The sequence below is a fragment of the Fukomys damarensis genome, unplaced genomic scaffold (genome assembly GCF_012274545.1).
Source record: "Fukomys damarensis isolate Sample0158 unplaced genomic scaffold, DMR_v1.0_HiC HiC_scaffold_31, whole genome shotgun sequence".
NCBI classification, from domain to species: Eukaryota; Metazoa; Chordata; class Mammalia; order Rodentia; family Bathyergidae; genus Fukomys; species Fukomys damarensis.
The window spans coordinates 8,826,367-8,898,455 of NW_022900943.1; the positions used below are offsets into that span (position 1 = coordinate 8,826,367).

The 72,089-nt window shown below is 38.2% G+C and overlaps 1 long non-coding RNA gene and 1 pseudogene across 2 annotated transcripts in view; one reads left to right on the top strand and one right to left on the bottom strand.

Annotated features, from left to right (window-relative positions):
- The window catches only part of LOC104866792, a 284,791-nt gene extending 271,518 nt beyond the window's left edge, over positions 1–13,273 (top strand). Inside the window, exons 3-4 of one of the 2 annotated variants that reach the window (XR_004514854.1) lie at positions 12,158–12,357; positions 13,208–13,273. This is a non-coding gene — a long non-coding RNA (uncharacterized LOC104866792). Of the gene's footprint in view, positions 1–12,157; positions 12,421–13,207 lie in introns of those variants that run through there. The other variant, XR_781564.2, reaches the window with a different exon arrangement.
- A 6,818-nt stretch (positions 13,274–20,091) lies between these two features.
- On the bottom strand, positions 20,092–54,461 carry LOC104866815 (annotated as a pseudogene).
- Positions 54,462–72,089: the final 17,628 nt, after the last annotated feature.

The following is a 72,089-nucleotide window of genomic DNA, read 5'->3' on the forward strand; positions in this document are numbered from 1 at the left end:
ACAAATTCAATTAAAACCCTTTCTAGAAAAGCAATGAAAAAGTAGCTAACTCTGAAAAGGTCAATTCTGAATTATTTTACCTATAATCATTTTCCAAGCTATTAGGTCTATAAAATCCAATGGAAAGTGGAAGCCATAAAAGTAAATTATAGAAAAGCTTCCCAAGTTGGTGGCAAGAGGTTCATACATATGAGTAAGACACCTGTCTGCAGAAATTACTTCAATTTGATTGTCCACAGAAGAACTACTCTGGCAAATGTTATGTCTTCATTACCATTTACAAACCCATGTCTCAAAGGCATTTTAGTTGCTCAACCTAAAGCAATCCAATGAGGTAAAGTACTGACTGGAGCACTTTTTAAGTGCCCCATAAAGTGGGACAGCAATTCTCTTTAATTATAAGGAGGAAATAAGCACAATTAAATATAGAAATAACTATATTCTTAATCATATCATTTTGTATTTTGTTGCAGTAGAATTTGATGCTAAAAGTCTAAGGAGATAGGTGTATATATAGTATAATAGTTGCAATTGAAGATTAAAATATGTACAGTGTATTCATTCTAAATAGAAATTTTCTGTCCTTGTTTTGTTCAATTTTTATTTAATTTCACATTTCTTATCTATTAAGTGAGCTTTCTCGTATCATTCATGACTTGTTGAGGCCTTTTCCTTTTTATTTAAGTAAAATATATGGAAACTGTGAATAAGGTTTAATTTTGTAACAAATTTTTTTCCAGAATCTGTAAAAATTTTATCATGCTCTCAAGGCTTTATAGAACAAAATTGATAATACATCTATACTCTCACAGTCATTACCCACATATGAAGCTTTGTGTCAGTGGACTTTACATATGCATTTAACAGTTTGCATAATAAAGTGTGAAAAGTAATCAGAAGCCTTTTCTTGGAAGAAAATGGAGAAGTGGAAAGAATATAAGCTTTACAGTATGAAAACCTAAGTTGAAATTGCAGCTTTGGTGAATTGCTTAGCCTCTCTGAATCTTTGTTTCATTGTGTATGAATTGAGATTACTATTTTCCTATTTGAAAGGACATTTCATAATGATAAAAATATCGCTTCATTATGTAAATATAGACTTTACAAAGGATTTCTCCTAACAAAAGAGTTCCAAATATATTATGCAAAACTCACAAATTGAAGTGAAAAATACATCTTTTAGCAATAATACTTAAAGATGTTAGTATGGCTTGTATCATGTTCCCTACAGCCTCATGTGGTCACCAGTGCGGCTATTCAGAGGTGGGTAGATCTAGAGTGTGTGCTGCTGAGATCCAGAGTGTGATTACTAAATTGGTCTGCTGATTGGTTTGACATAATTCTGGGTGTGGATAATGGGAAGACCCACTTTAAGTGTATAGACTGAATAGAATATAAAGGACAGAAAGAGTGCTGCTGTTATTGCTTGCTACCTCTTTGCTACTTCAATACTTTGCTGTCTTCTGCCTGCCATGAACTGTTTCTTCTCTGTGATGTTCTTCTGCCATGCCAATCTACCTTGGAGCCAGCTGACAATGAGCTAAAAACTCTACAGTCTTTGCACAACAATAAACCTTTCTTCCCTTAACTTGGGGTATCTGGCATTTTTGTCTCAGTAATGAGAAAAGTACTAAGACAGAGGCTGATATGACTTTTTCACTGAAGGAAGAAAAAAAGAAAGATGATGACCAAGGATATTAAATGTTAAACCAACTATACTTACAAATATCTATTTTAAAAAACCCATATTTCCTGTCCATAAGATGCATCACTTAAATAACAATGAATAGTCTCTAAGTATTGGATCATGACCTATATGGAAAGGTTTTGCAAGATAAATTGTCAAAACAAATTAGCTTTTAAATAATAGTTTTATAATTAGAGTAGTAATTAGTAATTTTAGAAAAGTCTAATGATATATTATTTCCTCAAAAAGCATTCCTGCATGAATATCAAAGTGTTGCAGAATTTTAAAGTGTAATGAAGGCTGTATTAAAAAATAAAATTGGAGGAATTAGGAAGTCATGTGTTTTTTACCTTGTCCCTCCAGTAATTCCTTGCAAAGTGTCTCAGTGGGAGGTACAACACGCAATAATTGTGTCATTTTGATTGATGTAAGGGAATTTCTTGTTTTGCCTCCGTGACTGAATTGAGGTTGTGACTTTTACAAATGAGTCCAGTCTCATCATTTTCCTATTGGCAACTTAAAATTGATGATAGAAAAACTGACATAGGAAAATGTATTCATTCAGAAGCTCTGAAACCCTTGGTCATGATTTTACATTGAAGACTAAAATGACCATATGGTTAGAATACTTGTTTCTCGTCCTTCCTCCCTTTCTTCTCTTCCCTTCTTCCCTCTTATCCCTTCTTCCTCTTCATCCTCTTTCTCTTCCTCCCCTTTCCTCTTTTCCTTCCTCTACTTTTTTGTTGTTCTTGTCAATCCCCCCTTCCTATTAGGCAGACAAGTATGAATTTTTACCTAAAGCTTCCCTACAGAAGAAGAAAAAAAAAAAGCCACCAGATTCGAGTACAGTTTGACCAGCAATATCAAATTTTAGATCTTTATATGAACCAAAATGTGGAATGGCTAAGAAGACAGAAAAACATGTATTTTTCACTAAAACAATGCCTTGGAAAATAATTCTGCAATTAAATTATCAGTATATCTACATCTGTACTAAGAATCCAACCAAGTATTTGATCCATATGTAGTGCAGTCTTTGTAGAACTTATATACATGTTGTAGTACTTGCAGTAAAATACGTGTCTGTAGTATGCATGTGTCACTTAAAAAAGGTGAAGAATTTTCTGCCATTTTATTAATTTACTTCCAAAGCTAACAAATAGAAATTTCTGAGGTGAATTTCTCTTTTCTTTGGGTGTTGAAATAGATTTTGGAAACAGCCTTCCTATACAGTCCTTAAGAGGTTAAAAAGTATGTAATGTTTATTTTTAACAAATAAAAAAAATCAGGATTGATCATTAATGTTTTCACTAACTTGTAACTCATAGCTATTTTTACATATTTAATATGGGTTTGACTTTATTCTCTGGTTGCTTTAATCATATTCTTTCCCTAGAAACAGGAGAGTAAGTACATTAAACTATGAGTTAGCGGCCTTTTCCAAGATCCAACTATGTAGCAGAAATTGTGAAAAAAAAAATTATCTTTCGTTTTCACATCAAATGGTTTGCAATAAAGCATTATTCTAGGTATACTAGTAAAAACATAGGGTAGAGGCTGGGGATTTAGCTTAGTGGTTCTGCCGCTTGCTTCACAAGTTCAAGGTCCTGAGTTCAATCCTTTGTACCAGGGGATGGGAATAAGGCAGAAATAATATTGCCTTTCTATTCATACAACTGAAATTTAGATCTTGTTTTTGCACTTCTTTTCTGTGCTTAAAATACTTTGAATATATGAGTTTAATATCCATGACAACAAACTGATACTAATGGCAAATGATTGCTGAGTGTTTTAAAAAATCCATAGTGAACATAATTTTCGAGAAAATTGATAATAAAATATTAATATATTTCATTTATTTATTCATGATCTTGAAAATTCTATGAGCCATTTCTAAGGAATTATTTAATCTCGCTGCCCATTGATTTAAATGTATTTCCTGGGTTTTATGTACTCTGCTGAATCTTGCTTTGGAATTATTTATTCTATGAGAAGCTACACATACACATCCAAAATATCTGTGCAAGAAGTTTGCTCTTTGGAAATACTTATACTCAGAATACACTTGGTCTTTTCTTTTCTGTGTGTTTAATATCTGCCACAAATATTGTGCATTTCAGTGCTCTTACAATGGGTCTAAAATCCCAACATTGAGGAATTAGTGAGTGCTACCAAGAGTGTTAAGTTTGAGAGATGGAAGGTGAGCAAAGCCCAACATTTCATCTGCATTAATGAAATTTACACTCTAGCAAAGAAGATGAATATTAATAATATTTTTAGAAATCAGTTAATGCTATAGGGTAATGTTGTAGTTGTGACAGTACTCACAGAATTACTGGAAAATAGGGTTTTCCACATCTGCTTTTACATCTTCTTTTCCAAAAATATTATTTCTACTTACCTGGATCTTTTATTCCTGTTCTTAAAGTCTCTTTATCCATCTTGTGATTATAGTTTCATCTCAATCTGGCCACATAATGGATTATTCCTTGAATCTTATAACAGATATTTTTATATTTCTTTAAAGTTATAAAAATTTCATTTTAAAATCACTTACAATGTTTAAAAGCTTTGTGTATATAGACAAATATTTTCAGAGTGCTTTCATTAGGGCAACTATATGTGTGTGTGTGTGTGTGTGTGTGTGTGTGTGTATTAAACAGTCCCTATTTACCTAGACTACCTGTCAATATAAAAACTTATAATTGAAAAGGAAGAATCTAATGTGATAAAAAGTTAACATTATGAAGAAAAATGAACTTTGGAAACACGTATTAGCCAGACACAGCAAAGGTACTCCGTGAATCCCTGATGTCTCACCTCCAACTTGAAATATATTAACATAAAATTAGATTTTATAAACTGATTTGTGAAACATATGAAGCACTTCCACAAATCCAGTGTAATTTATTAATAGACAATTAATAAAAGCACCAGGAATGTCCAACACCCTTGTCAGACTCATAACGATTATTGGAAATGCCTGTATCCCCAGAGCTCCACATGCTACAATGGTGTATCTTTTTGAATAATAAACATATACCCCTTCAAAACAGCAAGGTGACAAGTATCGGAAGCAGCCTTCTCTGGAAGTTTGTCATTAGTGAAGGCATTTTGCTTTGATGCTAGTCTATTCTTCATTAAGCTTATGCTTCCACTTACTAAACAAAGTGGACAAATCAATGAAAACTCATTTAAGAAATCTGTACATTAGATACCAAAAAGTGAAAACAAAGAGTGAAATTTTTGTTAGCTTTGGAGGCAAGGAAATACCATCTTTTGATGTCTTTTAAGGGCAGTACCTTACTGACCAAGGAAAAAAATGGATAGACCTTAACTAAATTCAATCCAACCAACCAATGTTTCAGAGTTAAATGCTTTTTTAAAAATGAAGCTTCAGCTTTTAGTATGTGAAATAAAAGTTAACAGCTTGAAACATTATGAAGAATCCACTGTCTTTGAAACTCAGAAAAATAATTTAATATGTAAAATTGTTTTCTTCTAAAAATACAGGTAGTAACCTTTTATAATTATTATAGCTATAGTTACTATGGTAGAGAGATTATAGAAAGTGGCTTTTTTCTAAAAGCAGTTATTACTCATTTAATTATTATTTTTAAATGATTTTATAGAGGGCCCAGAAGTCAGTGTATTCTAATGTAGTCAGGAAATAGTTTGATATTTGTTTCTTGTTTTTAATTACTTTAGGATATAATTTCCCTGATAAATATAGACAATTTGAGGTGCTACCTAACATTTTGATTAGAATAACTGGTACATTGGCTTACATACAGTGACATATATGATAATTCTGGAATATTAAAGCTGGTAGTAATATTACATTAATTTAATTTTAATACAGAAATGTCATGGAGTTCTTTGTGGCTACTCAATAATGGTGAAGATCTAAACAAGGTCTCCTCTAAAATTCATTTTTTACTCCATTATATTCCCAGAATTTGTGTAGCATATGATGCAAAATTACTGATTAACTGGAAATTAATCTTGTGTTGTATTAGAAACACTGTCCTTCCTCACATTTCCAGCATTGCAATAACAGGATTTCTCCTAATACAGTCAATTAACTACTTTTCTTATAAAGATTCATGAATGTTATATAGAGCTGAAAGTACAGAACAATCATTATGAGATATATAGTTCACTGTTACTTATTTGAAGCTCTTAAAACTGGAAATATTTTGCATTTGGGACTTTTGGGGGTTTGGAAATATGTTCACAAACATTTAAACATAAAATAAATTTATGTTCATATACATCATAGCTACGGTGTGTGTGTGTGTGTGTGTGTGTATATATATATATCATACACGATGTGTACATATATATGTGTATATGTATTCTGAAGGAGACTGTAGGTGCTGTTTTTAGTGTGCATGAGTTTTCGCTGCAGCCCATGGCATGAGATATTGTGTGATCTTTTTCACTGTTGCAATGTTGACAGTCCAAGAAATTCAAGTGGATCTTGGAGCACTTCAGCTTTTGGAGCCTTTCAGATTTTGGATGTTTCTATTAGCGATGCTCAACATGTATATATTTACCTGAGACTGAGATATCTACAACTTATTAACATTTCATCCTAAGTATTCCATGTGTATATATGTGCATACACATGTCAATATAGATGCTTTACTAAGGACAACCTTTGCCTGTGTAGTGTTTCTCCTGAGAATGCAGTTTTGATGGGGCAGAGATGGACCCCACTGAAATGAAACCACGTCACTGAGGCGGTTTCTGAGATCATGTGGCTCTCATGCTATGCAAGTTAGTGTGCAGCTTTCCAGGCAGATGGCCTCTCCCCCTCAGCCGGTCCCCAGGACAACCTACCACAGAATCTCCTAATAACCTGTTCTCACTGATACCATGACAATAGTTGTTCATTTTTCCTCAGTGCTACTTTTTTTCTGTTTTCTTGTTATTAGATGATATTTCCTAACGATGTTACTTTTCTCCATTTTTTCATAAACTGTGAAAGCTCAGTGTACCCTGATGTTCCACTAGTCTCTCTCTCTCCATTATGATGGAACAGTAAAAATAATGAAATAAATTAAACCATGCATGTCTTAACATGCTTGCTTAACATGCATGTCTTGCAAATGTATGTGGTTTCGTGCAGAGAGAGGAATTTTAGAAGCCAATACCTGCATTTGATTTCTGGATCAGATCATTTTTGTACCATGTGTGTTCTTTAAGTTTCAGTGTTGTCTTTTACAAACAAAGGCAATAAACTTTATATTCAAGTGTTATTCAGGAGACTATCTGAGCTTCAAGATTGTAGACATTTTGAAGGAACTGGTTACATTATATAATAGTAACGCTACTAGTAATTTTACTGGTGGTAATAAACATTGTTATTGAAAACCCATTTAGAGCACAATTCTCATTACGAAAAGCCAAAGTGAAAAATATCAAAATAACCCTGTTCCATTTCTTTCGTAGCATTATCAGACCAAGAGGAAGGTTAGGAGCAAATTGTTAGTAGATTGCAAATAGATTGTAGCCAAGCCCTGAGGAGGGATGTTTCAGCTTCTTGTGGATAGCATGGAGCGATGCTGGGTGACAGGTAAGAAAGACAGAAAGATTCCTCCTTGATTGAGTAGATTAGCTGTGGCTATGACTTCAATCTAAGCGGAAGTGAGCGAGACTAGGTATAGGGATTGAATCTGTAGTTAATTGAGAGGAAATGTTAAGTGCATGCTGGTCATATTTGAAAGGCGTAAAACTGGAGAAACAGTAGGATATTAAATTCCAGAAAATAGAAATATGACAGGAATACAGCTTATTCTAACATTGGGAAGAATATTAAGGAAGAGGAATCAGTATGTTATAATGTTCAGAGTAGCTAAAGTATAGGTTAATTTAGTGAGAATAAATGCTAAGCGAGAGCTATAAAGGAGTCTCATTGTCAAGAGCTCTGTTTCTAATGCTGAGCAGTGAAAGTTTTTTCCTTAAGGTAGCAGAGAACAATGCAATCATTAAATAAAGGATTAAAATGATCAAATTCGCATTAGCATCTCTCCAGTTATTTTTCTCCTTTGCATTGTTAATATTTATCATAGAAACTCTGAAGTTTGAGAATCAAACCATCAGCAATTTAACTGCAATATATATTTTCTCACTTCATTTTTTTCATATGATGGAATTTTTATATATTTGCATACACATATGCTTATAGAATTCCATACATTTTTATTTATGCATAAGAATTTTTATATTATTAATTTCTTCTGGAAATTTTTATTATATTGGCCCAATATTTTCTGTTTTGACTTATTGTTGTTTAATAATATAGTTACCATAATTTAAAAATTTAGACCATTTTTTTTCTTTTATAACTGATACTGTGATGGATATCTTTGCAATTTTGTTTGCACTGCAGATAGCTAGAGGAGAGTAGAATCTTACAAAAGCCAAAAAGGTGGCCAAAGATCATTGCTATTTTAGTTCAGTCATTGTATACTAACATACATCTTCCCACGAAGGGATCCAGTATGAGTATTCCTGTGTGTTTTGAGTAGTGACTGGCTCCATCAATTTCTGCCTTACACAATTTTGTTTCTTTAGTAAAGAGAGACTATAGAGATGGAGCACAGTTTTAAATTTTAAACTTGCTGATAGCCATTTTGGATGTATGTGAACAAAAAAAGAAAAGACAAAAAATGTTTAGACAAAACTTCTTTGCTTGGCAATATGGCCCACTAATGAACAGAAAACAGGACTTTGCTAGGTAACAGTTCACAGAAGGTGAGCAGAAAAGGGCCCATTAGCTGCTTTCTGAGGAAAATCTGTATCTTACATCTTGGTATGCAAAAATAAGTGGCCATCGCGATCCAGGAATGAAGACCTGGGCCTGAATTATCCTATGCCAGAAATTAAAATGTTTCATTTATCCTAAAGAGCAGGTGGGTTCGTGCTATAGAGATGTCATTACCAGACTTGTGCCTGATGTGCTATCCAGAATGGTAACAATTACAATGATACAAAGGTCATGAGACAAAGGTGGAGGTAATGAATATAAGAAACAAATTCTATGAAAAATATTTTTGTTATTTTATACCTATCTATATTCAGTTTTCTTTGCAAGGAAAATATGATCAAGTTTAGAAAAGTAAAAATTACCAGGGTATGGGGCATAAAAACAGCATTTACAATTGGGTTCCTTTCAACCTCATTAATTTTAAATGCAAAACATGCAAATATTTTCCAGATTTTCTAATCAACTCGGGATGAGTGAGTAGTCAATACTGGCCTATTTTTCAAACAGATCTGAACTTTAATTTGATGTCTGTCAGTTGTTGAGTCCCATCACTTATTGGAAATATTATTGTAAACACAATTTATTTACTAAAAATTGTTTTAGGCCATAAGAATTTTTATTTATAGTAAAACTCATGGCTATTTTAAATATAGAAGTATCTTGAAACATGTTTAAATCACATGAAGGCATTTGCATTTGTGTGTGTGTGCGCATTTGTGTGTGTTTGTTCTTCAACATGCTGAACATGTCAGAGAGCTAGATGACACCCTAAAGCTGTAGACTTTTTGAATAATTTGCAGTTTTAAAATAATAATTTTATTTCTCTTGACTAGTGGGTAATAGCCACTTGAATGTTTTGATGTTAAAAGAAGATGATGTGAGTTATCTCAGGACAGATTCTAGTCAGCTTCCCTTCACAGTGAAAAAAAATAGTACCTGAGATAAGACACTTAAAGTAAAAGACTTTCTTTTGGCTCACAGCGTCAGAGGGTCCAGTCCACAGTTGTTAGTTCGTATTGTTTGAGCTTGAGCTGGTGCAGTATGTCTTGGCAGGAGCAAGGGGCAGAGAGGGTCTTTTCTTGCTGTGACAGGCAGAAAGTTAAAAAAAAGAGAGACAGGAAAGGAGTAAAGTTCTAGTATCTCTTTCAAAGACAGGGGCTCAGTGACCTAACTTTCTTCCATGAGGCCCCATCTCTTAAAGGTTTTAACAACCCTCAGTGAGTACCAACTTGGGGATCAAACCTATAATACATGGGCCTTTGAGGAAAATTCCAGCTCCAAACTATAGCAACCTGCCATCCCCATGAGGAGACATGTTCTGTGGAATGGAGGTTCTTCAGTGTTCTAAAATAAATTTTATTCATTTGGATAATTGCTCAGCTAACATTTTCTATAATGGCTTTCTACCTAGTAAATTCTTTATCACTTTGAATCTACCTTTAACGTAACATAGTTTTTCTGTTTTCTAGATATAGTTAACAATTTTATATTCCAGATCAATAAGAATAATACTCAACTAAGAACTTTGTTTTAAGTTTAAGAAAAAATGTATTTTCTCTATCAAATTTTTGAAAATGTATGTCTGGGGTGTTTTCTTTCTTTTTTCTTTTTCTTTTTTTCCACAAACACTACATATTTGATGTACTACTTTCTTACTAAATATCCATAAAATTATTGCTGATGGCTCTTAGAGTAACAGGGGTAGTCAAAATAGCCTTAAAATTTCTCAAACACAAATTTCACTTTTCTTCAAAGTGAGATTAATATTGCAAGGCAGTATTTATTTCAAAATTAATTTGGCATATTTTATTTATTTATTTTTTTGTACCGGGCATTGAACTTGGGACATTGCACTTGTTAGGCAGCTTCCAGAACTAATCTGGCTTATTTTGTATGAGACTATATGAGAAAATAAATGAAAAGTATCATCTTGTTTTATTTACTCATCACGTTGTAAAGAAAGAACTTTAGAGTTTGAAATCCAAAATCAAAGTAGGAAAAATAACAGTCCCTATTCCCCAGGCTTTATTGTGAGACCAAATTGTTGACATATACTAAATTCTTCGAATAGTGTTTTAAAAGTTTGTAAAATTATTACTATTATTAAAAAAATGTTTTATTAACTTTTGAATATTAAATTTCCTGGGTTGTTTGAGCATTACATTTATTTATAAGATCTTTCATTAAATTAAGTTTGAGATTCTATCTATTGAATTTTTCTTTTTCAATTATGTGTAGCCATACCTCCTAGTTGTTTACTCACTTTTTAAGAATATTTTTGAATATTAGATTTCTTAACTAATATAGTATGCCAACACTAAAAATCAGCTCTTCTTTCTCCAAGGATTAGTTGCTGTTGATGCTTGTTGCTGATGTTACTATCTATTGGCTGCATAATAAGATCTCTATAAAGTCTATATTCCTTATCATATGAAACTACTGAAATTTCTTCTCATGTATCTTAATAGCAAGATAATGCTTATAAAGAGATGTTGGTTAATGCTTTGATTTAACAAGTCTCCCAGCCCTTTCAGAGGGTTCTGCTTTTGTGATGCAGCACTCCCTCACCCGGGAAGTTATATCTCTGCCTTAGCTTCCCTTCCTGTGTGCACACGTCTTAAAATTTAGCCAAGTCTGTCCTGGGCAATCACAGAGACTTGTCTTTGCTCTGGCAATCTAGATTCCAAGAATGTTCGCGTTTTCAAAGCTCTCTCTGCACTTCCCAATCCCTGATTTTTTTAAAAATGATTTTGAATGAACCTCTCTAAACTGGGAGTTTGACTCGTGTATCTTATATCCCCATTTACCATCATAATATTTTTTCACAAATCCCCGTTTCATCTTTTGAGACGTGTTTGGATCCATTTCATTAACTCTCTTCATTAATTAGGATTAATACCAATAGAAGTCCCTTCGGACATTTCTGGGCAATATAGTATAAAAGTTATAATCAGAATAGAACAAATTGTACTTTCAGTGATTTAATGCACATCATGAGTTTCAAAGAAAGGCAGTGGTAATAAGGGAAAGGGTGAGGCTTAATGGGTCAACAGGAAAATTCAGTGGAAATGAAGGTTCAATCACACAATTCTGTTCAATCACACAAGAGGAAGAGATAACTTAAGTCCTGGAAAAAAACAAATGTATAATTTAGGAATAGGAAGTGATGGGCTCCCAGTTAATGATAATATTCAAATAGAATCTAATTAAGAGCCATTGAATAATAGAGGATTGAACTGTGGTCTTGCAGAGCATTTTAGGACACAAAAAATGCATCAATATAATCTGGGTACACAAAAGCATAAACTAAAAATCACGAAAATATGTGCAAAACGATCTCAGAGGAAAACACGAACCACTCAAACTGAGTAGGAGCAGATGGGTGGGGTACGAGGGAGAAAGCAGAGCTGCAGACACCAGGGAGCTGCTACTCTGCTCCGCAGAGAGAAGGGGGACAAGACCCTGAGGCCTGGATCCGGTTTGTCCTCAGGGTGGTGGCGCAAATGCTGGGACTTTAGAGATGGGGCTTGGCCTGAGGTCCTCAGGTCACGGGGAGCTTGTGCTAAGAACAATTAGGGTAGTTCTACAGCCATCTTGAGTTAGTTCTCGTGCAAGTGAATCGGTACAGAAGCCCAAGCCTGACCTGGGCGTCTCTGCCTTCCTTCATCACGATGTGATCTCTTTCTCCGACACAGACTCCCACCCTGTGCCACCCTGAGGTCCTCACCAGAGCTGAGGCAGGGTCGGTACCTTGTCCTCGAGTCTCCAGACCTGGGAATGAAATAAGCTTTTCTTCTTTACGAAGTCGCCTAATCTCAGCTGTCTCACGAAATCCACACATGACAGACATACGCGGGAAGATACTACTACCTGAACTGCAAGTGAAAGCCGCTGGGTAAAGGGGGCACTGTCCGGCCTTCGCTGGGCAGAGTATGGCGAAGGAAATGGGGAAGGGGTCTGAGAGGTGAGCAAGGAGAGGTCTGACAGCCGGTCAGGAAACACTGCCTTTTAGATCATTTATGTACCTCCCCTAAGAAGGTGTGAATTAGCCACGTCAGATAAGCTTGCAATAGCCACACTGCCTTTAAAACAAAAGGGCTTTTACATTCAGTTCTTTTTCCTTGCACTATTTACAAGTTAATTGGAAGACGTACCTTAGAGAGTACTAAAAATTGTATGTGTTACCCGAAAAGAAGCAAAATATGCTGTCAGATAAAAAATTCTATGATCTTTTAATATCTTTAGTGACTTCCAAGTTTTTCTATTAAAAAATAAAACTCCAGCTTTAGGCAAAAAATAGCCAAAACAATTTTTATTTCCTTTAAATTTTGTTCCAACATAGTACTGTAAATGGATTAGATGGATTCATACAAATTTAAACTGTTTACTTCACAAAATATAAACCTTAACAGTAAATGTATTTGTTTATATAAATTAATCTATTTTTTACACTTTCAAATATTAAAAGTATAAAATATCACATTTAAAATATAACTGGAATATAATTTTTGGATGTAAATTCAAATATCAAATATTGTGTTAACATTATAAGCAGTATGTTAGAGAGTTACTTGCCTAAACGTATTTTGGAGTAAACATGAAGTTTGAATCAGAAGTAAAACAAACACTATTTGCTTTCTAATACTGGTAAATACAAAATGATAAATATTTTAAAGCTAAATGTGTGGTCATTTGTGAATCTTTTGTGACTTTTTTTTAGATTTCACTTTTTTTTTTTTTACCAGGGTATCGAACTCGGTCCTTGCACTTGTGAGGCCGGCACCAGCAGACTGACCTAAATTCCCGGCTCACACATGGTTTCTGTTGAGTTTCAATAAATTCCAGCAGATTTGATCTACAATCTGTCTTTTCCTTCCTTTTTATAATTTTACGGGTTTTCTTTTAAAATAGTCTTTTATAATATTACAATTATACTTTATATTATAATTCATAATAAAAGTTTTGCTTTTTCAAACAAAGAGCTCTTTGTTTTCAGGCTGTCAGGTTTAACAGCTAAGTTCAACTGTCATTCATTAGGAGATACACTAATGACATGTCATTTCTGACTTTTAATTTGACTGAGGAAGGCTGGGGATTTAGCTCCGTGGTTCTACGCCTGCCTTGAAAGTGTGAGGTCCTAAGTTCAATCTCTGGTACCAAAACAAGGAAGGGTTAGGGAGAGAGGGAGGGGAGAAGGGAGAGGGGCAGAGAATATAAACAGAAAGAAATTATTCTAGCAAGGTAAGGTGAAGCTTAGATATGAAATACACCAAGGTCAACCATGTCGTCTTTTTAAAGAATACACTTTATGAATCTTATGTTCATAATAGAATTAATTTTTAAAGATGTAATAAATTAGGAAAAGGTGAGGATATAGAGAAAAATGTGCTTCTCTCTGAAGCACCGTTGCTTTGGTTATAAAAATAATATAGAACTTACAATACGAGTCACAGTCACCTTTTGTTTAATTATCTCTCACCATTAGTTCCCTTCTCCCTATGTTAGAATATGAAAGAAATGTGAATGAAAATGTAGGATCTGCCAATGCATTCTTCAGTTTGAGAGTGAACAGCCTCTATCCAGAGAACTTGGGTCCCGCTGTGCTGAGTGATTTGCTGTGAGCGGAGGCCAAGGCGGAAATATCCAGCCCGGGCCCTAGGATCTGGTCAGGTCGCCATTCCCTGGAGAGAGACTGTCCTGGTGTTTGGGAGAGGAACACAGAAAGCAGTTTTCTAATGTGGTTGTCACTACAGGAAATGACTAATCTTTACTGAATATATTTTATTTTTCCAGATTTCAAGTGGCAGTTATTTATTTTCTCCTTGCTGAAAATAGATGAAGCTTCTTTCTGTGTTTGAAAGATACTCTTTATACAAACTCATGACTTCAAAGAAGGAAATAAAAGCTTTGTTTTGTACCTTACAAATGCATTTATTACCTTAAAATACCTTTAAAAATCTTAATAAACTAAGCTCTATTATTTCTAGGTTTGTGGGATAAAAGCTTTTGCTATTAAAAATCACTAGCATTTTCCAATGAGAGAAAAGAAAGTAAATTATACAGTAATGGAGTACTTGCCTAGTATGTGCAAGGCCCTGGGTTCAATTCCCAGCACTGGAAAGAAAAAAAAAAAAAGAAAGGCAAGAAAACGAAATGACTGATGTTAATTTACCTTACTAGACAGAATAATGATTCAAGAAATATGAGTAAATGTAATAACATTGTCATAGAACTAGATTTGTCACTGTATGTTAGACACATGTTCTGCATATCTTTCATCATAAAATTATAGATGCTATAATTTTAGATGCCATAATATAATCATAGATACTACAATACAATACAATATCATATAGCCTGCCTTCAAGGCAGTTTGTTCTTCCTGTTTGAAGGTCAGGAACTTTTGAACTAAGCAATTTAGTAAAAACCAGGATTCTGAGGTAGAAAAGAAAACATTAAATAACACAAATAAAAACTTGAAGATAATCTCATAAAGTAGAATTTTCCCAAACTATTTGCTCAGTATGTACAATTATTTTCAAAGCAGTTTTGCTTTATCACAATGAGGCTCCATAAATATGTTTATTTTCTAGCAGAATTTAATCATTATGTCTGTGTAATCAATAAGGATAATTCACTCTGAAATAAGAATAGTGCTATATCTGGATGTAAACTCCCACAAAATTAATATTTTTAATTTCCAGAAACCTGTTGTAAAAGTGGATGATTGTGTAGAGGCCTCGGTGGTGACTTCTCGGAAATGTTCCTGTGACTATAACGAAACTACCATTTTCGTAACTCGGTGTATTTGACATTACCATAGAGATGCATTGTAGAACCCTGTGACCTATGCCATTAAACAACATTCCTCTGTGAAAATGAGAACAATGCTTTCCAGTACACTAATCGTCTTCATCCAGTGAGCAATCAGTATACTGGAAAAATCTCATATGAAAGATAAAATATCTCCCATGTTACTATACTACTAAGCAAGCTGAGTATGAGAATTAAATCCCATTTCAAGTTATGTGTGGAGTAACAAATCTTAAAGATTAATGAAAGTAATGAAGGAATGGCTTTGTGAGTGAATTTTTATTAGAAATGATAGATTTAAATAGCATAACATTTAAACTCTCTTCGATAAACTCATTCATCTGATGTTAAGACCCCAAGTACTAATGGTGTATTTGAAGGTTAGGTTGGAGACTGACTACTCGTGCTTCTACCCAGAGGAATTGTGGTTAGGGACTAAGAGAGCACAAGTCCCCCGATTCTCAGACTAATCTCTGCTTTGTTGCTGCTTTGTGCCCTGTCTCTTGCCTCACAGATGTCTCTTCCCCGACTCTTCCTCGCCAGCCCTTTTCCGGTGGTTTACTTTGCCATCTCTCAGAGTGATTTCGGTGCAGTGCTGTTCCTGTCAAAGCCACAGAATCGATTTTAACTACACCACAACTGTAGAGAATATTTTTTATTATGGTAAGAAGAATAACATGAAATCCACACTATGGCCACAATGGCTTTTTTTTTAATTGGTACACTTTAGGCATATGCTACAGTTACAATCATCATCGGGATCTTGTACCTTCACATGTTCTTGGTGCTTATATTTTTCCCATTCCCCTGCCATCCCTTCAGCCCCTCCACCCTTCCCTATTTAAAAAGACTTTGCTTCCATATTATTCCTTTTCTCTTAGTTTTTCTTTTACCTCTTACCTTTCCCCTACCCCTCCCACTTCCCCTACACTTTTAGACCTTTTCTTCCTATTATCAATTATACATTTGGATCCTTATTTACACTTTTAATTTATTATACCAAAGAAACTATTTGGCATTTACACATATAAGTCCTATTAATTTCACTTGAGAGTATCCCCTCAGTGTGCATCCACTTAGCTATAAATGTCTTTAGTTTTTCATTATTTATGGCTGTGTAGTACTCCATTTTGTGGGGGGGCAACTCCAGACATACGTGGCTACCTCATCTGTGACAAAAGAGCCAATCATCCTCACTCTTGAATAAACAGTGTTGGAAAAACTGGATTTCAACTTGTCAAGGATTAAAACGAGACCCTATCTTTCACCATGCACCAAACTAAAATCCAAGTGGATAAAAGATCTAAATATTGGAGCACAAACATTACACTTGTTGGAAGATATGTTAGGCAAAACTCAGGATGGCTTTTTTTTTACGTGAGTAATACATTATTGGCACTGTGCCCATTGCTGTGAAGCACACTTTAGTGCTTGCTCTTGGAAACTCGGCTCATGGTACAATAACTCCAGAAAGCGTTCTACTCACAAAGCCTAACTGGTGATTCTTCTAAGTGATAAAGTTTAGGAAGAAAAGACAGCAAGTCACGTGGATGCTTCTTTCTTTACATGAAGTTTTTCTTACTAATTTACTATGAAAGTAGCACGTGCTCCATCCAAAATGTTAGAGAATGTACGCATATGTTTAGAAAACAATAAAACTTGTCACAGCCCCATCAGCCAGAGCAAACAGTCGTTAATCATTTAGAGATTGTGCTTTGATCTTTTTTGTGTTTACGCATATATAAATTTTATTTATAACAGTAAGATTACATTCTAATTCTGGTTTTCATTCTCACAAAATATTGTGGGCAACTGTTCATGCCCCAAATTTTATTCTGTGGTATCATTTGAGCAGATACACGGTAAACCATTAAATGATTAACCTCTAACTCCTTCCATTTCCTATTCATGGAGATTTAGTCTTCTCACTTTATCAGTGCTCTGTTAATTCCACAGTGTAACTGATATTTTCACCTTTTCACAGTTGTCAAACTCCTTCTTAAATGTGTGATGTCTGGGTGAGAAGAAATATGCAATTTCAAAGCATGTGACATTTAGTAAAAATGCTCTACATAATTTTAGGCCAAATTACATTTCTCTGCAGTGTGGCTTTTGCTTTCTCCAAACCAGGCTAACTCTGGATTCATTCTTTGTCAGTTTTGCTTAATGAATAATTTCTTAATTAGTGAAAAGTTTGGAATAGAGATTGTTTTAGTTAAAAATCCCCAACTTCCTAGGGCTAGTGCCCGGTCACCCAAATCAGAGTAACTATCCAGAATAAAATGAATTTTCTTTCATTACTGTCGAAGTTTTCAATGTCTTCTTTTAACCTGTACCTACACATAATTTTTCACTGTTGTAAACAATTATGTAGCTTTCTCTGACCACACTGCAGGATTTTGGAGGTGAACAAAGGAGTATGGACTGTATAATACTACTGTAATTTTGAAAATTTGATATCTCATTACCTAACGTAAAATACTCTAAAAATAAAAAAAATACAGTAAATAGTGTTGATTTTCTCAAGTCAACCATGTGTACATATTACACCATGGATACGTGCTTTTTAAAGTAATTGTTCAGTAAGAAAAGATAAAATGTGATCTACTGAATCTCCCTACCTCCAAAAATTACTCACACTAAGTATTAAATTTCTTTCCACTATAAAGTAATTGCTTTGGTTATCCGTGTCACTAAATGTACACTGATCATTTCAACCAGGGCCTAGCAGAGGCACCGTGTTTATTGGGATATATCATCAGGACATGTTCTGTAAAGGTACATGTGCAAAGCTTATGGAAAGTGACCGCAGTATGTTCATAGTTTCAAACAACACCTACAGCGAAGCCCTGACGGCTAGCAGCGGTCAAGGAATGGAAAAGGATAAACAAAAATCTTAACTGTAGCGTGTGTCTTGTTAGCTTTTGATTATCACATCGCAGCTCTGATTTACCTCTCATGCCTGCTGTACGATAATGCAATTAGTTTCAACACCCCAACTTCGCCGCAAGCACGGTGCTGAGCTCTCTCGGTAGACGCTTCTCACAACGCTGCAGAGGGAAAGGCCTCGTGATGGAGCCCAACCTCAGCCAGGGAGCGGGAGAAGGTCAGCAGTGCAGGCGCGAGGACGCGGGGGCTGCTGTGCCTCTGCATTCGCACCGCTCCTGACCTGGGTATTGGATGGCCCGGGCCACCTGCCAGCGCAAGCACCTGACTCCTCTCCTCCCTCAGCCTCGTCCTGCCCCAGTAGCGTTCCACCGTCTTCCGGACACGGTGGTCCTCAAAACAGGGACGCTGTGCTCTCTGGTGCTGGAGCGCTGCCAGCGCCCCCCAGCTCCTCCGCATCCCCACACCCTCACCCCCCAGCGGACGGAAGTTCCACCCCGGGACCACCTTCCGGTCATCCGTGCTTTCTGCACGCCGTAAACCTCTCTGGCATCCGTTGGTTTTCAGTGGCATTTGCTACGAGATGTGACCCTGAGTTTAGAGGACGGAGTTCCTTTCCAAGTTGATCCTCCTGGAGGTACTTTGCTCAACCTGCAGGGTTCAAGGGATGGAAAACTTTCCTTCTATCTTACACTTGCTTTTAAATAAAGATTTAGTCACCTGTGCATCTAAACGTCCCCTGGTTAAATCGCTGAGTGGGCTTCCTCTTGGCCAGAACCACGCGACTACCTGGAATAATCTCTAGTTTGGAGTTTGGTGAGTAACTCCTGTTTTCTTCTTTTTATTCATCTCCGCTTTGAACATTACCAAAATATTCATGATTTTTTGTAATGAAAAAAAAAAAACAAAGTGAATGAAACAATTAAAAAAAAAACTTCCAATCACTATTCCATGCTTCTAAATTTATTTTACTTTAATAGATTTACTGTATAGCAATGAAATAGGCATACTGTATCAAGCCTTACTTCTGTCCCTGAGTGGGCATCAGACAAAACCTGTTGGAAAGAGAATGATAAATGGATGACTGAATAGATAAATGACTCGCTGCAAATGACATGGCCCTCTGGAGGTTAAAGCTGGGACTCAATCGCCCTGGTTTTCAATAAAGTTCAACTACAAATATATTAATACACTTGAATTCTGAGTGGTTTGTTTATGATAGTATCTTTTAAACTTGTGGATCATATTAACATGTATAAAGGTAAATGTATTTTGGGTCCCAGTGTAAAACACACTGTATTTAAAGTTGCATCCACCTAGTGGTTCTGTGAGTTACAGTACTCAGTGCTTACCTCTATTTTATGATTTGTTCCACTAAAAGCAGAGTTTAAAAAACACTTGTTATCTTTTGGGGTTTGCCTTAACATCATTACTGCCCAGGTTTTTTTTTTTCTGTTTTTCCCCATCTTTTGTGATGATAACTATAAGTACAGTATATTTATTCTAAAGCTTTGAGATGCCCTAGGAGGATAAGGGAGCAGCTGCACAGACATTTCCAGAATTCTGTGAGGACCTCCATGAAACTGAGGTTGGCCCTTTTTGCCAGCAGGCTGCTTTCGCCCCCACAAGTGTCACCCACACCGGGTCACTTCCACTGCCACCTCATCAGCTGAATGGATGGCGCTGTCCCTCCCTGTGTTGGAGGACAGCACACCTCTCTAGGGTTTGCACTCCTTCACCTGTCTGCATCACAACGAGGGCAACTGAGAACTAAAATGTTGCGTGGTTTGCTTTTGTATGAAATATTTTGGATATTTTACTTCAACAGGAAGGAGTCTATCAAATCATAGAAGGAACATTCAGCTAATTGTAAGGAGCCATGTATGAAAGAAGTGTTCTATATCACCTGCTTCCCCCCAGGAAAGTTCACTTAGTCCCCATGAGCACACAAAGGCCACCTCTGGGGATGATGTGCAGCCCACGAATCCTTGCCAAGCTGGACTCTCGAGAAAACCGAATCTGAAATGGAAAGTTATTGTACAGAGAAAGGCACAATCAAAGCTTGGAATGTGTTGAAGATTTATTTTAGTTTTATTTTTAGAATGGCTCCTCTGAGATCCTAACAATGGAAACTATCAGAATACAGAAAAATCTAATTGAAGAAAAGCCATTCTCACCTAAACCCTGAAAATGCACTGCAGAAAAAACAAAGGGCTGATTCCTACCCCGAGGGAAGAGAAAGACTTACCTAAAAGTCATGTTTCTGTGATTATAATTAAGATAAAGCAATTATTGGAAGTCTCGTATGTGTTTATCTATATGAGGAAGACAGGCAACTTTTGTCCACTTACGGGCCTGTAATTTGTCCAGCGTCCATGCATCACACCACCGATGACTGTGATGTGAAGATGGACTTTTCCCCACAGGACCATGTGCTGCAAGTAATGTGTATCGTGTGGCCTTGCGGACCAAGGCAGTGGCCAAGGGACCACAGAAGCCCTTGCCGTGTGTCTCAGAAAGCCTCGTCGAGCTCAGCAAATCAGAACTTTTGGGTGCAGCTCTGTGTTTTGGCAGCATTTTCTGGATGGTGAGAAGCAAAGAAAAGCCAAGCTTCACCACATGTTCAGCTCAGGAGGGTGCCCACTAAGGCGGCGTGTGATGCTTCAACTACGCAAATTAAGGAGAGGTGATCTGATCAACCAAATTATGGCAAATATCGCCACTCATTTACTGGTCATTCATCAATAATATTCTTTTTTGTTTTTCTCTTGTTTTGTGGTTTTTAGATACCATTTTATCATCAACATTTATCATCCACTATGTGTTATTCATTTTGCTAATTTAAAATGTATTTGAGACATGTTGGATACAAAGCAAAATCTCTGGTTTTATAGACCTTACATCCTGGCAGGAAGAGACATTAAATAAATTATATTATAAAATAATAGTTATTATGGAAAAATAGAATATGGCAGGATCATAAACATTCCTCTTTTATTCTTTCTGTTTATCCTAGATCTCACTTATATTTCAGCTCCCCAATGAACACCCACTTCAGTGTGTGTTTATTCCACGATATGCTTGTTACCTACTTACAGTTGTGTTGTTCATCACGTATGTATTCATTATCTAGCAACGAGTTATTTCCCCAGAAATTGCCGTCTTAGATAACAGTAAACATTTACTCTTCTCCTCGTTGCTTTGTGTTGAGGCTTCAGGCAGGGTGGTCTTGACTTGAAGTCATAGGCAGCCATCAAGCTGTCACCTAGGGCTGCAGCTCCTTGCTCTTTACCATCATGGAGGCTGCTTGGCGGCAAATTAATAATGCCTCTTGCCAGGTGAATAATCGCCCCCTTCCTGGGCCTTTCCTAGGGTGTGTGGCTGTCCTCAAATGTTACAGCTGTCTTCCTGCAGAACAAGGGACACACAGTAGAACACAGTGGAATTTGCTCTGTTTTCTAATTTGGCATCAGGGGTAAACAGCATCTCCTCTCTCCTATTCTGTGTATTAGAAATTAGCTCATCTCTCTGGCTGACATGCCAAGGAAAAGAATTAAACTACACCTGCAGAAAACAATGGCACAGAATATGTCTGTGCATTTTAAAAATCATCACAGTATATTTTCTACATTATACTTGGCTCAGTTAGTACTCATCATGGAATAATGCTATTAAAATGTTTAAATATTTCCTACATTCAGGCTTTTGTTAACAATTTTAACAATTTGGTAAGTCTTTAAGATTTTTTCATAGTTAATTTATCAACTATAAGAAACAGTCATTTTACCTTTTTTCTATTTTAATCTCAGCTCATTTTTTTTCTGAGATTCTCTGCAATGAACTAGAACTTGGAATTTTGTAACAAAGGATAGAAGCAATAGGATAACATTGTTGGGGATGTTATTGTTTTTACTATCGTTTATGTTAATGTTCAAGAAGGTGCTTACTGGACAAAAGTATTTCTAAAAATTACCAATTATAATTGAAGTCTCTGATAATCTCCAAAAATATATATTTCTCAGTTACAGGAGAAAAAAGTTAGAAAGCATGAATAATAATATTAAAGTAAGATGTTCAATTGTAATAATGCTCATATGATTTTAATATGATCTAATGAAATGAATATACCCTTATGAAAACACCCTGATACATCAACTGTAAAGACAAACAATTCCACACTTTGTAACTAGGGGGTTACTTCTGTCTCCATCTGCTATCTCTATTTTGTTACTGCAATTATATACTTTTGCTTTATGGTAGATGGGAGGAAAAACCAAATCAAAGTTATTAAATCATTGCATGAGAAGAGGAGAACAAGAATAAATGTGTTTTAGACAGAGAGAAGGTAGGAGCGGCAAGCCAGGGTACCTAAGCTTGCAATATTTTAACCATTTTAGGGACAGAGGTTACCGAGCAAGAATAGGAACTGAACCCAGGCCATGTGCCATGAGCTACATCATCAGGCCTTTTAAAATGTTTGATTCTTTTGTTGTTGTTTATGTTTCAAGACAGGGTCTTCCTAAATTGCTTTGTTGCCCGGGTTGGACTCAACCTTGAGACCCTTCTGTCAGCCTCCCCAACACCAGGATTACAGATCCTCCTGTCAGTTCCCCAGGGCACTGGGATTACAGATCCTCCTGTCAGCCTCCCAGAGAGCTGGGATTACAGACGTGCATCACTACGCCCAGGTGGAAAGAAGTTTTAGCAAAAAAGGTGACAGAAAGACTTCTGAGTTAATGTCTTGCAAATGTCAGTGGACAGATTTTAGTGTTTCAAGATTTCTCACAAAATATATTCTCTTGGCCTCTCCCAAACCATGACCACTTCTCACATGTATGTTTAAAATAGCAATTTTAATGACCCTTTTTAAAAATTAAATTATTGGGCCAGGGATTTGGCTCAGTGGTTCTACCGCCTGCCTCACAAGCGCAAGGGCCTGAGTTGGATCCCTGGTACCAAAATAAATAAATAAATAAAACAAAATAAAATAAAAATTGAATTGAAGAAAAACTATAAAATTAATTCCAATGAAAAGTAAAGTATTATTTTAATCATGCATATATATTGAAATTATCACATCATATATATGTCTAATTTACATTAATTATGAAAAATAACCAATATAGTAAAATATATTTTAATTGCTACTATATTAAGAGCTTTTTTCAAATTTGATTCACTGAAAGAGAAACATATTGAAAAAATTTATTTTCAAGTACTTAAAAGTGAATATCTCTTACTTCCCTCATACAAGTATGAAATTTGCAAATCTTCCCCCCAAACTAAAAGTTTATTCTAACTGCACTTTCTTTTTTGATCATCTGATTCATTCCTGTGGCTTGAAATTATGTCTCCTACTAAGAGCGCACCCCTCCACCTTGTAGTTCATATGTTAGTAAAGACTTTGTTTCAATTCCAAATCCATTTATCCAGGTTGCTGTCTGGCTGGCTGTGTCTCATTCATTTCAGATGATCTGTTTATTCCCTGAGTATTATATAACTAGTACATAATATTTCTTCTTTCTTTTTTGTTGTTTATTTAATTTTCTTTTGCTAGCTCTTGCTGTGTAGAACTCACTCTGTAGCCCTAACTGGCCTTCATCCCTCAGTTACCCTTCTGCCTCAGCCTCCCCTGGGCTGGGAGTAAGAGTTTATGCCACCACACCTGGTCATTTTCTCATTCTTTAAAGTTTTTCACATTGCTTGTTTTCCTTCTAGCATTAGTACTATCTGGGTTTTACTGACATTTTTATCATACTGATCTTGAGTTTAATAAAATGGAAGCATCAGAAGAATAGATAGTATATTGACATTATTTTTGCCTTCTCATCACCTAACAAAATAATTATCCCCAAAATATTTTTAAAACATTTTTTAAATGACAGAGCTGAGTTGGTTTGAAGAAATGATGTCCTCAGTTAATTCTATGGAACCAACAAGCTCTAGAGAGTACAATTAGAAATATTTACCTGAAAAAGTAATGTACAAAAGATATCCTTAGAAAACTTTCATACAATCATTTAAAATCTCTAGAACAATTAAAAATAGTTTGTAAAAGGCATTTATATTTATCCGCACTTTTACTATTTTTGACTCTTCTTTTTTTTATGTCAATCCAAGTTTATGTCTCAGTATCACAGCCCCTCTTGTTTGAAAGACTTCCTTCGACATTTCTGGTAGCACACAGGTGATGGTTTAGTGTTTCTGAAATGTACTTTGTCTTTGTTTTTAAAACACGTTTTCACAGAGGATAGGATTGTGGATTGATGATTATGGATTGGTGTTTTCTTTTAATATGCTCATGATGTTACTAAACGTTTGTAGATTTGTATTTTTCTGAAAAGAATTTTGGTGTAATTATTTTGTTATTGCTGTCTTTATGTATATAAGCTGTCTTTTTTCTATATTTCTTTCTTTTGTCTTTCACCAGTATAATTGAACTACACCTTGGTGTGTACGTATGCTTTCATATCTTTTGGGGTTTTTTTGTTGTTGTTGTCATTGTTATTGTTGTTTTCCCTGCTTAGAGTCCTCCAAGTTTCTTGATACTACTATGTGCTCCCTTTCATTAATTTTGGAAAATGTTCAGCCATTATCTCTTGATATGCATGTTATATGTATGTATTAGCCTTGTTCTTTGCAGGTTCCTCTTTGCAACTGGAAGACACGGCTCTTAAATCATTTGATATTTTTCTACAATTCCTGATGATATGCTCAGGGGTTTGTTTGTTTGTTTGTTTGTTTTTCTCCAATTTTTGTATTTAGAATTTTCTTTCACTTTTTTTTCCCCTGAGTGGCTCAATTTGAGTAAATTATGCTAACATATCCTTGACTCTTTTATCATCCAGGCCATCCTGCCTTTTGTGTTTCCCAGTGTCCTGTCACATCTAGGCCATCCTAGCAAAAATCTGCTGGTGCCGGAAGGGCTGACGTACAATGCTTCACGTCACTGGGGGGTCTGACGTGCAGTGAGTGGAACTGCTCTCCCGGACATGAGGCCTGAATCTCTGTGATTGACAGGTCCCACACACTAGCTCAGCCGCTTTGCTGAACTCCTGCCTCAATGCCTAGCGTCCTTTGAAGAAATTCTTCAATTGGTATTATATTATATTTTCAAAATTTCCACTTGACATTTTCATCTCTCTGCTGAAATCTATCTTCCATTAAAACTTCACCAAATTTCTAGATCTTTTATAAATTTCACTCTTTTTTTTGTTTTGTTTTGGTGCCGGGGATTGAACTCAGGACTTTGCGTTTGCGAGGCAGTCACGGCGCCACTAAGCTAAATCCCTGACCTTCACATATTTATTTTAATCTATGCAATAAAGCCAACATCTAGGTTAGGGTGGGCGAACCTTTGAGAGACTGAGTGCCCAAAATGAAACCCAAAACTCACTGATTTATCTCCAAGCGCCAACATCGCAATTAAACCTGAATACTAAGATTTTAGTTTAGCAGAAACAACTGCTATCTGATGCTTGGCTGCTGGGGCAACTTGGCTTTGGTGCCGACAGGGGGCTCTGTGTGCCCGCTGCAGCACAGGTGCCATGGGTTCACCACCCCGGATCTAGGTCATCTTTGAATTTTATTCTTTATTCTTTTATTGTCTTATCTCTTTGCTCTCTTTCCATTATGTTTTATTAGTTTTAATAAATATGGGATCTGTGTGTAGACCAGCAGGTAAATAATTTTTCAGCCAGAAATGGATCTAGCCATTGTTCTTTTAATGGGTTTTTTAAGCTGTTAGTGTGAAAGTTTAAGATCATCTGTTCAAGTAAAGCTAATCTGCCAGCCCACATTTGATCTTCAGTAATTACTTTGAATTTTCAGGCTTTATTCATTTACATAATAGAAATCCCTTCGTTCCATGCTTGTCCTGTTTGGATTTCTGGCTAGCAATTTACTCTATAATATCAGGTACCTAATGAACTTTAGAAAAGTTGTACTTTATGGTCTTCTGTATTTGTTTGTTTTGGCTTTTTATCCCATTGTTCAGTTACAAGCTACATTCCTTGCCAGCTTCTAGATCCTAGTTTAAAGAAGAAAGCCCATGACATTTATTTATGGATAATTTAAAAAAATAAACAGCTTTATTGATCTAAAATTACTATACTAAAAATACTATACAATTTACTCACTTAAAGTGCAGATTCAGCAGCTTTTACCACATCGACAGTTGTGCAACTGTGACCACCATCAAATTTAGATTATATGTATTATCCCAAAACAAAATAGTGTACCCCTAGCTATCAGCTGCCAATCCATCTTCAATCTAGACAGCCACCGAGCCTCTCTCTATCTTAGTAGATTTTCATGTTTGGGAAATGTATTTATTTATTTATTTTCATTCATTCATGTATTTATTCAAAATAGACCATCCTCATAGCAACAATAAAGATCTTAACGTATCCAAAGAAATGGAAATCCTTCGAAGTGAGCTCTCATACCATATTTGGGTATAATCCATTTAAAAAACTTCTCATTGTGTAAAAAATAATATTAATTATTGCCACATTTAGATCAGCTTTCAACTGTCTTAGTTTGCTGTTGCCCCTTCAAACCAGCTTCCTTTGAATTAGAACCACAAAATGCCTTTCATCATGCCTCTTATATTTGGATCACTCAAAGACAAGTGACAAGAATGACATTCATGCTGGGAGAATTACCGAACACAGTGGAACTCATCAAAATCTAATGATCCCTCCTCCTCTTTTGTGGAAAACTTCATCTTCTTGTCATTCTTACATTATACTGTTATACATCAATATTTCTGTGGAAAGGTTTCAAATAACTTTGAAAATAAGTTTTGTGTTCATAATATTCAGGTCTGTTACTGCACTCTACTGACATCTATATACTTTTATTTTTTCAACATTAAAAATTGAAATCTAGATCTGTGGATGTACAACTCTGTTCTCTGTATGCATCTAAGCTCTTTTTCTTGAGAAATAATTTTACTGTTGAAATTTAATATAAATTTATTGACGTGGTGTTAAGTGCCTTGAAAAAAGAGCATATACCACATATTGGTTATTTTCTCTTTTCTTTATTAAACTAATTAAGCATTTGGAGTTTCAAATTGGTGCTTCCTATTTTAGACCTCCTAGTGGCTTAAGAATCTTATAAATAGTCTCAAGGCTGGGTCATTAAATCCATCTAAAAATGCCCTGAATAACATTACTTAAGAGTCACTTATAAACTTCAGAAGTTTTGCAAAATTATGGAATATCCATTATTTTTAATTTTACATCTAAGTGAAATGTATTGTTTCTTTAATAGCCTTTAAAGATTTTCAAAGGACTGAATATTTTATGTATTTAATATATATTTGTCAAAACCTTGTATCTTCAGCTTTAGCTCATGCAATTATAGAAAATTAGGTCCTAATTAAATGCTAAAGTTAATCCTCACAGCCAAACCAACCATCAAACAAATTTTCTGTCAGAAAGACTGACTTCATATATAAGTAAGTTTGTATGACCGTATATCATCCAGCCTGAATCATTCTGATAGGTAACTGAGATTCTAGATGTGGCTCAGTAGCAGAACCCATACCTAGAATTTATAAAGCCCTGGATCCCATCCATCCCTAGCACAAAAAAAAAAAAAAAAAACTTTTCAAGAAAGGAAGGTTGGTGCTTAGCTGGAGAATCAGCACCATGAATCAGTTTTCAGCTAGAATGCACAAAAAGTATGGTGCCATGAAGCAGTAATTCTTTTTTTTATTTTCATTATACCCAGAGTAATATTTCAGAGTGAACTTTAAAGCTGCTGGGTGTTAAGTTTATATTTTGTAAACTGGGAGGTGGACCTTTGTGAAAAGATAAATTGGGAAAGGAAAGAACAAAGCAAAGTCCAGGTACTACTACAGTTATCTCAAATTTTAATTTTATATGAATTATAAATGGATGCATATGGGTGCAGAGGAGTTGGACACGATTTCTTTAAAGTAATGGCTTCTGTGTCCCAACTAAAAGTCTTTGTTTACCTGTGAGATTATGGTAAATCTAGTGAAGACTGATAATGACTCAAGGTCAATACATTCTACCTCTTTTTAGATCCAACTCCACTGAAAAGTAGGGCAATAACTCAGGACTTCCTGGGGGCCAAACAATACTGTCTGACTCAGAGATACCTTATGGATTTCGTATTATCATTAGCCCTGTGTGAATGAAGTAAGCTGACATTTAGACATAAAAACATGATCAAACTAATTCATCCAGTAAGTGCTGAAATCCAGGGTACAGCCAGTCATACCTCAGTACTCAACTACTCTGAAATTCATCAAAATTTTAACTCATGTATTTTTATATGATAACTTTTCCCAAGTACTCTTTATTTGTTTGGTGCTCAGTGAACAAGCTAGAAATTGTCAGTGTTGGGCATCTTGTGACTCACTATCATTTCCAGCTAAAACAAGGCAAGGACCAAAGTGCCACTGTAATTTGTTGCTCGAACCCAGTCTAGTGGAGTCTTCCAAGAGTCGGCCATGCTCACACCAACCCAGAGCTCAGCCTTGCTGTGGATATCAGATTGAGGATGTGCAGTGCAGGGCATTCCTGACTTTAATGCATGTGTGAGCCACATAGAGAATTTTTTTTAAAAAATAAAGATTTAGTTTCAGGAGATTTTAGACAAGGTTAGATTCTGTGTCTACCCCGTTCCACGATGCTATGTTGCTTGGCCCAGGTTCTAACTGTAAGTGGCTCTGTGGTTCTCACTCTTGAATTCACAATAGAACCACTACTACAACTTGAGGATGAGGCACAGGCAACAGAATTTGGTAAAGATCCCAAGTTGGGAAGTGCTACTCTGTATAACAGCCAAAATGAAAAATCACAGTTTAATTTTCATATGTGAAAAAGTGTAATAATTGTTGATCAGAAGGCAAAAACTGGAAGATTTTTCTTAAAATTTATCCAGGGAGTTTGAAAAAAAATGGAAAGAAATGATAGATGTAGTAAGATTAAAGCCCACCTTGTTGATCTACATTCTCACCTGCTCTCTTTGCTGTAGACATAATAATGTGCACCCTGCCCACAGGAGTGCATGCAATGAGTGATGAGGATACACAGTGAGTGTTCAGATTTAAAGAGTGTGTCACAATAAAAGCCACATTGCTGTTCATTTACCTCAAAATACTGTCTCTTGCTTCGGAAACACTTATTCACTGTTCTTGCCATTTTCTGAAGCAGTTCTACAAGTCCTTGTCTGTATCTTCAGGAGCTGTGATCAAAAATATGATGAACACCATGCAATGAAAAGGCAGGCTCCTACAACATTATACTGTGTCTGCATCTACCTTACTCATTGGATCTGGTGCTATGTGCTCTCTGGCTCTTACTCAAATTTAAAATGGCCACAAAAGGTAAACATCTTGAATCAGTTGGTGACTTTGCGACAGCCATGACAGTGCAGCTAAAGACACAAAACAGGACTACCAAACTTCTTCCAGAAGGGACAAGAATGATGGGGTGATGGGGCTTACTGGCAATGTGTTGTTACTGTAATGATTTTTAAAATTTAAATACTCACTACAATTTTGATCACACTGTCAGGGTGGGAGGGTTTAATGAAAAAATGTGTTAGGAAGAGTATGCAGGTTAGGTGATTCTGTATAGCCTCCTCCTTGCATGGGGAAGCACATGGGTAGGACATTCTTTGTGATTGCATTTTCATTCTCTGTGGTGTTTTGAGATTCTTAAGTTTTATGTCTCTCTCCTAAAAACCTATATGTCAAAATAAGACTTCAGAGGTCTTCTGAAGATGTTCTGTTGAGTGAAAGAATTCAGCAAATTCTTATTCCTACAAACTGCACTGTTATTCATTGAACAGATATTTACTATAATCAAGCAATATTTTCTGTCAGACAGTATTCTAGGAAATCAAACATGTAAGATACTGTTCTAATCCTCAAAAGGCTCATTGTCTAGTTAGAGAAGAAAGGAAAGTGAAAAGGTACTTCCCGTAAGTAGGCAAGCAAGTGTGCTGAGAAGGCTTAGAAAAGATATCAGAGCCCTTCGAGAGAAACATAGGAAACATATCCAGAAGTTAACAGAATAATTAGGTCTCAATTCAGAGATGAAGTAGAGCTTCAGTGAAATGAAACAGCTATGGAAAAAAGATGAAATTTCTCTGTGCCTGTGAGTTGTTAATCCTAAAGCCAAAACCCTGCCTTGGGTTATGCGTAGCTAGTTGCTATGTGAATTTTATTTACTGTCCACATGTGTCAAGCATCAGTTTATTTAATAGCAAAGGAGAAACATTTTCTGTAAACGTTTTGGCACCATTCGGTATAAGCCACCTGTGCACACTTCCGTAGGAAAATAAAATGGTTTTCATTAGTGGTTTTGTAATTTAAATACCTCTGGAGGCCTAAACAGTTTAGAAACAATACACTGAGGGTATAGCATCAGCACATATCTGTCAGAGATTCCATAAAACAAATGCTCTGATTTGTAAAACAGAGAAAATGAGAACAACGTCTGCATTTTCTCTGCCAGGTGAATGTGGTGAGCAATCCTTCTTCTACCTTCCAGTAGGAAAAGCTGCTTTCATAACATAATCAGAGGCAAATGTTCCCAGAAATGATAATTTCTAAAGTTCTATTATCCAGGAAATTCTATTTACAGAACAATTAGAATATGGGCTCTCTCTTCACAAATACCAAGACAATCTGGAGGGTATGGGAAGTCTGTGACTGTCTTTCAATTTTCCATGTGTTCTAAGAATTATGCTGTACTTAGCTACATTTATTTTCATATCAATATATCCTTTCTGAGTTCAAGGTGAAATTTCTCACCTATGTGATACAATCACCAAAGATGGCAGCTTACGTTATAACCAGGCACTTGGTCTCCAAAGCTAGAGAGAGAAAATATATTTTTCTTTTGTAAGCTAAGAAAGTTAGGTGTAGAATGCTAATTTATGTGAGGAGTTAGGTCAGTTTTCTAAATAAGTGAGATCAAATCAGTCTCTAGTTCTCATCAAAACATCTACTTTTACTCACTGTTCAAAAATTTAACCATGTTACAGTGTGTAATTATTTAAAATGGTCATTCTGTTTCCTTCTAGGGAGTAACTAAATTATAGAAGTATTTAAGTCATCCAATTCATTTTCCCAAAGCAGTTTAGTGTGCCCTGGTGCTCAGGGACTACTGTAGTTGCATTATGACCACCACCACCCCCCCTGCGATGTCTGGGTGTCAATCTCAGAACCTGTGAATGTATCATCTTCAGTAGCAAACGATCTTGCAGATGCAATCATCAAAGAATTGGTCTAACAATGAGGAAAGTACCCGGGATTTCTCAGGTGGGGCCCATATCATCATAATCTTCATTAGAGAGACAGGTAGAACCAAGGTTAGCAGGAGGGGCAAGGACAGAAGCGAGAGATGACGTAGTAGTCGCAGAACAGGAAGCTACAGGAAGAAAGTCAAGGAAGGGAATGGTCTCAGAATGTCCTGAGGAAAATGGCTTTGCTGATACTTGGACTTCCTTGCAGTGAGCCTGATGTTGGATGCCAGACCTCCAGAACCGTAAGATCATAAAACTGCATTCTTTTCAGCCACTAAGTTTGGAGTAATTCACTATATCAGTAATAGGAAATTAACAGTGTACAACAGGCACTCGATTTGTTTTAAGTGATGTGAATGAATGAATTTAAATTCAGATCCCTAACCAAAAAGAGCAAGGGAAGAATAGCAGTAAGTTTTAGTGTAGCTGATTATAATTGTCGTTATAATTGCCATTTCTGCAACAGAAAAGATAAAGGGATTCTCTGAGTCTCTCCCTAGTTTTTAGTTGGCTTCCCACTGAGATGTGTAAAAATAGAGCTCACCCATCACTTTTTTTTCAAGAGACAAGGGACAGACATGTACACAAAGCCTTGAGTGTTTAATGTGGAACAAGGAAAGCAGGAAGACCCATCAACATGAACTTGATGGTTTTCTCTATGGATGAAGTCGGAATTCAAAATCTTGTTTTAAGCAGACAAATCCTTCATAGCTGAATAAGGAGTAAAAGTGCAATTATTTTCAAACTGTAAAATGTCGGAAGTGTGAGTTGTATCATTGTAAGAAATGCAGCTCATTTGAATGAAACAAAAACCTTGAAAGTGAAGAGTAACAGCTTTTTTCAAAATTCCATTGTTCCAATTTGTCAACTTTATTACTAAAGTTGAAATGTTACTAGCGAGTTTGCATAGTGTTTATGAAATACTGTATTTTTGGTTAGTGTAACTGTATTTTGTTCATTGTGGATTTCTGAACCATCCTCATTAAAGGCTCTAATTTAAGGAGACATAGGATCCATTGGCATTTAAAAATTATTAATTCTGCTGTGTGAGTAAAAGATTATCTCCCCACTTTTCTATTTCATGATGGCAGCTGCCTTGTCCTTTTTTTCACAGTCAGCACAAAACCAGAACATTATGTGCTTTTCCTACACCTACACCTGTGAGGAGAGACAGTTTCTCTGATAGTCCCTTAGGGTCCAGTGCCAATTATGGTGCTTTCTGTAATGAAAGCCATAAGTTTTGAAACTTGAAATCATCAGAATCGAGAATTTTTGTTCTGTTATTTCAAAGCTTTTTATCAAAAATTCAAAACACAAAAGTAGAAAATAGAATACTGCAGTCTTCAACTGCATAACATTCATGGCCTAAGTTGTTTATTTTTGTGATTCCCCCTTACAAATACAGCCACCCCACGAGACACTCTGTCTTCCAGGTGTACTAAATTTAAATCAGTCTAAATGTCCTTGAAAACCCTTCAGCTAACTTTGATATGTCAGATGCAAGAATTTCTTCAAGGAAACTATTTTGGGATTAGTTAAATCAGGAAAGAAAATGCGTATATTTACCATTGTTTGAAATACTATGTACATGTTGTGTAATGGTGAAGAGGAAACAACATGTTTTACCTCACTTATTTCATAGTAAAAGTCAGTAAGTATGCCTCCCAAATTTTAGAGCCAACACATCATTATACAGTAAAGCTCTTTAACATTTTCCTACAGGGAAGTGAAATTTTGCAGAGATGGAGCTACCTCCCCGACACACTCACGCACACCTCGTGGTAACTGCCTTCTGTATTCTCCACAAACTCGAATTTTTTAGGATCCACAATTAATTGAGATTATGCAGTACTTGTCTGTGCTTACAGGAACTTTAAAATCTTCCCTTTTTATATACTTCATTTTTAAAGTATTCTTTTCGATTATTTTATTGTTAATCACAAAATTGTTCTTCCTGTTCTTTTAATTTCTCTTAACACTGAATTTGTGAGTCCTTTCGGAAGAGTGACAAACAGAATTTATTTTAAAATTTCCTATCCCTCAAGATTAGTACTGTGAGGATATCCATTATTCTACTGAAAACCTACAATTCTTGCTGTTGAGGATGAATTAAAAGCAAACCAGCCAGTAAATTTAAAATGTAAATGTAGAATAGGCTTTCCTTGTTTAACTAACAATTTACTGTAAAAGCAACAGATTGTCTAAATTTGAGGTAGCTCTACTGTGACAGCGAAAGCCCAAAGCCCATTTCTCTCCAGTCATGGTTTCCTGCAGCCCAAGGCAAGAGAAAGTGTTAAAGATACAGTGAAGCCTTGACTTAGGAACTCGGTTCCTCCCCTGGAGCTGGTTGTAACTCGGGTTGGTTCATGGAAGGCTCAGGCACAGCCTTCAAAGTCTTTCTCCTGTACACAGGCAGATCTCAGGGTCCTGGGAGAGACCATGGGCCAGCATTTCTCAGTGAAGCCCACACAGGGAGACCATGTTGTCATGTTCCTTCCAGGGCTCTTTAGGGATTAAATCTGTATCTGAGACCATCTGGAAGTAGGAGTGGCAGGCATTTGGGTCACAATTCAAATATGTGTAAGTTAAAATGAAAATTCCAGTCATGACCTAAGTTGTTCATCTGTCAGGCTGGTCGTAACTTGAGGGTCCACTGTCCCGAGCAAACGCTCACTACCAGAGCACGTAGAAGCCAGTGCTATCAGAACAAGCTAGTACTGAACTAGGAAAAAGGAAAACATTTTATTGAGGGCCAGGCATCAAGGAGAAAATAAATCTCAAACTGCCCTCATAGGTTGGTAGCAGGGAAATTCATAGGGAGGTACAGGGGAGAAGCTGCTTGTTGGTCAAATGGTGGAAAGAGGTGGTTTCTTCTTTCACGCAGGTGTAGGCAGTCACGGCGCCTTCTTACCGATCCTGTGCTGCTTGCTTGTATTTTATCTTGCAAGGGTGAGGGTTTGTGAGCTTGTGCAAAAACAGGCCCTCAGTGGAAGGAGCTGGGCTCTGCACGTGGCCATTCTTGCAAAGTGGGTTTCAGTCTCCTTTTTGGATACCGGAAGCATCTGGCCTAAGCTCTTTCTTAGCTTGCGGGGTTTGTGTTGCGGTGTCCAAGCCTCAGCTGGTGTCAGCAGTGCAGTTTCTGATTCAGTGCCTATTCGGACAGTTGCTCACCAGACTGCTAAGTTGTGGTGTTGGGGACCTCGTGCCTGCCAGGAGAAAGTGCTTCTCCAATAAGAGCTGCTTAGTAGGACCCTGCAAATAGGAATCTTGAGTGTTTGGAGTACTGGAAAGGGTTAGTAGAGACGCCATTCTAGCTTTGAATCAAAGCAGTGTTTTTAAAATCCAGCTTTTCTAGAAGGTGACAAACGTATGAGTTTCACATGCCCTGGTGTAGCACACGTGCTTGTAGTTATTAATCAAAACTGCACCTTTATGGTTTTATGGAAGAATAACAAATCCTCTTTAAAAGTGTAATAAAATCTTTTTTATATTCCGGCAAAGGATTCATTCACCTAATGCAAAAATTTAAAAGCACTGACCTTTATACTTTTGTGATCATTAGCATTAGAGAACATGTATCTCACTGTGTCTTCTGATCAAAATTTGTCATAGAAAATCTTTCTAAAGTAGAAAATTCTAAAATTTTGTGAAAAAGTATCTTTTCTCAGTATTCAGTACAGCTTCTATCAAATATGCCTGCGAAATCAATTAATTTTTCCATGTTTTCAAGCATGGCATGCTTAAAAGAATTTAGAATTAGCAGGACTCTGAATTATAGCTCAAATTTCTGTGCAATTTTAATCTATCTGTATCAGTAGTCCTCAATGATTCTGAAAGAACACGAGTAGAAGCATGTTGTAAGTCAAAGTAACAAACCCCACAGAAGACACATTTCCTTTCCCAACTTAACAGAACTTTTAATCCTCTGTGACCTTAGGAAAGTCTGGTAACCCTTAAAATCCTCAATGGAAAAGCAAGAAAAAGCTCATCATTTGGGATAACTGAGGACTAATGATCCGGCAGCCTTTTGTTACAGTTTTCATCCAGATGTCCCCCAGAGCCGCATGCTCTACCAGGTGGGCTTTAGGAGGTGCTTGGATCACGGGGGCATGGTCCTCATCAGTGAGAATTAGTCTGCAGAGGTAGCTAATGTGATGTCGGAGGGAGGGACGGCTGGGTAACCAGACGCGGCTGGGAAGACTCTGTCTCCTCCCCTCCCTGGACCTCCTCCCTCCCTCCCTCCCTCCCTCTCTGCCATCTCCCCCAGCCCTGCCCTGGGTTCTCCTCCCTGGACCTCTGCCAGATGACCTGCCCTGCAGCAAGTAGCTACGGACCGAAACCTCTCCAGATCCCTCCCCTTTAACTTGTAGGTTGTTTCCGCCTTGACAGTAAGGCCATGCTCTGGGGCACCCCTGAAGCCGACTCACCCAGCTGACCGGTGAACAAGGATGAATGACAAAAAAACACAGTTTTGTTTTGTTTTTTGTTTTACATCAGTAGGCAGAGGAGCGCCCACCCCACGCCTCTCGCTCCTCTCACCTTCATTCTCCCAGACACGGGCACAGGCAATCAAAGTAGCTCAGGATTCACCTGCTTTCCAAGGTTGGTTAGTACACGCTCTGGTAAACAACTTAACCTCAGCTGCCTGAACTTTTCCTGAGAGCCTGGGGTGTGCACTCGCCCCCGAGGGCCGCCTTCTCCTTTGTATTCAGAGGGCCCGATCGGGCCTCAGTTCTGCGGCCTCTGATAGTCTTCTAATTCATATCGGGATCGGTACACTTTATTCCTTCATTCTGTCAGCTGCTCCTACTGCACTGTCCTCGGGACAGCCACTGTCCATCAGTGTGTCCTCTAAGGATTTTTAAAAAGGGACCGAAATTGCCCTCTATGTTTCTGTGTGAACATCGACTTGGTTTACCTTGTCTCGTTAATGACATTTATTTCTCAGCACTTGTCGCCTTCACGCTAATTATGCTGATGACAAGGGCATGGATCATTAATGTTCTGTGTGGCACGTAAAATCCTCACAGCTCTATGAAGAAAGCACCGTTAATATCTAGAATTTATAAACAGTAAGACAGAGGCCAAGAGTAGCTGAAGCACTTGTCCAAGAGTGTCCACAGAATAAGTCGGAGGCCACAGAAATCTTCCCGCAAGCCTGGCTGAAAGGTCCCCAGCACTGGCTCTGTCCGGTTATTTCTGCACAGCCCACTGTAGAGAGCTCAGCCATGGATGTGGTGTGGCCTGAGGTCAAATCCTGACATTGCCATCGCCGTCTGCATTCGTGAACCTCTAGGCCTATAACGTGTGTGTGTGTGTCAGTGTGTGTCAGTGTGTGTCAGTGTCACATTTACCTTCAGGAGTTATTGGTGCACTCGGTACATATTGCTTCTTCATCATCTCAGGTGCCTTCCTCCCTGACTCCGGTCTCATTGATTTCATCTGATTCTTTTTTCCATTACATGTCTGCTGTAAATATTTGCATCCCTTGGGTGCAGCTGGTGCATGCATGGAACACCTCCTTTTCATCCCCTTCCCTCCCAGTCTGGCTGCCCCCCTCCATCCCTGATCCCCTTCACGTTTAAGGAAGATCCAGCTCCCCACTTCCCATTATCTTATAATTTGCTCTTTATTTGTAATCTGAATTTCTCGTGTAAGAGAAACCACACGATATTTTAAACTTGCACGCTTGACGCGTCATTCTTAATGTTTTTTTACTTCAGATGATTCACAGGATACCCAGGAAGAGTAAAGGAAGGAGGGTTTAGGACTTCCATTCTGGGGTCCAGGTACATCGGATGTTAAAGGACCGCCCTTAGTGCCAGGTGTTTGTTCTACTCAGCCCTGGGGCAAGGAGGCCTAATCTTATTTGCCAGAGATAAAGGGTCAAAAATGCTCAGCAAAGAGCAATAGTGTCTGGCATTTTACATTGAAAAATAGGTCCATGTGAGGAATAACAAGTTCTAGGTGCAGTGAAAGGACAGAGATTCTGTATCTAGTAGTAGAAGATAAGATGAGAAATATAGAATTTATAATCATAACTTTAAGCTAACAATGTATGCAATTGTGAAAAAAGAGCAACCATTGGTTCAGGACATTGGCTATATGTTTAAATGTGTTGGATTTCAAAGGCCTTGGGGCAGCAAAGGTGACAAAATCTATCTGACAGCCAATGCATTCACCCTATATTTCTTCCAGTTTTCTTTACAAAGAGAATCAGCATCGCATTTTATTTATTTGGTTGGGTAGAAATTGTATATTGCTAATGCATTTGGAACTACTGCCTTTAGCTTCCTTCATCTATAAATTTTTTTTTCTTCTATTTCTTTTCCTGAATCTTTTGGCCCTCGCAGTGAACATCAGGGCTTCATTTGTTTATGAATTTATTTGCAGTACTGAGGAATGAACCCAGAACCTTAGCACTGAGCCGCTTCTCCAGCTCAACACTTGCATCTTTTTTTTCTGTGTTAATTTTGAGAAGGTGTCTCACTAAATCCCTAGGTTGCCCCTGCTGGACTCAGACTTGCAGTCCTGCCTCAGCCTCCTGGGGTGCTGGGACTGCAGGGGTGCTGCCTTCAAAAGCACTGTGAGAATGACTCCTGTGACTAGTGGGGGTTGTGTGTATGGTAATAACTATGCTTTGCATCTTTAAATGAGCGCTGATGTCTTAATTTTACTGTAATTGTATTACTGTAATTTGTTCTCAGACTTGGCAAGCGCTACATTACACGTTTATCACCTCACTTGATTTTTGTATGAAGTAGGAGAGCAGTATTTACACTTAGTTTTGTCTCCTTTCTGCTTCCCACACACATTATTATAGTCTTTAAAACAGTTTAGTACCAGTCAATTAAATAATTATCACCAGAGTAAAACAATTTTATTCAGGGTCTCACCTCCAGGTTATCATAATGCTTGTTATATAGTGGGTTTCATTTAATGTTTGTTGAATTAATCATTAATGATTTTTGAAAGATTCAGCCTTTCATACAAATGAGCAGCTACTTCTTTTTTTCTTTTTCTCATGTTTGAGGAGTAGGAGCAGGCCTTCTTCTCCCACTGAGCTACAGCTATTTTATTTTCGTTCTGAGACGAAGTCTCAGGAAGTTGCCCAGGTGACACGAAAATTTGTGATCCTCCTGCCTCAGCCTCCCTCAGAGCTGGAGTGAAAGACTTGTGCCTCTGAGTCTAGCTGCATCATTTCCATGGAGCACTACAATTTGGAAGCAAAATAATGCATAGGAAATTATTCCTGTTTACTCTCAAATTCAGGTGAGGCCACTATGTCAGCAAGTTAATTTTCTATTGTTTGCCAAACAATAGATGATTTAAGGCATGTTCAATCTGTTTCAAATGCTTAGGTATTGAAGTTGCTAAGTACAGTTACTGAGAGAGGAAAGATTTATCCAGTAGTAAGTATGCTTGGGAGGACAACGTACAGAACTATCTGTGAAATATATTCAAATATTCCCACTATGAATGCATAGGTACATATGTGGGTGATATTGAGGCATCATTTTCCCTATTTTATTTCATATTGCAGAACTGATGTCAATACTGAAGTACTAATAGGGGCTCAAAGGATTGACATGAAAGAGATGTTAAACCTGAAACGGTATTAGTAATGTTTTATTCAGTATCATGAATTTGTACATATTTATGCACAACAATAACCTTGACTGGATCCTTACCATGACATTTTCCCTTTATTATTTGCCCCCTCCCTATAGCATTAAACATGTCTAGGAACCCCTAACTTCTGTCACTCTTAGAATGCACCGCTGTGTGTTTGGTCTTTGTGCCCTGATTGCACAGCCTCCTGTACCTACAGTGACCTTTACAGATTTAGTGTTTGTAAAGTTTCCAGGCTGATTGAATACCCTCTGCTTCTCTAGTACCGGGTGTATGCATATGTTCTTCTGTATAGTACATATACATTGACCTCTTTGTATTATTCTATGAAGTACAATTTATATAATTTTTTATATTTGTGGGTTTCAAGGGAAATGATGCCTCCTCTCCTCCTCCTCAAGATTTTTGTGACTATCTAATACATGTTGAATGGAAAAGTAAAGGGTTGAATGAAAAAGTAAAATATTCCCATCTTTTATCTTATGGGCTTTTCTCTGCAGAACTTAGTACCAGGGTTTCTACTTTAGAATAATGTGAAGGATCAGAGGTTCAAGGTTGGACCTCAGAATAACTTAGATTTGCTGAGTACTAATGGCCCATTCTGGGTTCTTGATGTGGGATAAGACTGTGTAGAACATTGTAGAATGTGCATGTTCAGCTGAGGAAGTGGACTACAGAAAAACTAAATCTCTCATTTCTCTATTGTAGCTTGTTTCCAAAAATCACAGAATACACATACCCAGTTCCATAAAGTTGATCCATATCCATGGGGACTTTTCAGATCGACTCTATATTTTTATTGTACATTATATTTTTTTTCTTTCTTTCTTGTGGCATTTTTAATGACCAAGAAAGAAAGAGGACAAAGCTTTCCTTGATGTGAAGAAAACAAGACTTAGTAATATATTTAACTGAAAAGAACATATATCGTGGCCTTATATAGTTAATATCTGAGATTGTGAGAGTATTGCTTTTTAGTATAATTTTGAGCTGTTTGAAAGTTATGGGAAAAGACAGAGTGACAATTTTACTATAAATTAAGAAAGTTGGAAAATGATAGTGTTGTAAGGGGAATAAGTGCAGAGCAACATGAGCTTAATATCTTTTGGGTTAACCCAGAAATTTTCTTAAATCACATACCATACAGTACTGTCTCCACAGATCAATAGCATAGAATTGCAGGCTGAACTTATTTAGAAAATTAAATTTGTTGCAAGCAGAGAAGCCAGATTTCTTTTTCATTTACTCTAAGATTCTTGTATTTTTTTTTCACAAAACTGAGTATAAATTATAGTTTAAAATGTGAGTAAAATTCTCATTCATCCGAATTACCTACACACTTCATAGGAGCCCCTCTTGCCTGAGCTTCTTCTGTCATGATTGCTTTCTTCTCAAAACACGAGCTGATCGAAGTTCACCTGCGGCTTCTGGTGAAGATTTTCAGTTGTGAAGCTCTGTGCATTTCACCTTCGATACTTCTCAGAAGTTCTGTACATTTGTGTCAATGACCTACCTCATCTTCCTATTTCTGTTACTTTCCAACTAAATAATGAACACAGAAAAATCACCAATACTTTTCCTAAACATTCAGAACCTTGGACTTCTTTTTTGTTTTTTTGGTTTTTTTTTTTGTTTGTTTGTTTCGTTTTGTTTTTAGCTTACAGTAGATTCTGAAAAAATTATTTTTCTAAAGGAGGAATTCTATTGACTTTGTGGACCACAAGTACTGTGGAAGCAACTAAAGCAAAATAAGCATGTTGGGCCGGCACATGCTCTCCTGCTGGGTACGCATGCAGCTGCCCTGAGGGAGCACTTTAGAGAAGACCCCCCCCCACCCCATGCACTCAGGGGACCTGTGCTGTTTCTCTCCTGGGAAGAAAAGTATGATTTCACTCTGAGGCAACACAATTGCATTTATCACTAATAAAATGCTTTTATTGCCTTTCATTCTCCCTTTTTAATAACACTTTTCAAAGTTGATCTTTTAGCTGCCTGGTAATCATTTCTACCTGGTAATTTATCGTAGTAAATGGAGTAGCCAACCTAAGCTCCTTAACAGTCTGTACTTTCTCTGTCATTTGAATTTATTAATACCATAAACTTCTAATCCCAGGCACACGATTATTCGATCTCATAGTCTAATTCTTTGTTTTTTCTTACCTGCTCTTTTGCTGCCTGTACTCTTTTTCTCATATTCTGTAGTCCTTCATCTCTGCAGTTCTGCTGCTTTTGCTCCATTTGACTCCCCTCTGGCCTCTTTAATTCAAAGCAATTCTTTCTGAGATACAATAAGCCAAGAAAACTTCACTGCAGTGCCCTCCTCTCTGCTCTACCACCTGTGTATTCCAGTTTCTCTACTCCTGTCCCTGTGTCTATCTAATGTCATCTCCCAGTCTTCTCATCCCTGTCCAACTGTCACCAAACCATGCTGCTTTCTTTTCTCTACAAATTCTTCCTTTTTACAGCTCTATTTTATTTAATTGGCATGTAGTAATTATACATATTTATGAAGTACAGTACAGTAATTCCATACATGCATACAGTGTATAATCAAATTGGGATAATTATCACTTGCCATCTTCTCAAATACTTATTTTTGTGCTTTGAGAATTTTCAAATTCTTCTATCTCTTTGTGAAACTCAAAAGTTTTTGTAAACTATAGACATGCTACCATGTTTTGGGATGCTAGACCTTACTCCTCCTATCTGACTTTATTTTGGTACCTGTCATCTTACCTCACTATACCTCCTCTGCTCCCCACAGCCCCCAGCCTCTGATGACCACTATTCTGTCTTCTACTTCTAAGAAGTTAACTGCCGATATGACTGGAATCCAACTATATTTGTCTCTGTTTCTAGTTTGTTTCACTTAAGCTCATCTCCAGTTCTATGTAGCCACAAATAACATTGCATTCTTTTTATGGCTCAGTGCAATTCTGTCTGGTGTACTGTGTGTACTACATCTTCTTTATCCATTGTCTTTCAGCAGGCATTTCTGCAGATCCAAATCTTGGCTATTAGCATAGTGCTGTAGTAGATATGGGAGTAACTCTTTGTGAGCTGACTTTCTTTTGAACATGGTTTGTAGTAGAATAGCTGGATCAGGTAATACATATATTTCTAGATTTCCCCTGTACCTACATACTGTTTTCCATAAGGGATATACTAATGTACATTCTCTCTAATAACATATAAAAGTTCTCCTTTCTCTAAATCCTCACGAGCACTGGTAAATATAATTGATTTCATAGCTCCCCTAAATGGGATGAGGTGATGTCTCACTGATTTTGATTTGCATCTCCCTGATTAGTCATGGTGATCACTGGTACTTTCTCTTTTGAGAAATGTCTTCTCAGGTCACTGACCTATTATTTGATCAGAGTATTTGTTTCTTTGCAGTTGAGTTGCTTGAGTTCATTATATATTCTGAATGTTAATTCCTTTTTGGGAACAGAGCAAATATTTTCTTCGACCTGCTGGTTGTCTCTATTCTTGATTTCCTTTGTTTGAAGAATCTTCATGCTTTGATCTAATCCCATTGGTCAACTTTTGATGGTATTGTCTGGCTTTTTATAATTGCATCTAAACAGTCTTGTTCAGATATCTTGTAGCTTTCTGTTTTCTTTTAATACTTTCATACCTTCAGGCCTTACTTGTAACCACTGTATTTGCTACACTTTAAGATGAGTTTTGTAAATAGTGAGAGATAAGAATCTAGTTTCATTCTTATATGATATGGTGAGCAGATTTTCTCTAATGTATATTTATAGGACATTGTTGATTATCAATTAGCTTTAATATATTTCTTTCTTTACTTTTTTCAACAAGATAATCACTGAGGTATAAAAATACTATGGAGTTTTGCATGTTGGCTTTTATATTCTGCAACTTTCCTGAATTTATCATTTCTAACAGTATTTTGATAGTGTCTTCAGGTGTTTCTCTATATGAAATTATGTTGTTTCCAAATAGAAACAACACGACTTCCTCCTTTGCTGTCTGATGCCCTTTCTGTACTTCTCCTGTCTGATTGTCCCAGCTGTAACTTCTGACACGTTAAAGAAAAGAAGTGAAAGTACATGTCTGATCCTGTTCTAGATCTTAGAGAAAATATTTTTAAATTTTTCTCATTTATTATGTTACAGAAGGAATTGGTAAATGACACCCACAGAGATGCAGAATGGAAGTAAAATAATAAAAGGTTTCTTGTGCTTGCAAAAGGCTGATCACACTAAAAGCAGTGCCAGTGATAGACCCCAAACTGGATCGCAGCTTCTTATTTTAAAGATTTTGCAGCTATGATCTCATTCAGGTAGTTACATTTCATTTCCTCAGTTCACATTACCCATGTACAAATTACAGTAACAAGACAGTTAATTTTAACCCAGATGTAGCAATTCCCTATAGTTAGGAAGTTTACCTTAAGATTCGCCTAGCTATCCTAGTGCACAGGAAGTGGGTGTTGAAGGTCAAGGATGAGGCCAGATGTCCTACTTCATGGTCAATGACTCCAGAGTCTATTAATTTTGAATTAAACAAAGCAGATTGCTGTTAGAGACAGCAGAAGTCATTTTACATTTTCCTAACATTTTGTGGGTTTTTAGATTATTTTTAAAAGTTCTATCAATTAGAATGTTGGAGGTGGGTTTAATACAGACACTCATAGATACTGTGTTAAGGGCACCTCTCTGTGTTAATGGTACATCCTTTATCCAATTGCTTTGATTTTTTGTTATGAGGCGTTTTGAATGCTATAAAATGCTTTATATCTTTCTTGTTTTCACTCATTTTAAAATGCCTTTCTGTAGTCATGTACTATTCAAATTGATCTACTGAAAACTTTTTATTCCATAAACGTGACTTTCCTCAAATTGATGCATGTAAATATTGAAGTTTATGACTATACATTGAGAAAGCAGATGGTAATATTTTTCCCTAAAAGCTGTCTTTTTGTATATTGACTCTGACATACTAATTTACCAGTGGTTATTGTTCACCTAGTAAATACGTTTTACCATAATTTTAGTTACTTTACATCATTTCAGTGTCTTTGGGTGTTTGGTGTCTTTTTGATCTGTTTTTATTACACTGATTGGAAATCTTTCTTCTAACTGATAACTATTATCATTTAAAGAACACAAATTCATGAAGAATGAGCATTCATAATGTATAAAAGTAAAAGACAACTTACAATCAGACATTTTGGGTTTTCTGCAACCTATTCACAGACACTACCATCCACCATTTGAGTTTTTTTTTTTTAATACTTAGCAGCTTGATGTTCTCTGTACAGTTAATCCTTGCTTTAATGTCCCTATAAATCTTCCTATTAATGATTCCTTTCTTGTGTGGTATTCTTTCAATGCATGTTTAATGTTCTTTTTCCTAAACTGCATGACTTACAAATATCTCTGGTAAGATTCCATTAGTAGTAATTTTTTTTTTCTTTTGGTACTGGGGATTGAACTTGGGACCATGCCCTTGTGAAGCAGGCAGAAAAAACACTGAGCTAAATCCCTGGGCACAGTAGTAAACTCTTAATACTGTATTTTTATTTTTTTGTTTCAGTTTTTTTAAATGCTTTTTTCAACTGTTCTATAAAGGACAAGAGGATACAAATTTTGAGGCTACCCTTATTTTTACTTAAGCACATAAAATATGTCACTTTACCTTTGGCTAATTTTCTTGTAATGAAAAGGTCTACTGTAGTCTACCTTGTTGATAAGAACTTCCTTAGCTGAATTTTTAAATATTACTAGTTTCTTTGTTTTCATAGTGAACATTAACAATACAATTTATCTTTGTGAGATTATTTTTTATTCATCTTATTTAGAATTTTCCCTTTATAAGTTTGGAGACCAATGTCTTTTAACATCTGGAAAATATTAAGACTATTGTATTTAATATTTTTTTCTCTCAGTATTTCTACTTCTTTCTACCATAATTCCAATTAAAAATAGAAACTAAGATAATATATTACTTCATTCAACTGTCTCTGCTTTCTTTTCATATTTTTTGTTTATCTTTCTAGATTTCTTAAAATTTAGGTTTATCTTCCATTTTGCTCTTACATAAGAATCATTCCATATCTAGTAGACTTTGTATTAAATTATATTTTAAAATATTTTAAATTTGCAGAAAAAGTATAAGTATTATATTGAAATTTGCCATATGACCCACAATTTCCCAAGGCATCAACATTTTACATTAATGATACATTGTTATAATAATCCTGATATAGTAAGTAAATTCTACATTTAATTTCAATTTCATTAGTTTTTAATGTACAGTTTCTCTTCCAAGATTCCATTGTAAAACAATGTTACATTTAGTTGTCATGTAACTTGAGGATCCTATTGGGTGAGGTGCTTCTGGGTTTGTTTTTGACATGTATGGACCAAGCATTTTGTAGAACATCCTGCTGTTGGAGGTTTTTGGATGTTTTCCTCTCTGCTGGGGTAATTGGTTAATGAGAGGAAGACTGAAGAGGTAAAGACCATTGAATTCACATCTGATTAAGGGTATATGAGTCGAGGGATGGCAAACCTTTTAGAGAGGAGTGAGTGCCCAAACTGCAACCCAAAACCCACTCATTTATTGCAAAGTGCCAGCACTGCAATTAAACTTGAATACTGAGGTTTTAGTTTGGCAAACAAAAAATGATTGTATTAAGATATTTTGTCTTAAAAGAAAAATAACACAAGTGCCATAGGTTGGCCAGCACTGAGACTGACAACGTGATTTCTACCTTCTGCTACTGGTCTTGAGTGCTTAGTGCTTATCCATTTCCTGCACCATGATTTAGCTTCCCTTAAATTCCCACTTCACACTGCTGGAAGCATGAGACCACGCAGGGCGAGGAGTGGTGCCTCATCCTTGATGGTAACCCCTCGAGTTAAAGTATCTGCATAAACTGTTTGGAATTCTTCTGTGTGGAATGTATGTCTTTCTCTTACCTTACTTCTCCCTAAAATTATTACAGCTTTGGCTTTGGGAGCTCTGTAGGGGCTTCCCTGCTATGTTTCTGCGATACTTCCCACCCAGTGAGATTCTTCCCTTTTTTGATTTTATTTATCTAAAACTGTACTTTGGAGTTATTCACCTCACTGAGGAGGTGAATATTAGCGTAGTTAATGTCCTGTGCCAGTATTACCAGGCTTGCCCATTACTGGCAATGGAATTGGAGAAAACCACTCCTGGCCCGCAAATGACAGTCTGAGTTCCCAACACTTGTAAGAGTATCACATGCGCCATTTTGCCACCATTCTTCTTACATTAATCTACATCAGTGGATGTTACTATGACACCATTTTACAAGTTATGACTGTACAAATCAAAATACTACAGTTAGTATTAGCTAAGACTATCTTTTAAACACTACATTACGTATTACCTTGCAACCTGAAACCATACATTTCATATTTGTGAATGGTTATTTTAGATAACTGCAACTTCACAAAATTTAACAGCAAATGAAATTTTTAAAAAATGTATTTCTATACATGAGCTCCAAATCTATATTTTACAACCTAGAAGATTCATGTCCTTGTTCAGCACCAAAAACATCTATAAAACTTTCCAACCATTTGCCTTATTTATCCCATGAGGCAAGTATTTTTATTTTTTAATAAATGTTGAAAGTCTTAAAAAAAACAGCTTTATAAATGCTAATTCTAGACCTTTAAGTAGAACAGTGTTTTTCACTAAACAGACTGTATAAAAACTTGGGTTGTATTGTACTTTTGTAGTTTCACTGGAGACACACACACACACACACACACACACACACACACACACACACACACAAACACACGTATCAAAAAGAGAGTTCTTACACCATAAATTTAAGTTGTCTAAACATTAAATGTGTAAGACTGAAGAAGTAACCTAATAGCGCCCTGCCTTGTCTTCTCTGTTTACATTTTAAAAGGAAGCTAAAACATGTTTCCTGTGTCTTTTAAAAATGGTGCAAAGAAAGACTGTAAAAACAAGCTTCTGCATACATACCTCTAATACATCAAGGTTGTGAGCATGATAATCCACCATGAACTGATCTTGAACAATCAATTCCTATAGCTATACCCACAGGTCCTGAACTAATCATATTTTCTATGCAGAAGCCTGCTCAGTGCTAACACCTCTGTGTTCAGAGTCGTTACAGAAACTTGTCACTACCAGTCATGGCGTTAGGCAATATTCCACAGTCCAGAATCAGTGGGACTCTCCTCTTTTACCCTCTTCAGGATGCATAATCCGAGAAAAAGTGTATGTTTGTCGTATCGTTTTCAAAGAAGGTTGGTTCATATCACATTTCAAGACCCCTAAATTTTAAGATTTCCTAAGCTAGAAAAGTTTTTCAAAAATCACATGTACTTTTGTTCATCTTCTTTGTTCAAAGTATAAAATTCTTATGTCTTAAAAAAAAAAAAGAAATTTAAGTTGGAGACTAGGACCTCTGCTTTCTCCTGACAGAAGCACATGATTTGCAGCAAACTAGACTCCATATAAATGGCCAGAGGGGTAGAGAGTTTACACAATGCCAGTCCAGTATGTTTAGTACTGGCTGGACCACAAAAAGGGAGTGTGTTAGCACACTGAGCAAAGGGGCTTTTCCAAGAACACAGATAATTTCGAAAGTTCCTTGTCGGTCATGTAAAATGTAAGAAATGTGTAATCCTTTGAAATTGCCCAGACCTCCATTTCCTGCAGCCCTGTCCCTGCCCACTGTGAAGTCTTGCCCCTTACAGAGTAGCGCGTTAATGTCCCCATCACGAATGGCACCTGCTGCGGGTTGTGTTGCTGTTGAGGGAAGGCTTCTTAGCAGGGCCTGGGATGTGCTCTGCTGCAGTGTTTGCGGGCCTATGTTCTACTCCCACATCCAAATGTCGTCATTGGGAGAGGGGCATCGAGCATGAGTCCTTCAGCTTTTCATCCACTCCAACGAGGGTCCGTGTTCCTTCAGACAGCAAATCCACCCAAAACTGGAGGATGTGCCCTGTCACGTGACGAGCAACCTCTGGGTTTCGAGCTCTCACCGAAGAAAGCAGGCGCCACGGAAATTCTTGCGTGGAGCCTTGATTTAAGATCACGTAAACGTGCTGTTATTTTCTGAAGAGCAGACCCGGCTGTGGCATCTTGCGTGACTCTGAGATTAAACAGAGTGGCAGCCAAACCAGAAGCACAGGAGAGCTCTGCACTCTCCTCTCCTGCCTGTCTCAGGAAGGGAAACAAGAGAAGCAGGTTCCCAAGATCTGTGCTATTTCCACTGTGATTCCACACGAACAAAGAAGCCTTCGTTTTCTGCTTAAAGATTTCAGAACTGGCCTTCAAAATGCCCTTTGCAAGTCTCTGTCAAAGTAAGTAACTTCTAATACAACTCCCTCCAAAAGCTTCCAGTCCACGATACATAGTATTTTTATCTCTGATCTGGTCATTAAAGAAGTCATTCTGCATCATGTGATCGAGAGATTTCTGCATCATGCACAGTATAGTGAGTGAAAATGCATGAAGCCAAAATCGCTCAAGGTAAAAACCTTTATCATTTCCCTGCTTTTGCACCTGGGCGCAGATGTTTTCAGAGTTGACTGGATAGCAGCGGTCTAATGCAGTGAGGGAAGAACTGTACAGAAAGCTTTCCACCGACTGTAGGATAACCAGAGAGCACAGCAGGCTTGTGAACATCGTAGGCATGCTGCATCTGTGTACCACGAAGCCCTCCGTCAAAAATTAAAGGAGGTTTGGCCCAATTAGCAGAGCCCCGGTCCCAGCACCAGCTCTGGCTCCCGCTCCACCCGTAGTCTGGCATTTTCTGTGGCAGGTACAGCAACTCCCAGGCTCACCTTCCATCCCTAGAGCAGCTCAATCCAGCCAAAAGCTCTTGGAGATGGCAGCTGTGCCTCCATGGCACTCCTTAGTCTTGTCCTCCTGCAGGTGTTGGCCAGATTCCTCAGACAGCTGCAGTACATTACTCCTCGCTGACTTTGACGTGCAGATGATTGTCTCTGTCCCAACTGCTAGCCACCCAAGGCCAGTACGAGAAAGGCTGTTTCTTCCCCTCAGATGCTGAGCCACAGTCAGGCAGAGTCAATGGCCTCCCGATCTGTGCCGGAGCCCGCCAAGCCAATGGCGTCCTTTCCGGCAGTGACTCCACCACATTTTTCCATCACTGCTCCACGAACATATTGAGAAGGAAAATAAATCTCGAGGGTGCCCATTCCCACCTCTTTGGCCAACAAGCTTCTGCATGCCAAGGAAGTGACCCAGCCAGGGTGAACGGCCAGGCATTACCTGTACGTGAGCGACCGAGGGTAAGTAAGGGGCAAGAGCTTCCTGAGGTTCTGCTGCTCCCAGTTGTCTCAGGCTGACTGTATTTTGCATATTTCCTACCCCAGACCTAGAAGCCAGCATCGTATCAAGAAATCCTAATCCCTTTTATTAGAGAAAAGGACTAGAATCTGACGGAGCACTACTCATGTTTGAGTGGCTGCCATTTCTTTTAGACCTCCTAAGACGAAAAGCAATGCATATAAGCACTTAGATGAACATCTGTGACTATCTCTATGTGTAAATAGGCTGAGGTAAACATGAGTTCACACTGCTGTCTACAAGTCAAATCCACAACCCATTAAATCATCCCAACTTTGACATCTTTCTGATATGGAAATCCCCACCCCAGTATATACATAGAGCAAAATCAGAATTATGAAACTGTACCACAGGAGCTAAAAATTTTCAATTAAGGGGCAGCGATTTGTATAGTTAAGTATTACACAGCACTCATCCAAATATAATTAGGTCAGCAGTGTCCTTCCTCACCCTCAGCAGTGTGGTGGTTTCATATTTTTATAATGCAGTCAGATTCTTTGGTTTTAGTTTGCATTCTTTCTATGGTGAAGTGACTTAGTCAACTTGGAACGCCAACGAATCAAGTCAGCTGCTTCTGGGAGTGGAAAGACCCACCCATGGACTATGCTGTGGGTTTGCTTGGAGAAGCTGAGGCTGATTTTCCTGACGTGAACTTAGCTCTTCTCACCATCAGAGGAGCTGCTGTCCCCGCTGTCACTGGGAATGGCTGCTGTTCTCCTCAGGGGAGCCCTGGTCTTCCTTTTAAACATTGCTTCCGGGCCCCAGTGCAGATCCCTTGGTCTTCCGGCACAGATCCTTCACCCACCAGTGCAGGCTTTCTAGCTTCCTCCGCTGGTCTTGGGGCCTTTCCAGTACAGATCTTTGATGCTGGACTTGCAGGAGTCATGGCCATGAGCTCGAGACCTCCAACTGGACCTGCTCTGGACATTGCTGTAGGCCTCTAGCATGAGCTAGAGCTCTTGCACTCTTCTACATTTGAGTTTTAGGCTCAGTATTATAATCTTATAAATTTTTTGACTATATCAAATCTATTCCCTTGCAACCACTGACCATAACACCTTCTAAGAGTAGCTGAACTCCAAAATATCTTTTAAATTTCTTGCAAGTATTGTTTTACTCTGTACTATGACGTTCCATGCCTTTGGACCAATGGATATGTATCTACCATTACAGTAGGAAACAGAATTTTTATTGCAAAGAATCCTGAGCTTTGCTTATTTATCCACCTTCCTTCCCTCAAGGGCTTTAAAAAAACATGTGATCATTTGTCTTTAGTTTTGTTTTTTATTCCCCAAAGAATAAGAAAATGGAACCCTAAGTCATGCTATTTTGTACTGACTACTTCTGCTTAACCATTGAAGGTATGCTTGAGTTTCCCAATGACTTTCCAAGGCTCAATATTTTATTGCTGAATAATGTTCCTTTGTATAAATATATCACAGTACTTTGACTCACTCAACTATCGAAGGACGTCCTGGTTGGTACTTGTGAATAAGCCTGCTATAATCTTTTGCAGGAAGGTTTTCCTTATTCTGTGAATGGAAGTTTTCAATTAAACTCAATACTTAACCAAAGATGGAGAATTATTGAATGGTGACTTAAAAGAGTAATTTAGCAGGAGACTGATGAAGGGGTCCCTAAAGTGTCTGTACCATCTTGAATCGTCACCTACTGCTTGGCTTGTTTACTGGCATCTGACATTTTCATTATTTTTAGTTTTACCATTCTTACAGCCATAAAGGAACTTACAGATGTTAAGTTTTCCTTTTTCTTTTCTTTCTTTTTTTGATACTGTGCGTTAAATCTAGGGCCATTTCTCTGAGCTGTATTCTTAGCGCTCACATTCACACTTCATTTTTATTTTGAGATAAAGTCTTGCTAAGGTGCTAAGCTACCCCCAACAGGGCTTGACATTATTAGTAGAATCTCAGTTGTCTAGTTCCTTTGCTGACAGAAAATAATGCATTCCATTACTCTCTGACTTATGATTCCCTGAAACATTGATCTGTCTGTGTTCCTAAGTGACCAGCTCCTATGGGCCACTTCCTGGCTGATTTCACCTATTTCTCATAATGATTTCCAGAAATGATGATTTTTCAAGAATGCATACTTAAATGATGCAAATTTAATGTATGACAAAGTTAAAACTCATACTATGACACATCTATCTTTTAATATTCATGTGTTTCTCTCTCCATAGAGCCAACTGAAAAGTTTATTTTGTTTTCTAAATTCTTTTATTTTTGGTACTGGGACTCGAACTCTGGTCCTTGCACTTCCAAGGCAGGCAGCAGAACTACTGAGCTAAATTCCCAGCCCACCAACTCATAATTTTCAAAGTTACGAACATACTGAAAACAATTCATTTTGTTTCTAATTCATGAACTGCATATTTATGATCGTTTTAAACCTGTGTGTTCATTTAGAAATGAGAAATTTTGCTCATCGGACCCACCCATCCCCATGCTCCATTCCTAAAATGTTTTTGTCTAGCACATTTTAAGAGTGCTTGGACCATTTTTGTAAAGTTTGACTTCTGCTGAGCCTCACGGCAGGTCTCGGTTCAGCCCCCTTTACATTCTGTGCTCCTTCCAAAAAGGACAACACAGTCATCCCACCCCGAAGATGGTGAAACACAAGCCGCCTCACCAAGGAATGAAGTTACATTTCTGAGTAATGGAAAATAATATCATAGGCCAGGCATTCCTACAGCGCATACTGCAAAAGGAGTAAGACTAGGGATGGTGCCTACACCTGTAATCCCAGTATAGGTGAGAGGATAAAAGTTTGAGGTCAAGGCGGGCAATTTAGCAAGAACTTGACTCAAAATAAAATTAGAAGTGCTGGAGATTTATCTCTGTATCTAGTATGCTTGAGACCATGAGTTCAGTCCTCAGCACTGCAAAACAAAACATACAAAAATGCTTGCCTTTAATATGACTGATTAAAAGCAAACATATAGAACAGAATATTTCTAGATAAGAGAGCCTACATCAAATAATTATCTTAGGGGCCGGGGATTGAGCTCAGTGGTTCCACCAACTGCCTCGCAAGTGCAAGGTCCCAAGTTCAAACGAAAAAAAAAAAGCAAAGAATTATGTTATAGATTTTTGATTTTTCTTGTTTTGGTTTTTGTCCCAACAGTTCTTTTATATTTGGAAATAGCCTAATTCTCCTTTATCAAAAAGATCTGCTCATGCTGTTTCAGTAATATCTATCTCCACTCAGGCCTGGAAAACCTTTGTGCTCTGAGAGTAATTATTTCCTTTAGGGTCCAGAGTGTGCAGGATGAAGTATCACAGCTGAGGCTGGTGAGAGAGCTGGAAGCCAAATCTGGATACAAAAGTGACGTATAACTAGGAGTACAAGGCTAGAATTTTCTTTGGGGATTCATAATATGATAAAGGCTCACACAAAGTAGAATTTTACACATTTCAGTATCTGGCTTCAACACAGGCATATTCTTTATTATTTTATGTTGTCTTCATTACTGATGAATTACATCCTTCAAGATGATGATAATACTGCCTTATATTTCCACTACCTACTTGTTCTTTCATTTGTGTCTTCTTTTCCAGTTACCTGGTTTCTTTCTGCTGTTAGTTTGGAGATGATGTCCTTGCTGAGAGTGCTCACTTAACAGCGCAAGGAGACTTTTCTGTTAGATTTCCTATGTCTAATTTGCGGTGAGAGGAAATTGCTTTTCTCACCTCCTCATTTCTTGCTCTCCCTTCAGTGAAAGCTTTTTAGCCTTGGTTCTGTCTAAACCATTTTGGTTGTGGTTGCTTGCCTTTGTTTTCCCCCATGGTTATTTATAAAATGAATTGAAATGGGTCGCTTTTTCTTTAATGAAGTTTGATATTAAACTGGAGTCTCTTCTCCCAGCATCTCATTCTAAATAGGATGAAAATGGACCTCATTCATTTGTAATCTATGTAGATAACCAAAATAGTACTGTGAAGGAAAACTGTATTCATAACAAATAATGGACCCACCTTTTTTGTATATTACCTTTATCTATTACTCAGTTTGTGTTTCCATGCACAAGTAGCATTTGTGCAATATATGCATGTGCTGTTATGGAAGAAATAAGAACTGTCTCCTATTTCATATGTAGAAAGATATTTACTGTGCGTGGGGTGTGCTATGTTACTAAAAGGAAAACTGGTTAAATATTCATTGATTCCATATGAATTCAGCATTTGCACAAAAGCGGGGAGATAATCTACTTCTGGCTATTTTATATTCTTGTTTACATCTGTGTGAAAGTGTGTTTCTTGCCAACTTAGGCATTTTAGAAAGGAAATGTTTCTATGAAGATGCTGAAGCACATTAAAAATGTTAAGAACATTTTTAATGTTAATAGTTAGCTTTTTTATTTTCAAAGTTAATATTTTAAAAATAAATATCTAACAGGAAAGAGAAGCAATTATGCACTCTTCTAAATTGAATAATTTATTAGTAAAACTTTTCAATCCATTTTCCTTCAGAGTAGTAAATAGATGCAAAATGTGATTAAGAGCACGAATAAAATGCTGCCTTTACACACATAGCAGCTGCAGAGGTTAATTGTACGGAGCAGCGATGTGCACTAACAGTGTGCCTCGTGGCAGTAGAACCCTAAGGCAGTGAGTACACGAGTGAGAGTGACATAAGTCACTGCCTGCGGCACCTATAGAAACAAACTGAGTTACACGTAGGCCGGTCCCTTCTGCGGTAGGCGCAGGAAGATGGGACTGCGAAGATTTCTGTGTATAACAGAGATGGAAATCACAGACTATTAATTTGCTCTAGCAAAAATGCCAAATCTTGTACGATTGCTAGAGAAAGAGATCCCATTGGTTGTATACCTGTATAGAGAGGAAGAAGAAGAGGGAAGGTGGATATTCCCCTTTTGCGGAACTGGTTCCTGTGATCAGGGAGTGTAAAATCGGGAGTTGAACTGACGCATCCCTCAGACAGAAGAGCTAAGGTGGAGCTGGGGCTGCTGCCTGTTTCAGAACCCATTGTTCGGGGAAGTCAGTTTCTACTAGAGTCCCACGGGGTTGGATAAGGTCCGACCCACATAACAAAGGAGTTTGCTTTCCTCAAATTTCACTGATGCAGATCTCATCCAAAAGCACCCTCACGGAAAGACCTAGAACAATGCTGACTACACACGTGGGTGCCATGTCCCGAGCCACGGTGGTGGTCCAGGTTGACGCATTCAGTCACCATCACAATCGAGACGCTGTCCCCCTTTGATTCTGCAAGGATGAAGCAGGTAAATCAAGTGGACCCGTACGTAGGTCACTGCCATTCCATGCTTCAAGCCTCTCGCGGTCCTCATCTCTGTAAGTCATCCTAAAATTCATTGTAAGACTTACTCTCCTGGTTAAGAAGTTAGGGAACAGTCTAAAGGTCATGGCTGCTTTTGTCCCACAAAGTGCCTTACTCTATAGGTTTGAAAACTAAAATGAGGACTCTTCTGGTGACTGTGTATGTCAGTCCTATAGATTCACTGAAGAGCTCTCCATGCATGACTCTCAGAGAAATCACTGCCAGAAGGGTCTTCAGTTAGATCAGATACCAAGACATTACCCAATAGGCTGGAACAGGTGTTACATGTCCTGCCGTCTGCATAAGCCCTGGTCCTCACTGGAGGTGATGGAGAGTGTCTCAGATGCTGTGAATGTTGGATCCTGATTTCTAATAGTTGCTGAAGTTGCCTGAATATTTTTCTGTAAACAGTCCCAATGGTGAAATGGTGTCAGGGCTCTCTGGAGAATACACACACACACACACACACACACACACACACACACACACACACAACATTGAAGAATTCTTTCTCAGTAGGAGGCAGATTGTCATTGCGACTAGTGTCTGTGAACCAGCTTGACTGTTATAAATGGGTGAGAAAAAATTTCCCATTGCAATGAATGCAAGTAGCCTTCTGCTAATCTCTTTTCCTCAGTGTTAAAACCGAGCAGAAGTTTGGTCTGAGTTGTACATACATCTTGCAACTAGAGCATGGTCTACCAGTCCTTGCTGAAAAGGCCTGTAGGGAAAGGCACCATGATAGGAAGTCTAGTACTGCTAAGTGTGACAGTATTTTCAAATTTCCATCAGTCCAGCTGCTGCTTCTCTCTCTCTGTTTTTTTTTTTTTTAGAATTTTTATTTTATTTATTTTTGGTACCGAGGATGGAACTCGGGACCTTGCACTTGCAAAGCAGCCAGCAGAACCACTGAGCTAAATCCCCAGCCCTTGTCCATTTCTGATGGTTAAGACCTATCACTGGGCTCCTTGTATTCTGGAATCCCACTGTCCTCCTTGAAGACTACAGAACCTAGTGTTTTCCTGTTTTTAACCTGCACTGTAACATATCATCACCTTGGAGCTTTTTGATGTCATCACTTTCACTGTTGTGCTTTTCATAGCTTTAGGAGTATTACATCTTCTCTGTTCTCTAATGGATATGACTTTCAGGTGGTGAGCTGTCAGGTCATGTCTAGTTATGATTAATCCATTATCCTACCACCCTCAAACTCTGTCCTTAATATTTCTCCAAATTAGATGCCAACAATGCTGGGTTTTCTCAATTTTAAAATTTTTTGAAAAATGTAAACAAATAGTTACTACTTTGCCCAAAATATGAACACTGAGAAATTCATAAATAATAATGAGAGAATGAAATATGCTAAAAGCTAAGATTTTACATGGGTCATGGAGGAGAAAATTAAGCATTTCAAAAATTATTTGATAACATCTTTTCCTCGTAAATTAAAACTTGATCTGATTTGAGCCATGTGAGAGACTTGCAGTTTTCTTTGTCCAACATCTTGTTTCCTTTGTTAACTACACTTCACCCACCAAGGAAATCTTTGCTCTACCAATTGCCATTGTTTCAGTAATAAAAAAAGAATATTTCTGGCAGCATTCTACTATTCATGTATCTAGTAACTCTACTGAAAGCTTTAATTTAAAATAGCCTTTAAAATTTATTATTGGCCTTCCTTATTAATTGCCATTTTTCTGTTTGTCATAAAATTTCCCTTCAATCCCATTTTCCTTTGTACCTTCTGCCACAATTAGGTCTTATATAGCCCTGCCTTTTTTTTTTTTTTGATTGGACCAATACCACTCTTACTTTCTCATCTTTTTATAATTGTTCTTTAAGTCATTGCCATCAAATCACAGAAATTACTTGCATATAGGTCTTGAAATATTTGACTGCACATTGTGTGCATGAAGCTTTACTTTTGTTATAATAAATGGATTCAGAAGAGAATTGTGTCATCTGATATTTAACCCAGCCACCAAAGAGGAAAGACTAAAGCTCTGTGACTATTTGATATTTTTATTCCTCTATGAATTTTACTTTTATTATCCTTTATGTTTTACATTACAAATTTTCTTCAGGTGTACAGTTAGTCAGTTAGTGAATCTCTAGACTGAATATATGAAAGAACTCACTATTTTCCAGGCCAGGTATTGGGAATTGACCACAGAGGCAGATTTGGGAGAAAACACGCTCCTTCTCTGTACTATCCCAACAAGGGAAGGAATTTTTTTAAAACTTTGAGTACGAGTAGTGTTACTATAGAATGACAGGATAGTTCATAAGTAAATGGATGTTGTAGTCAGGATAGGTAAAAGAAAAGATTTTATACAGGACACATAATTTACAAAATTATTTTATAGTATTTGCCCAAAAAGTCAAATGCAGAGGTGTGCAGGAGATCTGACCACACACTAGAGACCCAAAGAGTTAGTCAAGGGCCTGGGTCCCTCAGCAATGCCCCACAGGAGCCCTACTCTTTGGCCCAGGGTGGTGTCCTCCACAAGTCCAGCCAGAGCCCTAGGACCCGTTGCAATGTCTCATCCAAGCCCATGTTAAGGATCCTCCCAGGGAAGGCCCCAAGGCCAGTGGAGGAAAGTAGAAAGTCTGCACTGGTGCATTGAAGGATCTGTGCCACTAGGCTGAGGGCTCTGCACTGGATCCAAGAAGTGACCCTCAAGGTGAGGACCGGGACTCTCCTGATGAGAACAGCAGCCACCACCCCCTCCACAGGGAGGACCGGAGCTCCTTCAATGACCAGAGGCAGCTGAATTCACCTCAGGAAAACCAGTCATGGGAAGCTTCTCCAAGAAGTGATCTCCCCCCTCGTGCTCGTTCCACGCCATCGGCAACAGTCTTCACATGGGTTTTCCACACCAGGGAAAGGCTGACTCGGGCAAGCTGGGCAATCCAAGTTGACCGTTAGTTAAACCCATCATGATGGACCAGAAGCTGCTTCAAGGAGAATAGCTTCTCCAGAAAGAATGGTCTCAAATGAGTGAGTGGAACCATTTGAAATGAACAGCTAGGGACAAATTTTACAATTAGCAATAAACACCTTGACTACTTTCACATTCCCAACTTTACCTCTGTTTTTCTCTCAATTTTTCCCTTTGATGTGTAATTATAAAGACATAAGAGAAATATCTTTTGCTGTCAACAAGGGAATTCATAGATATTTTCCAGATTAATACAGTTCTGTAGTGCCTTCCTTATTGATTTGATCTACCTACAGATAAACTCACTTCCAGAGATAATCAATTTAATAAAATGACTATCTACGATAGGCACATTATTTGAATATCTTCATGTGCAGAGCTAATTTTAGTTTCATTTTTTAGGGGGGAAAAAGCATCTTGGAAGATAGACTAGATACATAAATACCAAATTGAATGAATTAAGCCCTTATAACCAAGAATCAGAAGAAAGGTCCTGTTTGGTTTTTCACTGTCTGTATACCATACCATCTTCAATTGTGCTGTTATCTCTAGACACATTCTAAATGCAGCTGAGAAGTGATTTGGATTATATAGCCAGGAAGCCTGTTGAATTTTAAATGAGGATATTTGTATAACTGAGAACGCTTGTGGTATTTCGGGGGATCTGGGGTTTAAAAAAAATCTTGTTTTTTAATTTTTAGGCAGTTGTTGGTCTCGATTGGCTAATAGGACTCAACACATTGCTTTCAAAGTCAGAAATGTCATTTTTCATTCTGTCGCTGGTGACATAAAAATGATAATGGGCTGGAACATCTTCCTTGCCCTGTGCTTCACTTAAGGTTGTGCTCCAGTGAAAGCACTGCTGCAAGCCTTGGCTGTAATTTTGTGGTGAAAATCTCTTTAGTTTGAAGCACAAGATGAGGAAAACATTTAAGGCTTTAGAGATCAGATGTCTAGTAAGTGCATTCCTTGATTTCTATGTTTTGTGAGATCTTTCTCGAATATTCGTCGGATCCAGAACCACTCAGGAAGCCAGCACTGATAGGGAGAATTGTGAATGCAGCCTCGAGCTTGTAGTAAGGAAGAGGCAGGCGCAAGGCCAAAGCTAGCCCCAGAAGTGATTCCTGTGGGAGACAGAAAAGCAGCTATTGAACTCTGCAGTCTTTCTGTGAGGTTAATTTGCAGCAACTTTGAAGAGGGTACTTTTAATTAATTCAGCACAATTTAGTGGAAGGAATCCTACATGCTGCTCACTAACCCCAGTGTTTCTATTCACACAAAATCTTGCACATATATAAAGTGCACATTATCACATTGTGGTGTAGCTGGCTGAGTGCAGATTTCTCATTTGCTCTGTTTGCATGCCCTGAGCCTCACCCAAAGGCTAGGTAATGGGCCAGCAGCTAAGATTACAGCAGTGAGGAGGTACGTGTGTTTAAGCTGCTCATGGTCTACTTAGGAAGATAAGCACATAGTGTAATTATCTGATAAATAAGGTGTAAGATTTTTTTAAAAAGTACTTTACTGTAAATCACACACAACCCATTAATGTGGAACACAGCAAGAGGGGTAAGGGTTACAAAGCTTTTACCAGTTTCTATTACTTAATGGTTTTATTATCACTCAGTATAAAGTATTTTAAATTATTTATTATTTGCCCCTGTATTTATTTCCATATATATATATATATATATATATATGGATAGATATAGTTACATATTGTTTTGTATTTATTCCAAATGTATGTATTTTTGTGATTGTGGCTGTTGTTTCATCATTTTTATTTTTAATTCCACTGTAGTAGGAGAATATTGTCTGTAAGATTGGGCAAAGGGCAAATTGGGGGCTTTTTTCTTACATAAAACTGGTTGATCTTAATGAGTCTTACATGTGTTTGTGCAGTAGCACATGTTTGGGAACCGATTTCTCCCCCTTGAAATTTTCTTGCTTAGGCCTCGCTTTGTCCCCAGAAACCCCCCTCTTTAGCTCGTCACTGTCACTGCGAGCTCCATGTTCCGGTACAGCTCTGTCTTCAGCCTGCCTGAGCGCAAGTAGTAAAGCAGAACAGCCTGTGTCACTCATTCTGTCGCTGCTTGGTTTGTTCGACTCTGTTCGCCAGCTTCTCCACACTTTTCCAACCCGCTACTGCTTTATTTTCCCGCCCTGGTTCATGGCTCCGACCCCAGCCATGCAGCGCCCGGCTCGGTCCTGGGACTCCGTCCTTAAACGTGCTTTGCGCGTGGGGGACCCGTCTGCTCTCCCTGGCCCTGCACTGCCTGTGTTCTCATGACCCAGGCGCCTCTTCGCCCCAGGCTTAAGCTGCTTCCCGGCTCTGTTTGACATCTTCATGTAAATGTCTGACAGGCGTCTCCAAGTCGACACTTTTCCAGGGAATCTCTGGATGGCTTCTCCTGGCCTCCTATCTCCGCCGCGGTCCTCCGTAGCTGCGCGGGCTGTAACTGCTGCTCCGGCCCTGGACTCCACCCCGGAGCTCTGCCTTCTCTCTGTCTTCCAGCGCACCACACACATCCGTGTCCCAGCCCCTTCTCCGTGGTGGCCCGGAACTCTTCATCCTTCTCCCCTCTGCCAGGAGCCTTTTTCCTTGTTTCTCTGCCCCTCACGTTAACCATCTTTAAGTAAAATTCCCACATTCAGCCCGACTGGCCCTGTCGCTTTTCTAATCAAATTTACCGTTTGCTTCCTGTCTCACTGGGTCTCCGGGGTCTCCAGTTCCTCCAGTAACCTGCCCATCTCTGTTACTCTCTGATTCCTACCCTCCTTCTGGTATCCAACCCATTCCCCCAAACTCAGCTCAAGCTTTTGTTAAAACCACGCAGGTGCACTCCCTCCTCAGAGGCTGCTCTGTGTCGCCCCAGCGCCTCCCTCCAGTAGGGCAGACTCTGGTTTTACTCCTGTCTTCACTCAAATGCTACCTGGGTCTTCCCCACACTCCCATCTGGACGGTCACACCCCTTCCCAGGCATTTCTGATGCCCCGTTTTTCCTCCCTTTTTAGAATTGATTGCTAAGTTAAATGCAACATATTTTATTAATCTCATTTATGTTCTTCACGATGATTAAAGTGTTCCATAGGGACAGGAAATTCTGTGAGTTTGTTTTACGCAGGTCCTGAATTCTAAGCATCAGAATTCGTGGTAGCATGCAGTAGCTACTGAAAAACTTTAGAGAAGTAGAGAATGCTGTATCCAGTTGTGAGTTTCCCATCGGGTGCCTTGCTGCTCCTCCAGTTGGTAGACTGAGGTATAGATCGGCACATAGGGTTTAGGGAGCCCTGGGGGATCCAGATCCACGTGAGAAGAAAGCGGGGATGCGCGGCAGGCCGAGCGCAGGAGCCGCAGAGCATCTGGACAAATCCCCTGCGTCCATCACGGGAAGCCTCTGTCCCTGGTCATCGGGCCTGGACGCCATGCCCCGCGTCCTCCAGGCACTGGGCGCCGACTTCCTTGCGGGAAGGAGTAAAGCACCGAGGCCCTCTGGGGCAGCTCCCAGAGCCAGGAAGGAGCCAGGACGAAGCCTGGAGCTGGCGGTCCGCACCTTCCCGGAGCTGGAAGCTGGGGGACCGACCGGGGTGGGGGGTGATTTCCCCGGTGTTCCCTGCGTGTACCAAGCTCCCGTGGCCGCCAGGTGTTGGGCAGTTTCAGCCACACCCCCAGCCCCCTTTTCGGGTGTGCTCTCTTGAAGCGCCTCAGACTTTCTCTGATTCGCGTTGAACTGTGTCTCCTGTCCACACCCACAATCACCACCAACCCGTCTGCTGGGGCCGCGCATCGTTTGCCCGCCTACGTCAGGGTTCGTCGCTAGCTTCCCAGATTAGAAAACCAGCTTCAGAAGAGCCAGGATCTTGGAGTCTTTTGTTCAGTGAAAATCACGAGCACCTAGAGTTCTAGGTACAGTCATTCAGGCGGTTGTGGAGTGAATAAAATTCAGGGCTTCCAGCAGGTTGGCGCTGTGGTACTCTCACCGGAAGTCTGGATGGCGGCAGTAGCCCTCGTCAAGTCACCACGGCCCCCTTAAGTGATGAGGAGAAACGACCCGACCTAATCAAACACCCCAGAATGTAATCTGCTAAAAACCGGAGTTGAAGAAGCTCTTAGGTTTTCTCCCGCTTGGGTTCGGCCGCATTTCCAAGTCGTGCTGTGTGAGTTCCTTCAGGGTCTGCCCCATTTACGCAGGGAAAATGCAATACGGCGCCACCAGAGGGCACTGTGGGATCTCTTTTTGGTGCTTTGCTTTGCTTTCCCGTTACAAGATTGCGACAGAAGCAGCTTGGGGACAAAAGATTAAAAAAAAAAAAAAAAATGAAACATAAATATTTTGCTGATGTAGTTAATGGCTTTTCTTGAATAGGAAAATCCATGGGATAAGAAACAATAGTTCAATGGCTTTGGGGATTTTCTTTATAAAAACAAGATATATCAATAGGAATATTGCAGCGATACATAAACATCTGAAATGTTACAAAAGATATTCCACTTACATCATTTTAAATGTGATACAAAAATATAGACTTTCAATTACCAGATTTGCAAAAATCTAGACGTTCCCTTATCCGCTAGTGGTTTCAAATATTGCTGGGAGGAGAGCAAATCAGTCTATTAAGGAAGAAAATTTGACACCACGTTTAAGAATTACAGATACATTTACCCTTTGACCTGCTTATACAAAGTCATAGGAATTTATCCTACGGTTGTGCCTCTTCAATACTAATTTGCCCAAAGTTGTTATTATGTCCTTCGTAAAAGATTCTGAAAATCAATCTTAAGAGACTTATAGTTGAATTTGTAGTATATCAGAAAAACAGAAATAAAACCAAAGACGATGAGGCGGTATTTACCTTTAAAGAGGACCTTCTGTTTTATGTTAGGTGAAAAAGCATGCAGGCCTGTATTAGTGGTAAGGGTCTGCTTTTTTTAGACAGAGCCAGGGAATAGGAATAGATACGCATAGTATATATTTGTACTTGCAGAAAAAAACATTGTCAAAGACACAAAGAAATCAGCAAGTGTTGTTTTCTTGAGGGAAGGTAAGGGGCTGGAGCATTGATAAGCACACTTTGTGTTTATGTTCGTTGTCGTGGGTAATCATTACCTGTTCACAGAGAGAATATTTTTTTTAATATTCATGGGGGACACTTTTGAGATCATGCTGGGAGTTCAGCTTTTTCTTTAATCACTCAAATGCATTGGCTAAGAGTGGAAAGTACTAATTGTCTACTTTAAATGAATTGTGTCATGCTTTTGGCAACTTTGAGGTGAATGAAGTGAATATTTTAGCCTTACTGTCCCAGACCAAAGTCCCAAAGTGGGTTGGATTTTTCTTTGGGAGCTATTCTGCAGGGCTTTTGTGACTTTGAATGGTAACTGCGCTTATATTTGTCTCACAGGCTGATCTTAATAGGCAAAGATGTTCTTGAATCCTTTTCTTATGTTGTAGCAAACTTACTCTAGAAATGCATATCATTTATTCACTTTATAGTTATTCAGGATCTATATTCAGTAAACTTTCTGAGGGTACACATTTGTCTGACATATCACTTTCCTTCTTTCAAGGAGCTTGTGATTGATCACAGAGGAAGACAAACATGGTCTCCTTGCTTTGTAGAGAGTTGTGTGCATGGAAAAGAAGTTGGGAATGGTCATCTGTTCTTGGAAAAGCTGCAGAGAGACTGCAGACTCTCTTGTGGATTGTAAAGTGCAGTTTTTTAGGCAAGCCAGTTCTGAGGTCAGGGAAGAGGAATCATTCTTACACACAGGCACTGGGTGGACAGGACAGAGGTTAGAAAATACACAGTATGTTGAAAAACCGATGGCAAGCTCAGCATTCTAGAAATGTTTGTGTGTGTGATTTATTTCGGTATTTTAAGAGAAACTGATGTTGGTAATGTGAATCACTTTTTAGTATGTGTATCTTCACGCATAGGGATGGTTGTGTATCAGTGACACTCCGAGGTACCCTATCTCTGCTGTACAGATGATTCTGAGAGCTGCAAACATTACTGTTACACACCTAGGTAGAGTCAGAGCTCAAACATCAATCTGAGTCCAAATCCTGTGGTCTTAGATATAAAGAAAAGATTTCCTGAAATCGTATTCCCTCTCACAGAGTCATTTTTACCTTTCTCCATTTACTCTGTAACCTTGGAAACTGGCCTGAGTGGAAACATCAGTAGGCTCCCCGCACTGGGGACTCTAGTGTGGTTTGTCCCACAGTCGGATGAGGCAGAAAACTGGACAGAAGCCAGGACCTGGGAGGCTTTTACCTTCACACTTCCTCTGCCCCATCCTGTGCTACCTGAGATCACTGTGTTTGTCCAGGGTGCCCTGTCTAAACCCCTCGCCACCACACCCCCGCCAGCTGGCAGGACCTGCTCCCTGCCTTCCTCCCTGAAGGCTCAGAGGGAACAACTCCACCAGGCTTTCAGTCTCTGTTCCCCTCCATGCAGCTCATGGATTTTAAAATGGGTCCTTTATTACACTCTCCTCAAATTATCCTAACTTGAAAACGCCATCTTTTTTTTTTTTTTTTTTTTTTTTTGGCACCAAATCAACGTTGGAGAATTCATTGCTATTATCTTGGTGTGGACTGTTGGCAGGTAACAGGACAGGAAGGGGTGAAAGAACTCCAGAAGATCAGAAGGATCTAAATCTTAATATTCCCTTTAGGATTGGAAAGTTTCACAAAGCAATTTAATGGGGCCTTTCTCAAGTCCCTCCTACTGCATCAGCAAAACATTTTTACACTTAAATAACTAGAAAGAAGGGGGAACAGAATAAGTGATTTCCCACTTGACACTGGAGGATAAGGTGTGGGAGCTCAGAGGGGTTTAACTGTACTTGTTGAAGCACAGTCATTGTTCACAGAGGTTATTACGAGAATTGGCCATAATCCAAACATGCAGTTAGTAGGGAGTCAGTGCAAGCAGAAGGGGAACGGTGCCCTGGCTGGTGGATCGGGCAGTAGGATGTATTAACCTGTGACCATCAAGAATATCCGGTAATGAGCCAGCTGTGGTGGCACACGCCTGTAATCCCAGCACTCGGGAGGCCGAGGCAGGAGGATCACTGTGGGTTTGAGACCAGCCTGAGCTACATAGTGAGTTCCAGGTCAGTCTCAACTACATAGCGAGACCCTGTCTGGGGTCGGGGGGAAGAGGGATACAAAGAGAGAAAGAGAAAATCAAGATTCACCCATGAGCCTCGATCGGACTCCAAATCCTGGAAACAGGGGCAAAAGCAAAGCAAAAAACGCTGGACCGTGGGGTGTGTTGCTGCGCCTTCCTCGTTGACTTAGAGTTCCTTAGGTTGTGTAGCGGCCTGGAGTAGGGCTCGGGGTAAGGAAGTTCACGAACTCTAACTGGGAGAGAAAGGCCCTGCCTGGCACTTCCTTTCCCGTGGGCATCCAGGGGTGACATCTCAGACTGGTACCGCGCCTGTGACTCTATCACGTGGCAAAGCCGCATGTTCTCCGCACAGGTTTCGTGGTAGCGTCACTCGGTGTGTTGGACACGACATCTCTGTTGTTCCTCCCTGTTTCTCAGGTTGAAGAACGTAAAGTAGGACAGGCCTCAAACTAATAGCATTTCATTACTAAATTCTGTTTGCTACCGAGATTCATTTTTATGATTAAAAAAAATGTAGCAGTTTCAACGTGAGCTTCTTTGTGGGATTAAAAAACCTTTAGGTTTATGGTTTCTAAGAACAATATACAGAAAATGGCTTCCTAAATGCATCAGATACTTGAATCAAAGGCAAAGGAGCGATTGCATGGAGGTCGTATAGAGCCTTTTATAAGGACATTTCATAGGACATAAAATATCGATGTTGGCTTGGCGCATGCAGGTACCGTCTTCATCGGCACAGCGTGAGTTACCGAGGGGAGGAGTTTACGCTGCTTCCCTCTGTATGGAGCATTCTGACTCAGCGTCTCCTGCAACAGGAAAGATAATAGAATGACTGTCTCCTAATGTCTGAACTGACATAAAAAATGCCTGACGCTCCGTTCTGTTACAGGAAGAATCCCAGGCAAGCGGTTCCTGGCCCTCGCAGTGCAGTTGAGGGAATCTGGAAGCAGCATGCGGGCACCAGCGCTGAGGGAAGCCATGGGCCTAGGCCACAGGTGAGTGCCCGGTCTGCAGGACCGCGTCAGCTCTGCAGAGTCCCAGTGTGACCCCATCAGTCCTGCTTTTGCAAAATGCTGGAATGCTTCGTCTCTTTAAAAATTAACCTGTAAGACTCCTTTGTGCCTGTCAAAAGCTTTTCCCAGTCCGTGAAATAAGACTCTGTCTCCCCAACTACCCACTGCCGTGATGTTCCTGCATTGGAACGAGCCAAGCATGAACTGAACCCCTGGGAACCATTAGCCAATGTACACGCCCCTTCTCACTTTAAGAGAGTGGGAGGTGAGGAAGGAATTTCCTTTGGAACTGAGCTTCTAGTTGTCCAGGCTGCCAGGAAACAGGGAGCATCACCCCCGTCATGGGGAGCAGGAGGGGAGGGGCACTGAGCACCCCACTGGTGCTAACAAGGCCCTCTTGGTGACAGTCTCCAAGGCAGAGCTGGCTGGGGACCGTGTTGTCCCTCTCAGAATCAGGCCATTAGAATGGTTAGGGAGCATAATAGCTAGGAGATGCCTCAACCTCTGGTTTTAAAAGTGTGAAAGGCCAGCAGTCTTTATAGATGCAGTGCTGGCCATCTAAGTCTGTGCTTTGACCACGACTACGAAAGGTGTGTGTGTTCCTGTCGACAAGAGATAAATAGAATAACAGACCACAGAAGACAGATGTGAAAAGAAAACAAAACAAAAACCCATATTTTTTTGCTGGCCTTGAAAAATAGACCAAGTCTTATGTGTGAATCACAGAATCTCTGCCTTCCACAGTTACAAAGATGACGACCCAATCCAGGTTGCTAGGAAAGTGCTAGAAAAAGATACAAGCCTCTAATGTAGGACCCTGGAAGGCTCAGGCAGAAGGATTGCAAGTTCTTGTTCAGCCTGGATGACTTAGCTAGACTCTGTCTCAAAGTTTAAAAAATTAAAAAAAGATCAGGGGATGTGGTACCATAGGAAGGCCCTGACTACGGTCTCTACCTCCTCCAAGAAAACATTGCATAATAAGCACTTGCTGTATTTATCAAATACCTTAATGACTCTGGGGGGGTTGATACCATAATTTCATATCAAGTGATTTAATGTAAGAAAAATTAGGAATGTCTGAAAAGTTTCAATCCTAAAGATATTGCTTATAGTCTGAGTAGCAGTGAAAATTCTGTGCAGTGCAAATATGTAATTTTATAGACTTTATGAGAGTTTCTGAAATACTCTTTAGAACTATTAAAATACATGCTTTAGAAGAATACTTATGACAAAGAGGAAGGAACCAATTTATTTTCATGTTTTAAAGAAGAGGGTAATAGATCATGGGACATTATTAAGATTTGCATATGTATGGGAAAAAATCAAAAGAGTCAATAAGATAATTTTATTTTAACATTTTGTTTTTTTTTTTTAATTTTTAACTTTGTTTTCAGAGTGAATATTTGAAATCAGGGAAAAAAACTCTGAATTTGGAAAATTAAGTCAGAAATTAATCTATAAGGCCAAAGTAGGACTCCAGAAAAATAGTCACTATATTTCCTAGAAGTATTAAAATTACAAAATTGCAGTAAAATCCTATACTTGTGTAAGAAATGACATACTTATATATTATTTTATAGTAAGAAAAAATATCCTTGTGTAAGTAAACAAGAGCTTATGAAGGTGAAGATAATAATGTTTATTTAGTAAATGTGTAAAAGCCACAAATAATATATGAAATTTTGAGTAGTGCCTCTAAGAATAACTATAAGGACATTTATTTTCAATAATATTTATAGCAATTGGTTAAGCTTAAGTGTGTCCACTTGATTGGCTTGGGATCTGCCCATGAGTTACTAACGCACACTTTTATGTGTGTCCAAGTGAATCATGGGAATGTGACCTTGGATTCTATATCTGGTCCCTGCGCCTTCCTCTCTGGTGCTTTCCCCAGCCCCTCTAATAAACCTCTGTCTCCACTATGACCTTCAGCCATGGTGTCCCTGCATGGGAACAAGCTAAGCATGAACTGAATCCCTGGGAACCATTAGTCAAATTAACTTCTCTAAGTTGTAGATGACAAATGTGTTTCAGTTATAAGAAAGCTGAGTTATGCAGTACTTTTTCCATCCAGACTTCCTAGAAAACAAAATTATCCCCTTTTAGGCTCTGTCTCCTTCAGATTCATCTTTTTGCTCCTTCCTCTCCTATACTGAAAGTGAAAGAACGGGGCCGGAAATTTAGCTCCATAGTGCGGCTGTCTGCCTCACAAGCACAAGGTCCCTGAGTTTGATCCCAGGTACCAAAAAAAAAAAAAAAAGATTGAAACAATAAATTCCTGCTCAGCAGGGAGATGTGTAACCATGGAGCCTCCCAGATTGCCTAATGGAGCTGCCTTAATGCATAGGAGGTCAAGTTTATGAATATAATCACATTAATTTTCTCCCTTTTTATATCATTAATGAGGCTACTCTGGACAATTCATCAAGCTCTTTTTCATATTTCTCCTCTAATAAACACATTAAAATATGAAAGTTAAGTCTAAGTGGAAATAGAAAGATGGTAGGAAAAGTGGACACAATTGTAGTTTAGAAAATAGGCTGAGTACACTACTGGTCGACCTAAGTGCAGCTATCAGGCTTACTGCCTATGAGATTTGTGGCTCAGAGCATATTGGTCTCTTCTGGCTTCTGAGGCTTGAATTAGTCATTTGTCCTAGAGTGTCCCTGATCTGAAAATCAATCAATCTGCTACTTGTAAAAGAACTTTAGAAGTGCTTAAATACTTTGCAAATCTGTGAATGGATTTATGACACCAACCAAAGGAATAGATACAGTTATTCAAAGCATCAAGTTTAGAGACCATAAATGGACTTGAGAAATAAACTGGACTTCAAAATGTAAAAGTGTGCATGTGTGCATGCGTGTGCATGTTTGTGCATGTGTGTGCATGGCGTTTATGGGTGCTTCAGAGGAGAAAGAGGTCACTACTACTACTTTTACCAGACAAGTTTACAAATATAGCATTCAGATCAACCACTGTCATTTCAGCTGTTATTGTACAGAGTCTTCTCCAAGTTCTTAATTTTCCCACTTTATAGCATTGTCTGTCTTTGTTGCTATAACAGTGGTGAAATATCTCTGGGCTCCAAGTAGGGATCTAAAAGGAGCTATTTCCAGAAAAAAAACTCTCTCCATCCTTTTCATTTTGATGTTTGTGGCCTGCCCATCCGATCAGCATGGTTCAGTAGTTCATGAGGTGCTCTTTCGTCCTTAGATAAAAAAGTAGAATCCAGCTCTGAATAAAAAGCTGCTCTAAGGTAATGAGTGTGGCAATGTAGAGCAACTTCTTTCATAAAATAGCCACATAATAAATGATATGAAAATTAAAGCAGAATATTAAGATAGTACTGATCCATTGATCTGGAAATTAATTCCAGCCATATAATACTAGTTTTTGTTTTTTTGTTTTGTTTTTTTTCTTTTGGTACCAGGGATTGAACTCGGGTTCTTGTGCTTGCAAGGCAGGCCACCGAACAACTGAGCTATATCCCCAGCCCTTTTTTGAGCAAGGAATTGAACTCAGGACCTTGTGTCTGGGAGGCAGTCAGTGGAACCACTGAGCTAAATCCACAGTCCCCAGCCATATAATATTAAGAACACTGCACAATCTGAAAGTTAGGCTGCAGCAACCTCATGCAGCAATGTAAGTTATTATTGCCAACAACTAAAGTAATGTTAAACCTCAGCGTTTGAAATTTGTTTTGCTGAAGTGCTATAATTTAGGGAATATTTTCTAAAGCATTGGAAATTGTGAAGTTGAAAATTTTTGCACATGAATCCGTCTTCACTAAGAATACAGATCTAGAATAAGTCAAAATAGGTCTAGTGTTGGTCACAATCAGTACACTGGGATTTTCAAACAATACATTGTATGTAGTAAATTCAAGGTGAATTAGATCACTACTCATCAAAGTGTTCCTGCCTTTACTCACATAGCTCAGAAAATTCAGATGACACAGAAATGGGATGGAACCAGAAGAGACTGACTCTGTCTGACAATAATGCCTCTTAGAAACTAAAGAAAGGTGTGATAAAGTATATTATCTACTATGTATATCGCATTGCACTAGATTTTTGGTGAATATAGCTATGATTAAAATATCTCTGACTACAAGTAATTTACCATCCACTATAGCAGTTACACTACATCTGTGAATACCATGGAATGGCACATTATTATGTACTATTGTGTATACGTGTACATATTAAACTAACAGTAATATTAGTTTAGGTTCTAACAAATAAACAGAGCTGGATGTGGTAGTACACCTGTAATCTCAGCATTCCGGAGGCCGAAGCAGGAGAATCGCCATGAGTTCCTTGGTGGAGCCTAGGCTACACAGTGAGTTAAGAGCCAGCACGAAGTACATAGCGAGACCCTGTTTAAAGAAAAAAAAAAAAAAAAGGAAAGAAAGAAAGAATAAACAGAGATGCATTGCACATTGTTTTTTATAAAACAGACCACATCCAAATCAAAACAACTGAAAACATTTCTTAAAGTTTGTATAAATCACATAGCATAGATGTGTCTTCTGAGAATGGCATTTAGATGGAAGGGGTGATACTTATACCCACAAGATGAGTTAGAATGCAGAGGACGTGCGGAAAAGGTGGTTAACAAGTTTTTAAATGAAGGGAAGGAATGCAAGATAATACTGGGAGGGAAAAGGACAGGGATTCATTTTGTTAGGTCTTGGATTTTAGCCCAAGGAACTTGGATTAAAATTTATGCTTTTCCTCCAGTGATTCGTTACTTTTCATTAGGTTGGACCTCAATAAAATGACATAGCAGAATGCTTTTATACATTTTCCAACATAATATGGAAAGACTTGATATTAGCCTTCCTGGTTAAGTGCATAATAGTTATTACCGAACCTGTGAAGGTCATAGTGGGGCTTTAGTATCATAGTATTAATAAGTAAAATTAACTTCCTATGGCATAGAAAGCATAAACTTTAATGAGCAAATACTTTTGCTGCCTTTAAATATTCTTAACTTTCTACATCAAATAGCCCTAAAGTTATAAATCAAGGCTGTGCAACTATGAACTTTAACCTTGGTACTGTATAGGAAACCTTTTTCCATTTATAGTAAGCAAAAAATTCAAATTTATGATGACAATACTGAAAATGTAAAGAGAAAAATCAGATTTATGTAACCTATAGATATTCAGTGACGTTTTTATCGTAACAAAGGCTATCGCTTCATTTTCTCAAAGTACTTGAGTCTAATAAAGTTGCTCTTGAAATTTTCACAGTAAGGCTACTGAGAAAAATTTGACTTCAGGTTGCAATTATCACTTTAGTCACGAATGAGTCAGATATAGTTGAGGCTGATGATTGCTATTTCCCAACTGTTTATCAGTGGTACAATTGGCTTCAGGGTCCTCCAAGTTTTAAATCCTGGCGCTCGTGTTTGCATCTTTCTCCCCTTCTTTCCTCCCCTTTTTATTCATCATGTACTGAGGAGCATTCTGAAGTGCCTGACTCTTCCTTCATGGTATCTTTTATCTCCTTTTGCTTTCCACTTCTCCCTACCTTTACTTTATAAAACTCAATTATTTGTAATTTGTGCAGCAAGTGTCCTTCCTCATGATCCTGTGTCTGTGTTTATATTCCACATATCCCTTCTTTGTCTTATTGTTGACCCACTAATTCTTCTGTGCTATAAATATTACCCTACAGCTGTGCTTCTCAAAAATATTAATATTTTATTCTCCTATTGGATTTTTTAACTTACTGTGAGTTGGGTATGAGTTGATAGGATGACAAAATAGGAAATTTTGAAATAGAATTTAGAGGCTTGAGGCAACTAAAAATCTAGAGTTGGTTTATAGATTGGAGAACCATTTAGAATTACAATGAAATAAGGACAAAGTCCAAGAAAAAAGAAGATAGTACAATAAAAAACATTTGAGATAACAAAATTAGAAGGCAAGAGCATAAAAATGACTGAGAAAGGTAAAAATGTCAGGCAGAGAAGCAGAAAGGTTAAGGTAGAAACTTTAAAAAAATTGTTTCTTTTAAAGTGAAGTTAGTGTTGTCATTGTCTGGCATTGAAAAGATGGACAAAAAGCCTGTGACATTCAGTATTTCTGCTTCATGACAGAAAATGAAAAGACTACTTCAGAAATTATTAATGTGGTGTGGAACCAATTACTAGTTGTCCAAAATGGTAAAATAACCTTTAAGTGTTCTTTATATAATACAGAACCTCCC